Source organism: Lycorma delicatula, chromosome 1, assembly GCF_047948215.1.
Source record: "Lycorma delicatula isolate Av1 chromosome 1, ASM4794821v1, whole genome shotgun sequence".
In the NCBI taxonomy this organism is placed as follows: Eukaryota; Metazoa; Arthropoda; class Insecta; order Hemiptera; family Fulgoridae; genus Lycorma; species Lycorma delicatula.
Genome location: NC_134455.1, coordinates 149,696,582 through 149,757,529, shown reverse-complemented (window position 1 = coordinate 149,757,529; position 60,948 = coordinate 149,696,582). Strand labels below are relative to the sequence as shown.

General features: G+C 29.7%; 1 protein-coding gene across 1 annotated transcript; it reads right to left on the bottom strand.

Moving 5' to 3' along the window:
• Positions 1-3,837: 3,837 nt before the first annotated feature.
• On the bottom strand, positions 3,838-41,910 carry LOC142317687 (uncharacterized). Its single transcript, XM_075354237.1, has 4 exons — positions 41,774-41,910; positions 13,194-13,281; positions 6,216-6,398; positions 3,838-3,843 (listed from the first exon to the last, which is right to left on the bottom strand). Exons 1-4 carry the CDS (start codon positions 41,908-41,910, stop codon positions 3,838-3,840), a joined length of 414 nt encoding a protein of 137 aa, XP_075210352.1.
• Between the last annotated feature and the right edge of the window lie 19,038 nt (positions 41,911-60,948).

The window sequence follows — 60,948 nt, the reverse complement described above, 5'->3', positions numbered from 1 at the left end:
AATGTTTTGGCAGCAGAGTGTATGCTTCCAAGGAAATTGAAGCACCATTTTGAAGCTAATCACCACAGCATGGTTGGCAAACCTCATGATTTTTTTGCCAGGACGTTAAAAGAACTGAAACAAGAAAAAAATACATTTTTAAAGACTGCATTAATACCAAACAACGCTTTGCTAGTATCTTTCAAGGTGGCTTACAGAATCGCGAAATGCAAGAAGCCTCATACCATTGCAGAAGAACTTATTCTACCAGCTGCTGTAGATATGGTGAATATCATGATTGGTGAGTTTGCCAGAAAGCTGCTTTTAAAAGTGCCTTTATCCAATAACACAGTTGGAGAATACAACGTATATAGAAGGATATCAATGATCAATTAATTGAAAAAATTAAAGGAGTGTAATTTGGATTGTAGCTAGTTGAGACTACGGATAACAATAAAGATGCTAATTTGATATTCTATGTACAGTTTATAGATGGTAATAATATTAAAGAAGAGCTTCTGTTTTGTAAAAATATTATTGCAGGAGCGAATGATCAGGACCTGTTCGAGGCTCTTGATACATTCATATCTGAAAATAATTTGAATTGGCCTAAGTGCATAGGTATCTGTGCTGATGGAGATCGCTCCATGTCTGGCTGATATGGAGGATTACAGGCACTTATTCGAAGCAAATCACCAAATGCACTGTAGACCCATTGCATTATTCATAGAAAAGCGCTTGCGTCAAAGCATCTGAGTCCTGCAGATGTCAGAATGTGTGTGTGGTAAATTTTATAAAATCTTGTCCATTGAAAGCAAGGTTTTTTAAAAAGCTGTCAGAGGATATGGAAGCCAAACAGTCGTCTTTGTTGTACTATAGCAGTGTACGATGGCTCTCTTGTGGTAATGTTTTATCATGTACCTTTGAATTTGCTGCAAGTAATTTTTATTTTTCTTAAAGAAGTATACAAAAAAGCAGAAGATTTTGCTAATGCTGATTTTTTAATATAACTGGCATATTTATGCAACATTTTTGAAAAGCTGAATACCCTTAATCTTTCTCTGCAGGGAAAAAATGTGCACCTTTTGAAGTCAACGGAAAAAATATCAGCTTTTATAAAAAAACTCAACCTATGGAAAAGAAAATTGAATGAAGATGTAGGCAAAGATTGTTTTTTTAATATTGCAAAATTTTTGATGTCAGATGAATTTAATCTTCCTCACGATATAAAAACCATGTTTGAAGGGCACTTATCACAGCTAATTATCTGGTTTCAAAAATACTTTCAAAATGAAAATCTTGATACATTTGCATGGATTCAAGATCCATTTAACACTAGTGCTCTATCTGAATTTACATCTTATCGAGTTATCTTGCGACAACAGTTTGAAAGCAAAATTTGGCAGCATGGAATTAACAGAATTTTGGATTTCAATAAAAGATGAATATCCCCTTCTCAGTGATAAGGCTCAGCAGATTTTAATTTCATTTTTGACGTTGTATTTGTGTGAAGCTGAGTTTTCAGCGGTCGCTGTAATAAAAAGCAAGTATAGAGCAAAAATTAACATCAAAAAGGAAATGAAGGTAGCCATGTCCAGTTTAATTCCATGATTTGAGAAAATGACTCGGAAAAGTTTGGGAACCACTGTGCTACAACATAGCTTCTGCAAATGTTCGTGGATGTTCAAATCATCCAGAAAGTTTTTGTTGTATCTGTGTTAAATTTACACCTAAATCTCAAAGAAACACTATTTCTGTATTGATAAAAACAGTTTTTATCTTTAACACATCAAATCTAAAAACAGATTTTATTTTGATTGTACACTCGGGGATCAAGAAAAAATCTGTGTGCCTCATGTAATTTTGCATAAGGCTCAGTAACTAAGTGAATGGTTGAAGGGGAAACAATGAGCCATGACATTTGCTGTACTAATGGTTTGGTGTGAACCTAAGGACCACTTCACCGACTGGTACTTTTGTATGACAAATATGTTTGGATTTTCATTCAAAAATAGAAAGTTCATAAAATATGCAGATGTATCCTCAGCTCTACAGCCAGTACACATAGAGAGGAGTTACCTGTACCTGTACCACCATCTAATCCAACATTACTAGAAGAAAATTCTGAAAATGAAGCAGATGATGTTGAAGAATCTCTGAATCTGATGAGAAATCTCCTCATTTAATTCAACAACATGAACTTAAGTACTTGGTTCGCAATTTAAAGTTATCAAACAGCAAGGTAAACTTCTGGAGTATAGACCGCAAAAGTGGAAAAAACAAAAGTTACTATGTTTAGAACATGAAATAAAACACTTTCAACCTATTTTATAATAAAAAATTCATTGTACATTTGTATTGAGGTCAATGGCCTGATGAAAGAACTTGGAATTCAGAATATTCCTGAAGAATGGCGTCTTTTTATTAACTCTTCTAAAGTTAGCATGAAAGTAGTTTTATTACATAATGTTAACAAGCAGCCATCCATTCCATTAGGTCATACAGTTGAAATGAAAGAAACATATGATGGCATAAATATTAGCAGCAATAAAATAGAAACAACATGTGTGGCAAGTTTGCAGTGATCTGAAAGTTGTTGCGTTACTTCTTGGTTTACAAGGTGGGTTTACGAAATGTTATTTACTTTGTCTTTGGGATATTTTTTTGTGATACAAAAAGTCATTACAAAGTAAAGAACTGGCCATTGCAGCAGAACTTAGTGGTTGGTGAAAAAAATGTAAACCATTAATCATTAATTGAGAATGGTAAAATCATACTACTGCCACTTCACATACAATTTGGACTCATGAAAAATTATGTAAAGGCATTAGACAAAGATTGACCAGGAATTAATCATTTAAAAGTAAGTTTTCCTATATTGAGTGGTAAGCTGAAGGAGGGTATATTTATCAGTTCGCTAATGAAGAAACTCCTTAAGGACGATAAACTTAGCGAATGTGAACTACCTACATGAAAGTCCTTCAAAGACATTTTTGGTGGTTTTTTAGGCAACAGAAAAGATGAAAACTATGTTTTTTGGTTATTAAGCTGTTAGAGAACTACATATATTTACATTGTAGGATGTCATTAAAAATTCATATCCTCCATTTCTACCTAGATGTTTTTCTGAAAATTTGGGCTCTGTCAGCAGTGAGCAAGGAAAGCATTACCATCAGGATATGATGACCATCATGGAGCATCAGTACCCAGGAAGATGGGATCCTGGAATGATGGGTGACTATTGCTGGTTTTTGTTTAGAGAAACTGATTAAACATCGTACTAGGAAAAGATATCATCAACATTTAAAAAAAATTTAAGATAAGACAATTCCAATAATTTAAACTTTTAAAAACTGCTTTTTAGAGGTATTTTCTAATGATTCAGAATTTTAGAAACTGTTACTTTAAAATTATATTAATGTATTTCAATTTACCTGTATTTGGATAAATAAGAATTTGGTTGATTTAAACAAATTTTAAATGAATACACATAAATAATATTTTTTTTAAAATATTTCACAGTGATTATTCATTTATTGATGAATAAACTGTATGTCTAAATCATATGTATCTAAAAAACATGATGTGTTACACAAATTCTGATAACAGTTTTCAATTCAGTACTCCAAAATTAATTAAAATCAGCATGTACACGAAAATAAATATTTTTGTTGACTAGTGTGATCTGATATGTTACATTAAAATATCCTAAAGAAATTTAATACTGAAGCTGGAAGTTATGGAAACAGACATTTTATTTGATTTTTAAATATATTAAAATTCAAATCTTAATTAATTTTTATTCTATAACAATTGGAGGAATATATTTTTCTAACTCTATTTTGTGAGAAAACAATTTTATGTCTAATAACAACCAAAAATTAAATAAATCATAACAACCAAAAATTAAATAAATCATAAAAGTTTAAAAAAAAATTTAGATAAATTAATCTTATGTCTTTTAGAAAGAAGAATGTAAAGTAACAACAGCATGAAAATTTTGTTATGTAAAATATTTGAAAGTGTTTATTTTTTCTTAAAAATATTAAAATTAATAAATATTATGAGAATATTAATTATAAATTCAACAAAAAATAAAAAAATATCTTTTAAATACGGTCATTTTTATTCAATTAATCAACATCCTTATTGATAGTATTTTCTATTTTTCATGCACCTATGATGTACTATGCAAGGTACATCTTCACCAATGCTTCACTGAATACTATTATATCTGAGAAAAGTTAATTTTTTTTTTAAATGCATTTTATTTTTAATAGCTTTTTTATGTATATATGAGTAGATTTAAATGAAATAAAAATATTTATTTGTAGTCACGCTATTACTTATAAATATAAAAAAAAGTTTCTTTTACTGTTTATCCTTGACCATTCCTGAGATGTGTGATTATTGAAACCCAACCACCAAATAACGCTGGCCTTTGTGACACGAGTGGTAGCGTCTTGGCCTTTCATCCGAAGATCCTAGGTTTGAATCCTGGTCAGGCATGGCATTTTCACACATGCTACAAATCATTCATCTCATGCTCTGAAGAATACCTAATGGTGGTTCTGGAGGTTAAAAAAAAACCACCAAAGAACACTGATACCCACGATCTAGTACTCAAATTCGTATAAAAGAAACTGTCTTTGCTAAGATTTGAACCTTAGAACTCTTGATTTTGAAATCAGCTGATTTGTTTATTTCTTGCTGGAATATTTTCTAGCAAATTTTTCTGTTTAAATTAGTAAAAAATTATACAGTGAAGAAAATGTTAGCCTAAAAAGAAAACCGGTGTTTAAAATTGCCATGATTTTTTTTATACAAAAAAATGAAAGCAATTTAAATGCAGTATCTAAATTTTGTTCAATACCACCAGTTCTAAGTAATGACATTTTTGTTAAAAAGTAGTAACAATAAAAAAGTAATGAATCAACAGGTAGTATGAGGAAACTATAAACTAATAATTTATTACTTTCTCTAATTCTATCACTGACAGCCAATTAGCTTTTGATTACTCTAGAAGTTGAACTATGCCCAATGTTTTTGTTGTTCCAATAATATTATATTTTTATTTAGGGTTGTCTGAATGGTTTAAATATTTCATGATTGTATTTGAAAAAAAAATTAAAAAGCTTGATTTTTAATAACTTAAAACAGCTTTTTATGATTAATCCTCCACTTAAGCTTGAAGCTTGGTGCCATGGAATATGAAGTAGAGATTTTATAGCATATAAAAAATGCCATTCATGGCTGACCGGTATTGAAACCTGGTACTTTAAGATGAATGACAGAGATGCTATCATTTCACCACAGAGATTTAGTCAAATCAATCAAATTTGTTACCATTTATATCAGTTTTTGGAGTTAGTAATAGGATTCTGTAAACATTTAATGTTGTTTCAAATCATTTAGTTTCAATTCAGAATAGAAAAAAACTTTTCCAATATAGTTTCTTCAATCCTTTCCATCTGGTGTAATGGCAGACAGAAGCCTAATTATTAATTTTTTTTACCAAATATTTTATTTTTATTAACTTCATTATCGGTTATTTTATTAAAACATTTTTATCTTAAATTCCTGAGTAACTGCAACTAAGAAAAACATTTGTCTGGCAAAATTCTGCAGTGTGTATATTATTTTGTAAATAATATTAGCATAATGAGTTAGAGAACTCATTTTCTCTCATTGCAGAGGCAAAGAGAGAAATGTATATACATATACATGTATATGATGAGCATGTGGTGTGTCTATGATAAGAATCCAGTAAAGGATCATTTTATCCTTCTAATACCATGTGGTGCGTCTATGATAAGAATCCAGTAAAGGATCATATTTTATCCTTCCAATACCTTATCTTGTTAATAAAGTTTCACTTTTATCTTTAATTTATAAAGATGGATGAGACATTAAAGAGCAACCACAATATGAACTTCACTTTTTATATATTTTAAAAATATACTTTTTATAATAAGTTTAAATCCAACATTAATATGTTTTAAATATGGTAGATTCTTATTACGGGCCTGAGTACAGAACTAACTGCTAATTGTTACCATGGCATGTTATAACAGGATGTCAGCCTTTCTCCTGGGAGGGTCTAGGTTTGCATCCTGGTCAGACAAGGTATTTTCCATAAATTACAAAATTTCTCTCCTATATTCCTACAAACAAGTTTTGATATTATGTGGTGAAATAAAAAAAAAAAAATTAATGTAAGAAATAATCATACTTACTTTGTTTAATTGCACTTTGAAACGTGCACACCATGCAGATTGCATTGTCCTTTTAATTTGTTGTTCCTTGGATATTTGATCATTTAGGTTTGTCAGTATTAAATTTAGTTCTTTAAAGTCTTTATCAATTTGCTTCAGTTTCAGTGATATATTTTCTTCAAGGTCTGTTTCGAGATCATCTGACTTTTAGTTGAAAAAAAAAGTGATTTACTATAAATCCTACAAATTCTAATGAAAAAAGAAGAATATAACATATATTAAGAAGTAAGACAAAACATGGCAATACTTTCAAAATATTCTAAAACCAACATACAACTGGTTGTTAGTTTCTATTTTGTTGGCTCAGTGTTTCAATGCAACTGCAGAATAGATTAAAAAATAAGTTATGCAGTTTTGAAAGAATCTTTTTTAAAAATAAACCTGAAAAGAGGCATCATAATTGATGCCTCTTTTCAAATACTTTTCAACTTTCTGGTTGTTTCAAAACAACCAGAAAAAAATACATATAAAGGGAAGACACATTTTTGTAATGGTTTCTTTCTAATGTTAATTAAATTACAATTATATTTAACACATTATATTATATATCAAATTAAAACTTGCGAGGTAATATAGATTTAAAAACATTTCAAATTACAACACTCAATCACAAATTAATAATTAAAGTTTTTCAATATCAGTTAAATGTAATAATTTTTGTTTAAGAAATTCTGGTAAATTAACAATATTTTACAACTATTTCTATTGAGTTAGTTACATTTTAATTAATATTACTGATAAAAAAAAGATTTTTATCACAAATCAATTGAAAGTGCCTTCTATAAGTGTTATTCTTTCACTGTATACATTTTTAACAGGTTTTCCTTAACTTTAGTTGTAAAATTCCAGACTATACATTATAATGAAAACTAATCTATAAAGAATTTAAGCTTTCTAATTTAAAAAAAAATTATTGATTGTTTTTTTAGTTATAGGAGAGATTAAGTGAGATGCAAAAAGTTACAGAACAGTAAATAATATTTATCAGAAAGCCGTTTATGGATGTTGAACAAGAGAAAATCTAATATTTTCTATGCCACTCTTCAAAAAGCTTTGTTTTCTTTTTGTCCCATTTACATATTAACCAGACTTTTACATATTAAAGAGACTTCAATGATATTTTGATCAATGATAATTGATCAAAAGTGTGAATAAAGAAAGGCCTTGAGGCATAGTTTATGATAGAGGTTTCAAACATTTTCGGAGTTGCGGCGTCCTTTTTCAATTAAAATTTTTCCATGGCGCCCTACCCTAAGTAAAAGTATGACTACCTGTAAGTAAGAGATAAAAATAAATAAAACTCTTGCATCTTCATTATTTTTTTTACTTTATTAACATTAAATTAATAATTATAAATGTCTTGGTTCAATTAATTCTGAAGCTTTTACAATATTTCACGGCACCCCAGAAAAGAGGCTGTGGTCCCTGGGCCTCTGTGGCGCATAGTTTGGGAATCACTGCTTTATGATATAAATTGTCGCCTGTCTGAGGATGAAGTGATGTCTCTAGAGAGCAGAAGACCAACCAGGATGAGGTGATATGCAATTGTAGGTTTTGTTTAAAACAGGAGGCTGTGATGCCACACGGTATCATGTGTATCTTTGACGGTATCATGGTGTCTTTGGGCTAGGATCTAGTCTCTTCAGCAAATTTGTTTCTGAAGGTAGATTCTTTGTGGATTTTTCTTCTTCAAGAAATACTCTGAGGCGCTTTAAATGTTGTAGATTTGGAAATAGGCTTCTTCACTCTGCACACATTATGGTGAAGAAGATTGCAAGCATCAGTAGTGCCCTAAAAAGGCAGAGAACCCTACTTATTCAAGTGTACAAGACTGCAGAAAGATTGCAGGCAGCACTCCGTACATAGTAAGACTTATGGATAATATTTATGACCCGTTGAGATGTATTTCAATTCATTGGATGTTTAGTTTTGGTTAATTAAATGCTCAGGGTGCTGGCTTCTGTGGTGTGAGTGGTAGCATTTCGGCCTTTCATCTGGAGGTCCTGGGTTTGAATCCCGGGTCAGGCATGGGATTTTCACATGCCTGACCCGGCATATGAAAATTGTCATTTCATCCCATCCTTTGAAAGTAATAACTAATAGTGGTCCCAGAGACTAAAAAAAAATATGCTCAATATGCCTATATTGCCCAGGTTGAATTAGGTGAAGTTGTTGAGAGAATGAGTCTCAAAATTGTTCTTCTACAGTAACCATATGTGGTTAAGGGTGTGATCTGTCAGGTTTTAGTGGTTGGAAAAAAAATTTATACTGGATTTAACAGTATGTCCATGATTCTGTGTGGGTAGTTAACAGATTGTGTCTTCTTACGGCAAGTTTTTATACTCACCACGTTGTTGTTAAGCTTGTTTTGTCACTGGCATGATTTCTTTGTCATTGTTGATACTTTCAATATAGGTATTCCACTAAGGAACATTTGGAAAGATGAGATAGAATTCTTGGTCTTGTTGGTAACTAACCTGTTGTATTAGGTCTGATAAGAATGCCAAATAACTTATTTGTCACAATGGGGTTGCAGATTAATAATGGTGGTGAATTAGTAGAAGGTTTCATTGCACATGGTTAATATTCCTGGTGAATTAACTACATATGCTGGAATGGTAGATGGCATGATGTATGAGGAAAGATAGATATTACTACTGGAAGGAATATTCCTGGTAGGATTTATTTCTAGTCTATGGTTAATGATTGCTCTAGTGATCATCAACTAATTGTTTTTGAACTGAATAAAGGGTTTCATGATGTCTATAGGTGCTATGTTTCTGTTCAACAGAGGCACTTCATGTACAGGAAAGCGGACTGGTCTAAATTTGCTAATATTCTTTCTGCTAGATTCCAAGTCTTAGATCGAAGTCTGGATGATACGCAATTGCAGACCTGGCAGAAAACTTTTTCTCTGGCCTTCATTGATGTCAGTGAGAATTTATTCCCCATACTGTGAGTCAAGAGAATAGCTGCTTGGTGGAATAGGGAGATGTTTCCTTTAAAGCAAACTGTGAACCATCTCAGCCGAGCGCTCAAAGTGAGGGCAACCCTTATCAGCAAGCGGTAATAATTGCTGATTGCTGATTACTGTAGACAGAGGTACGAATATTTTCATAAAGTTAGGATGTTTAAAAGAGATTCTTGGCCTTACTTTGTTAGGCAGTAAGGAAGTAAAGATTGTGGGGTGTTGTATAGAGTCCTTCGAGATAAGCATAAGAAAAACATTCTTTTGTCAGCTCTCTCAACTCAGGAAGGTGTAGATTCTGATAAAGGTGAAATTTTGAATGATCTCTTTTTTTTCTGGGCAAAAAACATTTTCGTATTATCATCGCCCAGAAAACAAAAATATTAAATTTAAAAATAAAATATAAAATCTAATAAGACAACAGAACAAAATTAAAGCAAAATAGAAAACTTAAAGTAGAAATTTAAAAACAAAATTAAAACTTAAACTAAAATACTAAAAACAAAGAGAAAATAAAAAGTTAAATATACAAATATACAACTTAAATATAAAAAGTATCAGTATGTAAAATACTGATACTTTGAAGAAATAAAAATACCTGGTCCAAAACGTCCTTATGATCTCTTGCTGGAAGATGTTGAAACCAATGAAAAATCATATCTTCTGCAAGTTCAAGAGAAACATGCTAATTTCCGTTCTGACATATCATTAGAAACTGCAGGGACTACGGTATGTCAGGTGATTTGTAGTTCTGCAGGAACATAAACCCAAATTTTGATGGAATCACGGTAGAGCTCCTTGTCCATTCTATTAGAATCTGTGTTTTTACTATGATCAGGATCTTTAATAGGATGCTCTTTGTTCGTTATTTCTGTTCGTTGGAAAAAAAATATTCTTAAACTTTTATTTAAAGGTGGTGACAAAGAACCCACCACGAGCTCTTTTTAAACACCTCTTACACTCTTGCCAGTAATTGGAAAATTTTTTCAAAAAGATTTTGAACCTTTGTTTTAATGATAGGTTGAATTCCAGCAAATTGTTGATAGATGATCAGTATGGTTTTTGCCCAGGCAAGGGCACAGAGGATGCTATTCTCAAGGTTACGGTCATTATCTCCTGTATTGAGGCTCAAGGAGATACAAGGAGTGAGATCGAGTTCAGGGCAGCCCAGGCTTGTAATATTTTGCAGATGTGGGTCAACAACATACGGTGCTGTTCAGTCCAGAAAAAACCAAAATGATGTTGCTTAAAGGTCGACTAGCTGATATACGACAAGCTCGTGTATCGATGGCAAGCCATCCAATTAAGTACATCCCATTATTTCAGAAGTATCTAGTTTTATCCTTGATGAGAATCTTTGTTTCAAGGAGCACTTTCAATATGTTGCCAAGAAGGCATGTGATGCTTTCTTTGGTGGTCACAGAGTGGTTCATTCTGATTGGGGTTTAAATTTCAGAACTATGCCCATATTTCTTTACAAAGGTGTCAGTGAGGCTATAATTCTGCATGCTACACCTGTGTGGGCTAATGAAATTAGGTATAAAATTTATAGGAATATTTTCTTGAGAGACCAGTCTCCTACTACTATCATGCTAGGAGGCTATAGAACTGTCCCTCCTTGGGCAGTCCTTGTTATTGCGGGTAATAAGCCAATTGATATTCTTGCCATTGAGCATAAATTACAACTTGATGAGATGACAAAAAGGTAGGCCAACTCAGCTCTAAGCACATGTGGGAAGTAGAGGACCAAGATTCCCATTCGTGGCAGATAAGATGGAATGTATCTTCTGATGGCTGTTACACACTTGGCATCTTCCCAAATGTGAAAAGTTTACAAGTTGCTAGGTGGGTTTCCCCCAACTGGTGTATTACTCTCTTTCTGGACATTGTGCTTTTAGGTATAAGTTTTTTAGGTTTGGTTTGATTGGCTTAGCTCTACACCTGGAAAGTAGAGTTGATAACCTGTCCTGCATGTTTGCTCAAACTATGAAGCTGAATATAGTAGAATAGTTAAGAGAACTTGCAAGAATTTATTTTCATCTAGATTTCATATTAAAGTCAATTGGATAACCCAAAGAGTATGGAATATAGATTGACCCGGCAAAGGATGGCTAAAGGAGTTTGATAATAGTCAAGAGTAACTACCTGGGTATCTTAGGGGCCTGCTTGGATGCTTATTTTACCAAGATAGTTGTTTGGGCATTGAGCTCCAGTTAATTTAGATATTTGTTTTCAGAACAGAAATATATATAATTGTGTTTGGAAAATTATGATGGAGCTGTGATATGGTGGGTGAAGTCATTGACCTCGCTCCCAAAAGCAGACCAGATCAGAGTTAAGTTAATGTTTGTATCTTTGTTAAGATTTCTTAATTATCTTTGACAAATAGAGAACTAGATCTGGGTATTTTTAGGACAGAATTGTCATTGATGGAATCAACACTTATTTAAGATGTACAAGGATAGAAATTTAGATATTTGTAGTAGACTCAAATGAATTTATACATTTGATAATGTAGTCTAGTTTGAAATTTAGTTATAAAAAATGATTATTTGTACCCTTCGATGTTAGAGTTAGGTGTGAGATCGTGCTTCCGCAGAACAGTTAATTACCTAGTTCAGAGAGCTACAGATTAAGAACAGATGAGTGATAATTTAGAAGAAGCCTGTAATGAAGGTGATAGTAAAGTTGAGTTATCACGCTGATGGAAATGTCTGCCAAGGCATTTGCATCGGTGGCATCCTGACGAAGGCAAAACAGATGACTATGATGACTGCGATATGTAATCAGGTTTTGAGGGTCTATAAGATGACCTCCAATAAATCCTCCTAGCCCTGATGGGCTAGGAATGAAGGAAAGATAGTGTAGCGATCAAGATTGTCACAAGGTGGATAAACAGAATATCCATTCAAGTAAATGCTATATTATATTATTAAATATAGTAGTCTATACTTTAAATTAGTATATTTGTTACTAATATACAATATTAAATATTAGTATAATTACTATTCATGTATTTACTAATGTTCCATTTATATTAATGTTTAAAATAATCAATAATAAAAAATCCCCTATTTTCAATTATTTATCTATTAACAAAAGCAGTTGTTATAAACATTTTTCTCAGTTTATACCTGAGGAATCTCTATAGAATTTATTAACATGCGACAGTTTCTTTCTCTTAAATTAATTATATTCATTATGCAGCCACTTCCAATACAGAGTTTCCCATACTGGGAAAATTCTTATTCATATCCATAATAATTATATCAATACAAATTTCAAATACCTTTTGATACATTACTCAAACCAGACCATACACACATACTACATGTTTTTTACTATATCTTTAAGGTTAATCACTTCTTTTCCTAATAACACAATTTAACTCACACATATGGCATAAAATAATATTGTGGACCTTGTACTACAGAAGATGTAAGTAAGTAAACATAACTATAAATCAGTAGCTATACAATACACAGCAATTTCTGCTACTCAATAGTAATCTAGTGGACTCTATTGTTAAAATAAATTTAATGAATAGAAAATGCTTGTAAAAGTGTTTCTTGAATTTTACTTTGAATGCTTATTGTTGGAGGATAATAATATTATTATTAATTTATTTAGTGCAGCAGTGGTAAATAGAATTGTGATTCTATCTATGAATGGGTTGTGTGTACAATCATTGATTAGATTATTCCTTATTTTATTCATTTCGGAACTGGATTTAAGTTAGTCAAATTGTATTGCTAAGCAAGATTTGAATCTACATAGTACTGGTGAAAATCAAATTCAGTGATGCTAGTTATCAAATCACCTGCATTATTTAATATAATATATTTCTAGATTAAAAAAAAAAAAAAAAAATGGCTGAAAAAATATGTATGATGTGGCAAGTGTGTGATAAGTATAAATTCGTGCTTAAAACTGTAAAATCAAAATAGGTTTTTTAAGCAAAATTAGCTTACCATATATTTCTCATTATTTTTACTGTTTTGCTCATCGTTTGAAGGATTTTCTGAACTGATCTGAGTATTTGTTGCAGTTTTCATTTCCCTGTAATCAGCAAAACATTAATTTAGAGAGAAGAGTTTATTTATCTTCTGAAAAGTACTGAAAGCACACACTATTAGATGATGTAATAAACTTTTGAAAATCACCATCTTTGCTTAACTGAATTGCATACAAAATATTTGTGGGAAGAGGTGAACATTTTTCAGAACTTGAAACTATTCATAAAAGTGTTATGTTTTACAAAACGTTATTTTTTTTGACCAACTTCAAGTATTATTGTACTGCAAATATCAAACTGGCTTTTAAAATATGTGCTAATTTTCAAATTATGGCAGATCCATAACTATGATGTGAAAAGAATTTTCTGCATACATTTTGTTTACTTTAACCATTACCTACTCAAAAAAAAATTCTAGATCTGTAGTGATTTAATTATAAAAACTGACTTATAACCTTTAAAAAAATTATTACATTTCAACTGCCTGGACCATTCATCTTTCAGAAACTCTTTATGATATCACTAGGTGGGTTTTATCATTAAAATAACTAGTAAGGTTAAATATTTAGGCTTAATTGTGTAAGAGGACATCTTATTGAGGGCACATAATCTAGAGAAATATATAATATTTATTTAATACTTTCTAGGTTTGAGTATGGTGTTATCTGTAGGGGAAGATCATTCTTTTTCATATTAAATCCTTCATCAGTTTATAGAAATTCTTGATTCATTTTATTCATGAACTCAGAGTAAGGGTAATTTATGTTAAAAAAACCTTACATTAACTCTAATGTACTAACTTAATTTTACTTGGCTAGTGGAAACAAAGGGGTGGTTTATAAATATCCTGAGTTAAATATAATAACTATAGGTGCTGATAACACAAACAAAATAATCAAACAGCACCTATTTTCAGAAATCTTTTGTATTTTTAAAAAGTAGTTTATGAACAAATGCTACACTGATATAATTTGTTAGATCACAGTTTTAAAATAAGTTAAAGTCTTTTAGTTTATATTATTGTAAAGATCTATCAGGTTTTGAGTAAGGTAATAATTTGTGATCAAATTATAAGAGACATTATTATTTTGGACTACAGTATAATGCCATACCATACATTGGATTATGTTAACATGTTTAATGTTTATATGTTTAATTTGAACATAATTTTTAATCATTTTTGTTGGCTTACTTTTATTATTCTGATCACACAGAAAGAGGTCTTTTGTTCACACACACACACACACACACACACACACACACACACACACACACACACACACACACACACACACACACACACACACACACACACACACACACACACACACACACACACACACGAGGGAGAGGGGTGAGAGAGTGTGATAGGGGGAGGGTGATGGAGAGGGTGTGAGAGGGAAAGGGATGAGGGTGATGGTGATAGGGAAAGGGGGAGAGCGTGAGGGAGGGAGAGAGAGAGAGAGAGAGATACTAATTTCACACATTTATTTCTAGTTGTAGAAACAAGTAATTCATTGTACAAATTGCATTTGCTCCAGTGTTTAAAGCTCATAATATTTTTAATTGCAATAGATATAAAAAATATTTTCAAAAAAAACTGTGGTTATTACAAGACAACATATTTTAATTGCTATAAATTTATAATATTCTGATTAACAGATTTAAAGTATTATATTTGTGTTTCAACATCTTCCATTGCTCAAAGTATATTACAGGACCTCCATATTCTTTTCTACGCATTATTTTACCATTCTTTATACAAAAGTATTGATATTTTTTTACTGATTTTTATCTTCCTTGCAGCACTGAAAACACTTCTTCTTTCTGTTGTACACATGTATTTAAAGAAGTATTGTCATCTGATAGTAACACTAAATGAAGTAGAAAACTATAAGATTCTCTCACAAGGCTCACTGGAGTAGACAAAAGTACTTTTGTTACTTTCTTCTTTTAGATAATCATTGATTAAGCAGATGATGACAGTTATTATTCATTACCTTACTGACCGATTCACCCAAGGTTCTACCAGTTGTCCACCCAACCATAGGTACATCGTTTTTATTTTTTTTGATTCAAGAATACCATGAATCTCAAGCATATTTCTCCTAGTTTAAATGTTTGTTTCATACACATTAAAACTTTTGTTCTTTCTTAGCAATTTTATTTCACCAGTCACTCCAACTCAAGCGCTATTCTCTTTTAACAGCTATAATGGCTCCTCTATCTTTATGGTAAGAACTAAAATTTCTTAATGATTTTTCAAAAATTCCTTTAATTCCATGTCCATATTCTTAGAATGCTCAAAAACATTACTAATAATAAATAGATAACTAATTTCATATAACTACAGTTATTAACAGAATATATAAAAAAGCAAATATTAATCTTTTAATTAAGTAATTAATTTAATTAACCAATTTTAATTTATTACCAAAAATTTGGGTAATTTTTTTAATTGAGTAGTAAAAATTTAATACAGAGTATAAACTATATTTTGTTAAACATTCTGCATCATTCTTTCTACTTGTATTTTAATTTTCCCCTTGAATTCATATTGATAGAGAAGGCAGAACATAAGAAAAAATCTATATTACTAACGTGAAGATGGTCCCTTATTTTCAAAGCATTTCAATTTTATAGGCTGGTACAACACGATTTTATGTGTTAACACTGTTTTGAAACATTGCTTGTTCAGAAATGGGTAAGAACCTGTTTATTTTTTGTTAATCAGCTGATAAACAGTTCATATAATCAGTTTATATGCAGTTTTCTTTGGTTCTGTAGCAATGATATCTCTTTTTTACATAACTTTACGTAAATTAATCTTTTGATAGGACTAGTCCAAGTACAAAACCAATTTTCATTTTTTTTTAATTATCAGGAAACTGTCAAAATGAAATTTTTATTAGTAAAAAAAAGTTTCGTTTTATAAAAATTATGAAAAAGTGGTACTTTCTCTTAAAATCTGTAAGTTTTCTAATTACTGAATAAACTATAATTTAATAATTAATTTTCAAATAACTGGTTTTGCTAATGGATGAAGGATTTACGGGATTTGCATATGTAAGGCTCACCATCTTGCTTTTTGTTCAAGGAGCAAAACCAGCTGTATCCAAACTGTTAAGGATATTTTAACTGACATGCATGGTAAAACTAAAATTGTATTTTTTTATTAAATTTAATGGAAAAGAAAATTAGATTACAGTAGAATGTAATTGACATTACTGAAGAATACTACAAGATACAGTACAATAAACAGTATGGCTTAAAAGTACTTAAAAGATAAAATTAATTCTTTACTGATGTAATTTGATCAAGTATTAAAAATAATCTTTACATTACAATAGTATAGATGTATATTAATTACAGATGAAATAGTTATTTTAATTTATTGTCCTAAATTAAGTAAAAGTAAAGATAATTTTTATATTACACAATTAAATCATTATAGCTTAAAATATACAGCTGAAAGAAACAAAATTTACAAAAATACTTTCATAACACTACAATAACAACAAATATATTAAATTACTGTATCGTATGGTTAAATTCTAAAGATGGAACTTCGACATTTCATCATTATATTTTACAGCATTACAAAAATGGATTACATTAAAATAGGTAAAACTTAATTCAATAATTGTCATTAAAATTTCTTCATAATTATTACAATATCAAGATATTAACTTAAAATCTTTCATGCACATATTGAAACTAAAATTTTGGGTACTGAATAGAGATTCCTACATCAATAACTTCCTTCATAAACTCGAAATGCACCAATGCAACAACTAATCTTCATCATCATTAATGTGTATGTCTATCTCAATCCAATTTTATTCAGTAACCATCTTTCTCTTCTGGTAACACCACTCATGTGCCGACAAGACACTTATGTAAGGCTTAAACTATCTCATTTGAGCTTCTCTTGAATTCATTTTCAATTTTCAATCCACATGACAAAATGTATTATTATTTCAACTTTTGAAGTACAAACCCCTTTATATATTGTAAAGTTGTATGCATAATGAGCAGCTTGAACCAGTAATGTTTTCAGGACCAAATTTTTCATCACTAGAAATAAAAAAATTCTCATTGCCCTCCTGTATCATAATAGGTTTTGGAACCTATAGTGCAAGTTGGCTGCGTTTCTTGTTTGGATATAACACTTTCTGCAATGTCCCCATTGAACTATCATTTAACAGGTTTTGCATCTGCATCTCTCATGTCTCATGGATATAGTGGTTTTACATTGTGTAACTTCTTTTATGAATTTTAATGGGAAATAATAATTTTGCCTCTTTATTATATTTAAAAATATACTATTATTTAAAAAAATTACTGTTATTTTTTTATTTAGCTTATTCTGCTACTTATATTATTTACCTCTAAAATATTATTTTTTATAAGATTTATGTTACATTATAGCCTTCCAAAGTGTTTTAGACATGATTTTTGCTTCCTGTATTTTATTATCAGAATAACTATCTTAGCTGGCCTAATATTCCTTTTAAAGTTCCTTTTATATTATATAAAATATTTTCATCACTTTTTGTGAAAAATAAGAACAATTGTACAGTTTAATTTGTTTTATTTTTAGGAAATCTTTTAGATTCACTGCTAGTTGCGTCTTTGTTCTGCAATGATGTAATCATATTGTTCATAATCCTATAATTGGTACGTATTTCACTGTAATAAAATTTAAGTGAATTTGAAATGTAATTTTCCTGAGATGTGACACACTGACTCCTTACTACTTGGATGAAAAGCCAAAAAGTGCATTTCTTCACCAAATTTGTTCATTTAAAATTTCTTTGTAAACATTATCAATGAATTTCTGTTCTTCGTCTATTGTCTGGCCCAAATCTCATTTATACTACAGTTGGAAACTTTTATTTCCATTTCATTATCAAGATTATATGATGAGTATTAAAATGTTTTTTCCTGGTTGCAAAATGAAATTTTGTTATCAACGCCCGGAACAAAATTACTATAGTAAATAATTAAAAATTAACAATTAAAATTTACCTAAATATTAAACAGATGTAAAACACCTGCCTATGTGGTATGCTAAATATAAAATGAAACCAAAATAAAAACAATATTAAAAATCTAATGTAAAACAAGAAATTTGCCATACGTTAAAAGGCTTAAATGGAGAAACTCATTACAGTAAAAATCTAATACCAGAATCCAGATGCATGGTCTTAAGATATTAGATAACACTGATTCATTGTTATCTAAGATATTTTGGATCTCCTAGTTTAAACTTCCAACACAATTCCACATAACAAACACAATCCACAAGCATGTAGTACTGTGAGTTGGCAGCTGCAGTAAACACAGACAGGTGCATCGGTCTGATTCATGAGATGTCCATGAGAAAGTTTAGTATATCCTATTCACAAATGAATGATCAAAAATAACCTCCTCTCGATGGTTATTCCTGCATAAGGAGGTTATGGTGACAGTGTTAATTAACTGGATGAGGTTTATTGCTGATGATAGCATTACATATACATTGGCAGTCATCATGGACCATCCTCTTCAGAGAAATTAGTGAAAGGAGGCTTCAAACAGGTCTCTTTTGCTGCATGATCAACGTGCTCATTGCCTGAAATTCCAATATGACTAGAAATCCAGCAGAAGCTCACAGTAGTGTTACTCTGTCATTTCAGAGATAACAGATTGCATCGCATACAACAGGGTGTCTGGAATACATGTTACAAATTGCCTGCAAAGCACTCATGGAAACTAAACACATGAGTACGTGTTGATATGTTTGGCTAATAATATTTAAGGCCTTATTAGTACATACAGTTCTGTGACAAAAACCAGATTCGTGCAGTTTTTATGATACCTACAAAGACTAAAACAATAATTTACAGAGGGACCACCACCCAAGGGACATAATTTACCACCAAGGGAGGTAATATAACATTGAGTAACAGTAAGGACTGAGGGTAACAGAATATTTAAAGATAACAAAAGCTGCTGGGCTCTGAAACTTAGCGAAGCAGTACATCTCGGATTATTACATGAAATATAAGTAAGATTGTGTGAAATGTGAACTACTGCTGTAACAAATGTATATATATATATGCATGCATGTGTGTTCACATATGTATGTGTGTAGGTTTTTTAATTAGGTTGTATCTGCTATAATGCTTCATAATAATTAAAATTTTCTTGTTTCATTAAAGATATAAATTATTTTCAGAGCGTTTCTTAAACAGACTTAATTTTATACTTTTACAACGCAACTTAATCAGGAGAAAATTTAGAAAGTAAAATTTCAGAATCTTTTTTGATACACCTCTGTCTGTAACATTTTTTGTTTGATAATGCTTCCAAGCTCTTAAAATAATTCCACCTCATCCCTTAAACTATTTTCACTTTAGTTTACGTTGATATTTTTAACTGCTCATAATTATTGTAAACATAAGTTCAAGATTCCACAGCTGCTGCACCTGCAGATCATAACTGTTGTGCACGTTTCAGCTTTTCTTTTTTGTTTTTATTTACTAGAACCGAATGTGTTCTTGAAAATCATTATGTACATAATGTTTTACTAAATGACTTCCCTCTTGTTCACTCCAATAACCCTGAGGGATCCTACTGACCAAGAGATTATTATAAACTACAGAATAAGAAACCTCAAATGATAGTGAGGATTTTGTTAACCCTGGATTGTAATCTTAATGATCAAATTTAAGGTAGATGAAACTTATACTTTACATCTAACAAAGCGCATAATGTATTAAATGTAATTTAGGTATTGATTATTAAACATTTATTTATATATTTTAGGTATTTATTTATCATGATTTAATAAAAACACAATTTTTAAGAGATAAATAAACTATTAAAAGAAAGTTGGGATCTACACGTGTATATTGTGGTTATAAAAGAGGGCTGCAAAGGGACAGGATTTTTAAAGACTAGTCTTATTTGAAAGGATTTACTCACATTATGAATAAAATTAGAATAATAAAATAAAATTAAAAGAAAATGCATTATTAATAATAATAATCTGGATCCAATTGCTGATCCTCAGAAACATAAAGAATGTGATAGGATTTTACGATAGCCTAATCAGACACAGAATTCCATCTCTTATGTATTAGTAATGAGGGATTTAATCAGCAAGGCCGAAGTGAAAAATTATTGGTAATTAGTGGGTAACTGATCAACATGGTTATGGGAAGAGAAATGAAAGAGGGCAGTTATTTTGTACCGATTATGAATTGATATACTTTAGCTGGAAATATGACACCAATATGTAATATTAATGTAGCCAACAATTTTAAATATAAGAGCAACAATAGATTATTAAAGATAGTACATTAAGATGGAAGTGTTTAATGTTCTACCTAAACCAAAATGTTACATAGTAATATCTAAAACTGAAGAGGATTGCAGTAAATTCTTAAAGAAGCTGAAATTAAAAGTGATTATAATCCCAAATGAAGTTATTACCATTGAGAATTACAGTAAGTTAAAAATTGATGTAAGAATTATTTTTGCCAATAGCTGGATAATATCTAATAAAAGTTATGTTAAGTTATCAAAAAGTACTAGGAGTTAATACACAAAAGAGAACATCTAAATTAAATTATAATTTTTAAATAAGAAGAAAGGAAAAGAAAAGTATTAGGTTTTCTTATGTAAATTGAATTGTTTTCATTTGAGGAGGGAAATAGCTAATTACAGTTGCATGATTAATAGGAGAGGCTATTGATGATAATAATAACAACTAAGTAATAATAATGTAACAATAAGAGTATGAAGTATCAGTTAATGATAGGCAAAAACTGGTTGGTAGCAGTAACTAATTATGGAGGAAAATTGGGAAAAGGAATGGTTGTAATAATTAAATAGACCATGCAGTCTAATATTTTAAGGAATTTAAAATATTAGACAGGGTTCAATATATTGCTAGTACAATACATTGTACTATCTAACGGGCCTGGTTAACCCCTCTCGGGGATTAGAGGTAGGCGATAAAAGATCCAACCGGCGGGCCGACCTGTCATGCCGGACATAATGCCAATAGGCAGGGAGGCCCGTTAAGAGTTTTAAGGACACTCTCCTGGGCTGAGCTTTATTTAACTGTATATCCGTCCGGCCAGGGAAGTAGGGGGAAAAAAAAGGTTTCTATAAATCTTTATTTAATAATATTTTAGAAAGGAACTAGCATCCAATTGGTTATCATATAATTTTTTTTACACAAATGGTAATAATCAAAATACAGAAAACTATCTTCACTTAACAATTAAGGAGCAGCTGTGGATATTATAAAATTTTACTAAGTAGGTATAAAGAGGCTTAGAAAGATACTACTATCTATGTGAGCAAGCAGGTTTTTAATCTGGTTTCATGCATATATTATTGTCAATCATATGCATGTTCTTAAGTAACTGACTGGAAAAATTATCTGAATATCAGATTCCAGTGTGTATTTACACACACTACCGTATATTATAGTACCTATATTTACACGCTGGAATACCAAATTCCAGCTTGTTATTTACTGTAGGAAGGTGTTTGATTTATTTTAATCAAAAATTTTTGTTCACATCTTTACCAATGAATAAAATTAATTGAAACTATAAAAATTTAATGAAACATATTTATCAAAATAGTAAAGCTACCCAAGTGATGGAAAGGAAAGGACTTTATTTTTATATACAGAAAGGGGTCAAATAATGCAATCCAGTTACCATCTTCTTTAAGTTTAAGTAATTAAGAAACTAGATTGATGAAATACGGCTAGTATTATAAATGCTAGAAGACTAAGTCACTTAATATTTGAAGAGGGTACTGTAATTTTTTCTAAATCTAGTTAGTCTCTGTAAATGATAGCCGACTTAAATGAAGTTTAAAGGGAGTAATCAAGCCACATTAAAAAAAAATTTCCTTCAATGCAAAACATCTGTAACCTTGGTAATTAATTCCTACTTACATGCACATTACTCACAAAAAAACAAAATTTCAATAACGACCCTTATTTTTGGGGTGGGTTTGGAAAAATCAGTTATAATTTCAGAACATTGTATTTTTACCTCTATGAGGTCTAATGACTTTATTTTATTTTTAAAATGTAGGGGATAAGTTAATGTATCAACGATAGTATGCTTTTTTAATTCCTACTAAATGCATTAAAAAAAAATTACATAAAAAATGAAACTAGTTTCCAAGTTACTAAATTCTAGATTTTATTTTTAAACTTGTACAATTGGAAATGAAATATCAATACTAGTTTGTAGAGAGCTCATTTTCCTGAACATTTTGCAAAAAGATTCATGGCATTATTAATTAACGAACAAAGTTATATTTTGAAACTCGATAAATCATCATTTTCCGAAAACAAATGTTAAGGTATACAATGTAAAATATAGATCTCACCTAGCAATATTTTTAAAAATTCTCCTGCTTTAAATGTTAAACCTTCTACTTTGTTTTTCTTTTGTTCCTTCAGACTTTTAAACCTTAAAATTCTTCTCCTTTTCTGGTGTTCAGAAGATCTTGCCCAATATATCTTCAGCTTCCGTTTACTATCTCCCTTTCTACAGCGACTGTGTTTCTACCAGGCGGTAGACCATACTTCTTCATGGATTCAGTTGTGGCAATATTTCCAAAATTTAGGTTATTGACTGCTTCAGCATCCCTGATTTCAACCAGTTCTTTGGATATATTTTTAGATTTTTCACAAATGCGCCAAATGCAACTACACAAACTTTTGTCGAGATTTTGTGTGCGCCTTTGGATACACCGTTCGAATAATGAAGGATCAATTAATCTCTAATATATTGGGGCAACATATATTAAAACTATTGTGTTGAGTGATGTGTGGATTTGTTGTCATTATGACTCCAGGTTTTTCACAATTAGCCAAGGGTGTCTGGTAGAAACACCAACTTTGATTGCTTACAGGACACTTGATGTGCTTTAGTTCTTGGCTCATGGAGAGGCGGTGGTGTAAGGTAGCCATTATTCCCTCCTTCATTGACTCAGTGTCCTTACCGATAATTACATAATTGCATTTTTTAAATTTCTTGTTAATTTATTAATAGTGCTTTATTTTAAGTTCCCACAGGTTTACCACCTACTGTTACTTTTTGAGCGCAACAGATTTTTACTAACTTTCATTAATTTTTTACTAATTTACATCATGTAATCAGATGTTTTGTTACATGGTTTATATGTTCCTGTTTTTTTAAATTTAATTTAGCTACTACATACATATAAATATAAATTATAAATTTATAAATATTAAAAAAAAGGCTGGCGTGGGCCCGCCGCGAAACTATTCCATGATTATGTTTAATTATAGGTGATTTTATTAAATGCTTTAACCAATTGTAACTAAATAAAGTTCTTGAATTTAGCGTACTTAGAAAAACAAAAAAAATTACAACGAAAATCTTCAAAATCCTGATCATTTTCAGCTGTTTCTTGAGTTGTGATTTTTTAACACAGCTCTAACTTCAATGTTTTCCTTTTTATCTCCAAAACACAAATATAATTTTAGATAAATCGTTCTTATCAAAAGGTATATATAAATCATTCGAACGAATGAATCGTTCGAGAAGTATAATTCGTTTGAACGAATGAATCGTTCGTGCGATTCGTGCGCTGCGGTCAGCCGCCCGTTGCACCACTATTGCTCTGCTCTGCGCCAGTAGCAGCTAAAAATAATGAATAAAAATATGAGCACATACAATTAACAAACCAACGCACCATCTTGTTTTATTGGAGAGATTTATTCTTAATTACACTGATAAAATATTAAGATATTGAACATAAAAATATTTTTCTGGTTTAATTAGAGACTCATGAATAATGCTTTTTTTTCACCAAGAATCTCATCTTTCCTTTACTGTTTTACTACATAATGCTGATTCGTAGCTCAGCTGTTTTATTTTGTATACTCTAACTGCATTCCTAACAAAAGAGGTATTACTTTTAAATCTTTAGACATGTTCCAACTATGATTTTTATAATTTAGTTTTTCAGTTCCGTTTCTAATAATACATTTCTTTCATATTAATTCCATAACAGACTCGTACAGAAGGATCCTTATTACAATTGTGAAGCAGAACTTTTAATCTATATTTGGAGGAATTGATGAAAAAACACCACCCTTCAGGTTCACGAACTTGAATAATTGTAAATATACTAAATAATTTTCTTCATTATAGTATTGAATGAAATATTTCTCTCGCTTCGATAGCCTTTTCTTTTTTAAATAACTCAACCTTGCAATCTTGAGCCTAAAAGTTCACTTGGTTTTTTTTTAATAAGTTTAAATCTTTTACCTTAGTTATTTAGCTCACCTTGTGATATAAGATCTGGTTCACTGGATTGTAATTCAAAGTCTAAATCATTTCTTCTTCTTTAATATTCGCTTTTTCATCACTGTTTTCACGAAACAAGTTTTCAAGATCCTCGGAAAGCTGAAATGGATTAACTGTAAGGTATAAGCCTGAGTTCAGATGGCAATGAAAGATAGAGTACAGTGAGTTTAGGGTCTTTAGAAATTCCAGACGCATTAGTTAAATAACAATGACGATCGATTAAGTGATCTTTTAGTTCATATCAAAACATAGACAGACCAAATGGCGTAGCCTTTCGTATGGTTTTTAGCCAACCTCCTAAGTTGACCGCAAAGTTACTATCTATCTATTATATGAGGAGCCAATCTTCTTCTTATTCTGATCACCGAGCTTTTAGTCAAAGATCAGTTTATAAGTTTTTTTTTTTAAATTAAAATTGCAATGTTTTTCTTATATGATTTTATTATAGTGAACTCAACATAAACGTATAAAAAACTGCGAGTCACTCACTTATGTGAAACTTCACTGTTCACTTACTTAATATAGTTATCATACTGACTGAAGAGATTATACTGTTAAAAGCAGTAGGCTATCATCAAAGCCAAAAAGCTTTTTGTTGTTTTCAGTTGTACAGACATGATGAATCTTCTAAATGAACGCTTCAGTAGAAAGATATGTCATGATATGTGATGTTTATGTGTGTTACGACTTAAGTTTTTATTTCACGGTTAAAAATTGATAAAACAATTTTCAAAATTTAAATTTTGTAATTTTTAAAAACGTAGGGTGTTGGAAAAATTCTGACTTCTTTAAAATTATGAATTAAAAAAAAATTGGTTTTATGTATCTCATGTTAAGAAACAAAAATTGTATTTTTTAGGGTCATTCCATAATTGAAAAGAAGTAGGCATGCTCTCGAAGCTACTGAAAAGGCAGAGAAGGTAATGCGATACATAGTCGGGATTCTGCCAAATTGTAGAGGACCAGGTCAACAACGAAGGAAACTACTGACGGGAGTGGCCCATCCCACGCTCTTGTGTGGTGATGAAGTCTGAGCAGATGTTGTTGTATACGGAAGATACAGGAGAGCATTGAAGTCCTTTCATAGGAAATGCTGTTACGGATGGTGGCTGCTTAAAGGACCGTATCCCGGGAGGCGGTCAAAGTGATAGCTGGGTTGCTCCCGATTGACCCAGAGATAACTAAATGGAGAAGTTTAGGCCAACGCGGACCACTAATTGCTGCCGAAAAGAAACTATCAATTTGGATATTATGAAGCAGTTGATATGGGTGTGGCAGGAGAGATAGATCCACAGTGCGAAAGGCAGGTGGACATATAGATTAATTGGGAACGTTGGTGGATGGGTCCGGAGAATTCATGGCTCGATAGATTTCAATTTAACGCAGCTTCTGTCGGGCCATGAGGGCTTTAGAGCCTATTTGTTTAGATTTGGACTCGATTATACGGATAGTTGCCCTGTTTGTGGAACTGAAGAGACCTTGTCTTTTTCCGGTGTCGCCGTTTTGAACTAGAGCGTGGCGAAATCTTGGACACGGGCAGGAGGGATATGTTCTTACCTGAAGACTTAAGCAAATTATGTTAGCGAAAGAAGAGAACTGGAACGCAGTGGCGAGATTTGCCAAAGTAGTTGTAGACAAACTGTGTGTCGCTGAAGAAGGCCGAAGGGGGGATACGAGCCGAAGGGTTGCTGTGCAGTTGACAGAGCTGCAGTCGAGTGTCTAGTGGGGCCCTGACCTTGTGGGGGGCGACTGGATGCAATGAAGCCATGGTCACTCCGCTGGCACTGACCTGTAGGTAAGTTCCCCTCTTCTGAAGCTTAGACTGTGGACGTCATGGTAAGTTCTGTGTAAGTACGTGGTAAGTAGTGAGAATGTGCATGATGTTGGCTGTGTGTGTGAGCGTGTACGTGAGTGGCGTGTACGTGTATCGCAATCTGTTTTGACTGTTGTATGTGTTTGGTGTTTGTCTGTGAGGGCCGACTGTGTGTGTGGGTGTAATTGTGTTGTGTTGTGTCTTAGTGTTGCTTATGTTTTGTATCTTTGTGTTGAGTATGTGATTGTATTTGTGTTCCTTAATTGCGGTGTCCGATTGTGTGAGCGGACGAGTCCCCCTTCCTGAAATAATGGTGCATAAGTGGTTTCCCTGAGAGGTGGATAGCCAATGATGGAGGTTTAGTCGGTAGTGCGCAGAACACATACACACCTAATAATATCTTGCGGAACCTGTTAGCGGGCTGATTTTTTAGATTGCATAATAACTTATCATGAAACTTGGATTTATTATTTTGGGCCGGAATCCAAAGGCCAGAAAAATGGAATAAAATCATCCCATTTCGTCCCTCAAGAAAGAAAATTCAAACCTACGCGCCAGTCGATAAAGTGATGCTAACAATGTTTTGGAACTGTAGAGGCCCATATTTGTTGGAATTATTTAAAAGAACTTATAATCGATAGTGAATAATATAAAAATTTCACTTTCTTTATTTTATATAAAGATTTCACTTTCTTTATTAGAAAATAAAGTGAAATCTGCAATAGGGAGGAACGTCTCGGTTCTCTCTCAAAAGTACAATTCTTCACATGGTAACTCCCATTCCCATACCGCTCAAAATACGGAAAGAGATTCAAAAGGCAGTTTAGGAGGTGTTGCTACACCAACAAGATCGGTAATTTACAGTACCGACATCCATCAACAGGACGTTTTTCTTTGGTCTTCTCATAGAGTTATTACGAGGCATAATTTCGGCATTAATGAGCAGATCAAAAGGGCAATTCAAGAATAGCTCACACTACGAGGTGAATATTTCTTTACTAGTGAAATAAGAAAGCTCAAAGAAGAATGAAACAGTTACCTAAATGTAGCCAAAGATTGGTTGAAAAGTAGCGTTAGTTTAATTTTCATGAGTGGCAGCTCAGGTACAGGTACTGTGGAACTGCAGCAGCCCCTATTCCACTTGATATTATCAATAACATTTGATATAATGATTCCTTTTTTCTTTAATTCTTTCTTTATACTTGTACAATATATAATCCTTATGCTTAATGTCAGTAGAAATCCTTCAGATTATGAAAAAGATACAAAAATCTTTGAATAGTACTGTGCGCTGCACAGTTCCAGCGGCGTGGTTTTTGGCTGTTGTGCGCATGCGAACATAGAAAGCTGCACACGAGGCTGCGTGGGAGAGACATCACTGTCGCTTCCGCAGTTTCGACCCTGGTGTACTGGTGGAAGGTCGATTTTTTTTTTATTCCGCGTGTGTATGGAACGTTGCTTGTTCGTCCCCTTTTCTAGTTTAGTCAATAGAAGGAATATGAAAGCCGTTAGGTTGTTTTTTCAGTAGTAATCAGAATATGAATTTCAGATAAATTATCCCCTTAATTATACTTTTAATACTTCATACATTTTAAGATAAAATTATTTAATCAAAATTAACCCAAATTTGTTTTACTGAACATTTTGATCTTATTCGTAATTGTACTCTAAATATTTCATAATTATACGATTAATATTTAAAACAGGAGTGTACTCGTAAATTTCCCAGTACCGGAATGTTGGATTTTGTATTACACCGGCCGCAAGAATACGGTCCACAACCACAGGCTACATGATAATGTCATAAAAAATGTACATTCATTTCTATGTCCACATCGATAAGAAGCAATCTTTTTCGTGTTAAATTTGTAACTTTTTTGTGAATTGTATTTTTATTGACTTGTTTGTCGCTTACTTTCTTTTCCTGTTTAGCCTCCGGAACCACCGTAAGTTATTACTTCAGAGGATGAATGAGAATGATATGTTTGAATGTATATGAAGTGCAGTCTTGCACAGTCACGGGTCGATCATTCCTGAGGTGTGTGGTTAATTGAAACCCAACCATCAAAGAACACCGGTATCCACGATCTAGTATTCAAATCCGTATAAACGTAACTGCCTTTACTAGGATTTGAACCTTACAACTCTTGACTTCAAAATCAGTTGATTTGCGATGACGAGTTAACCACCACTAAACTAGCCCGGTGGGCTTTTACTGGTCGCCTACAAATATCCAAAAGCAAAGACCATTTTCATACGACCTGATTTTTATAATCTGAAGTATATTTTTTGTGTTAAAATAAAACATAGCCAGACTTTAGTTAAAAAAAAAAAATTATTTGAAAGAACAATTTTTTATTTCTTCTTAAAAGCAGTACTGAAACAGAGTTCTGGCACCAGTGAATTCCTGTTTAAAAACCGTATGGCAGATTTGAAATAAAAAACTATCAACCCTTTTCCGGTATTTTTCCAAAGCATTCCCAGAAATCGCTATTTCATCAAAACGTTTCATTGCGGAATGAAATTTAAAAAATATAGTTTAAAATTTTTTAAATTGTTGAAAGATGTTTGTTAACAATTTCAGTCACTGATATACAATGAACTATCCATTGTTAGTAGAATCTATGATAGATAATGAAAATGTTTTTCGTACAATAATTTGAATTTATAAAGCTTTAAATATTAATTGAATAATTTAAATTGAACATTTTCTTAATCCAATCACGATGTTCAAATTTTACTTGTTTGTGTTTCGTTATTTTACGTATACTTTCTCGAGAGTAAGGTATTTTCTCGCGCCGGCCTTCATGGTGCAAGTGGTAGCGTCCGCCTTTAATCCGGAGATTCCGGGTTCGAATCCCGGTTAGGCATGGCATTTTCACACTCTACAAATCATTCATCTCATCCTCTGAAACGATACCACCTAATAGTGGTTTCGTAGGTTAAACAAAACAAAACAAAAAATTAATAACTGAAAATGCATATTTATTTTTCATAATTTGTTTAGCATAATTCGATTTTTATTTATCATATTTTTACGCTTATAAAATATTTGTAAAAGTTTTTTAAATGAATTTCTTTTAGTAATTCTACCATCATTTTTTTATTAACGATTTTTTGTTGATTGTCTAAAGTTACTAATTTTGTATTTTTCTTAATAATCGCTAATAGATTTATTTTTGTACATAAAGACCTTAAGCGACTTTAATGTTAGATGTCTTAAAAATCTTTCTTTAACGGTGTTCTAATTTTATCAAGAATTATGATGTATTAATTCCTAAGCACGTGTTAATAAATTTAAAAAAAATTATTTCATATATAAAATTATCTACATAATCATTGTAATAAAATATATTCAGAATTATATTAGAATCATGTGTTCTTTAACAATACTGCAAGGTACAGTGTATTCTTCCAATAAATATAATACTTCCATATTCGTTTTTTTTGTACCTCCTTTTCATACTTGTTGAACTGTGACTGCATCAATTGCCCAAATTGAAGACAATTTATGTGATGTAGAGTGTACATTAAATGCATTAATTAATAATTGTTTCAGTTCTAAATAATCAGTACTGTCGGTATTCCGTGATATTATCCATGATATTAAATTGATCATTATTAATTATTATTATTTTTATTTTTATTTTTTTTATTTATTTTTTTTTTAAATTTTTTTTATATTTTTTTTTATTTATTTTTTTTTTATTTTTTTATTTTTTTTTATTTATTTTTTTTTATTTTTTTATTTTTTTTTTATTTTTTATTTTTAAAAATTTTTTTTCATTTTTAATTTTTTAATTTTTTTTTTTTTATTTTTTTAAATTTTTATTTAAAAAAAAATTTTTTTTTCAATAATTTTTTTTTATTTCTCTTCAAATTAATAATAAGTTATCCAGTTCAGAATTTAATATATCCATTTTGACTTTTAAATCTTTATCGTTTTTCGCCTGGCTTTTATAAAGTTCTGCAATTTTTTTTAATTCAATCAAATCTGCTTCAATATCATCTTCTGACTGGTCGTCAGGAATTTCTTCGTTAGATGTGACATTTGGTTTTTCTAATCTTCGGTTAGAAAATATACAAGGAAAACACCTTTTCCACATGATTATAATCGAAGAACAACAAATGTATACTGTACACAGTATGTGTATGAAGTTAATAAAATAATAATAGAAAATAAATTCAAACTTAAAATGTTGCTGAGCAACAACATTTATTTAAAATTCAACATTTTAAATTAATAAAAATAAATCTAATTTATTTATTATTAGCAAATTCTTTATACATAGCTTGTGGATATTAAATATATGTAATTTTTTTTTTTGTCTTCAGTCATTTGACTGGTTTGATGCAGCTCTCCAAGATTACCTATCTAGTGCTAGTCGTTTCATTTCAGTATACCCTCTACATCCTACATCCCTAACAATTTGTTTTACATATTCCACACGTGGCCTGCCTACACAATTTTTTCCTTCTACCTGTCCTTCCAATATTAAAGCGGCTATTCCAGGATGCCTTAGTATGTGGCCTATGTCTCTTCTTTTAACTATATTTTTCCAAATGCTTCTTTCTTCATCTATTTGCCGCAATACCTCTTCATTTGTCACTTTATCCGCCCATCTGATTTTTAACATTCTCCTATAGCACCACATTTCAAAAGCTTCTAATCTTTTCTTCTCAGATACTCCGATCGTCCAAGTTTCACTTCCATATAAAGCGACACTCCAAACATAAACTTTCAAAAATCTTTTCCTGACATTTAAATTAATTTTTGATGTAAACAAATTATATTTCTTACTGAAGGCTCGTTTAGCTTGTGCTATTCGGCATTTTATATCGCTCCTGCTTCGTCCATCTTTAGTAATTCTATTTCTCAAATAACAAAATTCTTCTACCTCCATAATCTTTTCTCTTCCTATTTTCACATTCAGTGGTCCATCTTTGTTATTTCTACTACATTTCGTTACTTTTGTTTTGTTCTTGTTTATTTTAATGCGATAGTTCTTGCGTAGGACTTCATCTATGCCGTTCATTGTTTCTTCTAAATCCTTTTTACTCTCGGCTAGAATTACTGTATCATCAGCAAATCGTAGCATCTTTATCTTTTCACCTTGTACTGTTAGTCCGAATCTAAATTGTTCTTTAACATCATTAACTGCTAGTTCCATATAAAGATTAAAAAGTAACAGGGATAGGGAACATACTTGTCGGACTCCCTTTCTTATTAAGGCTTCTTTCTTATGTTCTTCGATTATTACCGTTGCTGTTTGGTTCCTGTACATGTTAGCAATTGTTCTTCTATACCCAATTGTTCTGTATTTCAACCTTTTTTTTACCCAATTTTTTTAAAATGCTGAACATTTTATTCCAGTCTACGTTATCGAATGCCTTTTCTAGGTCTATAAACGCCAAGTATGTTGGTTTGTTTTTCTTTAATCTTCCTTCTACTATTAATCTGAGGCCTAAAATTGCTTCCCTTATCCCTATACTTTTCCTGAAACCAAATTGGTCTTCTCCTAACACTTCCTCCACTCTCCTCTCAATTCTTCTGTATAGAATTCTAGTTAAGATTTTTGATGCATGACTAGTTAAACTAATTGTTCTGTATTCTTCACATTTATCTGCCCCTGCTTTCTTTGGTATCATTACTATAACACTTTTTTTGAAGTCTGACAGAAATTCCCCTTTTTCATAAATATTACACACCAGTTTGTATAATCTATCAATCGCGTCCTCACCTGCACTGCGCAGTAATTCTACAGGTATTCCGTTTATTCTAGGGGCCTTTCTACCATTTAAATCTTTTAATGCTCTCTTAAATTCAGATCTCAGTATTGTTTCTCCCATTTCATCCTCCTCAACTTCCTCTTCTTCCTCTATAACACCATTTTCTAATTCATTTCCTCCGTATAACTCTTCAATATATTCCACCCATCTATCGACTTTACCTTTCGTATTATATATTGATGTACCATCTTTGTTTAATACATTATTAGATTTTTATTTTTGTACCCCAAAATTTAACTTAACTTTCCTGTATGCTCCGTCTATTTTACCAATGTTCATTTCTCTTTCCACTTCTGAACACGTTTCTTTAATCCACTCTTCTTTCGCCAGTTTGCACTTCCTGTTATAGCATTTCTTTATTGCCGATAGTTCCTTTTACTTTCTTCATCACTAGCATTCTTATATTTTCTACGTTCATCCATCAGCTGCAATATATCGTCTGAAACCCAAGGTTTTCTACCAGTTCTCCGCCTAGGTTTGCTTCTTCTGATTTAAGAATTTCCTTTTTAACATTCTCCCATTCTTCTTCTACATTTTCTACCTTATCTTTTTTACTCAGACCTCTTGCGATGTCCTCCTCTTCCTCAAGCTTCTCTAAATTCCACAGATTCATCTGACACCTTTTCTTCAGGTTTTTAAACCCCAATCTACATTTCATTATCACCAAATTATGGTCGCTATCAATGTCTGCTCCAGGGTAAGTTTTGTAGTCAACGAGTTGATTTCTAAATCTTTGCTTAACCATGATATAACCTATCTGATACCTTGCAGTATCGCCTGGCTTTTTCCAAGTGTATATTCTTCTATTATGATTTTTAAATTGGGTGTTGGCAATTACTAAATTATACTTTGTGCAAAACTCTATAAGTCGGTCCCCTCTTTCATTCCTTTTGCCCAGCCCGTATTCACCCACTATATTTCCTTCCTTGCCTTTTCCAATGCTTGCATTCCAATCTCCAACTATTATTAAATTTTCATCTCCTTTTACGTGTTTAATTGCTTCATCAATCTCTTCGTATACACACTCTACCTCATCATCATCATGGGCGCTTGTAGGCATATAGACGTTAACAATCGTTGTCGGTTTAGGTTTTGATTTTATCCTTATTACAATGATTCTATCGCTATGCGTCTTGAAATACTCCACTCTCCTCCCTATCTTCTTGTTCATCACGAAACCTACTCCTGCCTGCCCATTATTTGACGCTGAGTTAATTACTATTTTTACTATATTTTCTTTAAACAATAATTCTCTTGACCTTCTGATATGTGCAGTAGCAATAATATAAAGTCATTTACTATCGCTTCATTAATTTTGACTTCTGGAAGAATTGATTCCACTTTTTTGAAATGTGATGTTATTTTAAGAATTTTAAATTGAGTCAGTGTGCCTTTGTAAATAGGACTAACAATGTAATACTCAATGGCATACTTCTTAATGGTGTATTTTTGGATGATCCATTTTAATTTTTTTGTCACTGGTTCTTTGAAAACATGGATGACCAATTTTTTTTAGTAATTCTAGTGTATGGCTAACATTAAAATTATTGGAAAATTGCCGTATTCACAAATAATATCAATATAGTTTTGTAAATTTTCAGTTATTTCAACTTTTTTTCATTTTTTGATAATGTAATCCAAAGTTATACTTACAAACACAATAGGAGTGATCTCATACAAAATATATGTGTTCAGTCTGCAAAGTAATCTGTTTTAATGGTCATCAAGATAAAAAATATTTACTACCAGTGACATCTGAAGATAAAATGAAAATCATTTTTTCATTCATTATTTTGAGGATGCAATCATAAGTTATTGAACATATAGCATTTGAATTTTCTTTGCCTCTGTTTTGAGAACCAGTACATCAGTATATGTAACTGTTATTGTCTTTATGACAGCTCAGTTAAAAATATATAGCTAAAATAGACGCTTGTAAATCTGACAATTTTACTTTAACTTTTGGCAGTTGTCTATACTGTGCAAAATAATACTCAACAAGTAAAAAATTATTTTTAAACTAAAATATTTTTTTGCTCTTATAAACTTCTGTTTATGGATATCATAATCATATCTATATTTATTATTTTTATCTTTCTGCTAAAGTGATTGGAAGTTATGGCAAAAATCATAAATATCACTTCTTGCTTTGGGAAAATTAAATAAGGTCCGTGCATGTGTGTGTAGTCAGGATTATCAAAATAAACACTTTTAATTTATTTAAATAATAATGGCTGTTTATGTAAATTCAATAAGTCATACTACACTACTCTATCAAAGAAGGGCAATATTAGATCTCATTACAAGCAGAACTTTGTAATAGAAGAGAATGGAAATTCCGTACAAGAAACTTGGAATAGAAAGGAATTTTGAAGTGTTCATTTTTTCACTAGTAGATAGCAGTTAGATCTGTCATATACTTTTACTGAAAAAGGGCAGTTTTGCCATATATTCTATCCGACTTCTCAGTTTTAAATTAAATTGACATAATTGTGTTAATTTTTGTTTTTGTTGAAAACAGTTTGAAATTTATGTGTATTTCTTGAAAAAATTTAAGATTTTACTTATATTGTAAATTTTAACTGGTTTTATTAATATATAACAGAGCTGTAAAAAATGAAATGTGAATCAGTTTCATACTAAACACTTTTCATATAAAAACAATACTCATTTTAACTTATTAAGTTTACTATATATATTTCCTTCATACAGTGGTTCCCAAACTTTTCTGAGCTGTTTAATTGAAAACTTTTTTCAATTAAAATATTTCCATGGTGCCCTACCGTAAGTAAAAGTATGACTACTTGTAAGTAAGAGATAAAAATGAGTAAAACTCATGTATCTTCATTATTTAACATTTTTTTTACTTTATTAACATTAAATAATAATTATAAATGTCTTGGTTCAAATAATTATGAAGCTTTTACAATATTTCACGGTGCCCCTGTGAAGAGGCTGCTGCTCCCGGGGCACCATGGCACACAGTTTGGGAATCACTGCCTTCATATGTTTAGTTAACTGAATTTTGTTCAGATATAAAAATTAGTTTTTTATTGGAAGAACAATAACAACAGTGATTAAGATATGGTAATAATCAATAAGAAAAGCTAACTAAGGTTATCTATTGCTGATTCTGTTTTTTATTATGTAAATAATCATTTCACTAAGGTATTTTATAATATATAAATCTGTCATAGATAACAGAAAGAATTATTACTTTAAAGAAACCTTTTTACACAAATTTCATTTAATTGTTTGTTTGTTAATTAGGAGAGAGATGCTGGTCAAGAAAAAATATAGGAATTATTTGAAGAGAATGCTCAATTAACAATATTAAGTAAATCTACTACAAATTATTCTAATTACAATAATTCTGCTAATGATTCTGATCATTACGAGGATGCTGAAACTGGTAAATATTTTTTTCTTAAAAAAGTAAAACTAACTGTTCAATGGTAATATGTATAAGGACCAAAAGAATTATATAATTTTATTAACTAAATATAATTTTGAAATAGATTATCTTGTTCAGTGGGAATTAGCTATTAAATATAAACTGTATGGTGGCTATAACCACTTTTAATCAAATATCACAGTGGTTTTGTTTTTCTGTTGAATTTTAAGAATATGTATTCAAGCTAATAATCAAATACTATGGTTATCATAGCACAGAAAGTTTCATTAGTATATGAGTAATTCTTGGAAAATCACAGTTGTGATTTCCAAGAATTTTAATTGAAATATTATTTTTCCTTCAAAACTGTTTTTACTATTTTTCTTTTAATATTGAAATTTTTTTATATATTGCAATAGCGTTACTAAAATTTTTTTAAAAGTTCTCCACATTCAAACCAACCATCAGAATTTTTTTTAAATACGTATTTAGCATATAAAACTGCACTCTGAAATATAGTTAAAACAGTTTTTTTTATAATCTTTTAACATAGTTATGAATATTAAGATTGTAAAAGCATTGCAGAAATTTTTGATCACAACGCAATCATTTTATCCTTGGATCAGAAACCATTGTGAAATTTTTCACAAGTTGTAACTTGAAAATAAAGTGTTTCCAGAGCCATATTTATATGACTTTTTCTTTACTTTGACTTGTAGAACATTCTCTTAAAATTCTTTCTGCTTCTTCATGAGAGTGTATGTGGGTGTGTATTTATTTATTTACACGCGCGTGTGCCCATGCAGACACACATTTGTATAGACATGTAGATTATTATAATGTTAAATGCACATGGATTATGCCAGTATAGATTACCTTGCCTTTAAGAATTCATGTAACTTTTCCTGGTATACAATATTTTTGTTGAAAAAAGTGTTGAGCATGATGTTACTAAAAAGAAATAACAATCTAATGACTAATTATTTATTTTCTGTTAAAATTTGCTTACTAATTTTGAAATTTATTTTCAGTATCGAGTTCAATTTCTACCACCAGACTCTGAACAGACACTTCAAACTCTGAAGATGAGTAAAAACACTGGAATCATCATTGCCAACAACAGTGGAGTACCACTACTTATAGGAAAGAGACTGCTTCCACAGAATCTCTGCAGCGACAGTTTCGATATTTGGGGATGACCCACATAAATTTTTTTAATTTAATTTTTGTATGGGCTACATCATTCAAGCTGGTGCCCTTTATACCAGAAGAACACTCAAGACTGTTTTCTCCTAATTGGTTTTTAGTTACAGCACTACTTTAAAAATATTTTGATAGCACAATATAAGTCTATTACCAAGCCAGTGTCAACACTAATTACACATCCAACAATGTAATTTGATGTATGCCCTCTCTTATGCCATGTACCATCATAGCAATATCTAAAGTTTCATTCCCTGTTATTGACGAATTAAGTTGTTTACTCTTGAACAAGCTGGCAAGCTCAGGACAAAGATTGGATTCAATCAGATTTACAAGCTGAATAAATTATATGTGATTGTTTGTGAAAAGTTTGGTGGGAAAGGGGATTCATGTTCATTATTTGACAAAATTTCTCTACACCATTGTGGCCTCTCCAACTGACAAAAATGCATGTCTATTTACATGTTTGTTTATTTGCATCAAAGAGATGTGAATTTTCAATTTTCAAAGAAGTAAATGAGCAGAACTCAAATTATTTGCAATATTTACACTGAACAACAAAGTTTTGCACAAAGTCCAACCTGTCTTTAATTACCAGTTCAATGTTATTACTTAAACATTTAGGGCAAGCTAGCAGTGTACTTATTAATGATTTTAAAAGTTTTGTTTCAATAAATGAGTAATCTGGAGCATCTGCATGCAGAATTTATGACTGTATCTAAGTTTTTTCAATACCCAACTTGCTAACCTCACTTTTACTACTACAAGGACTACAACTAATAGAAACATTGATTGAGATGATTTATGCAAGTTTCACCAATTTTGAATAGCCAACTTAGTTATCCTTCTTAGAACTATAAGTATTCTTTTATTGACTGTTGTTTACCCATAATGAAAGAGTAACTATATACTACAACCCAAAATCTAGTAGTATGATTAGAAGAAAACCTAAATAATCTGTAAGTATACTACAATGAATATTTCCTTAGTATTTGTGGTTGGCAGTCACATCTGAAAATACACCAGTAGCAAAAAAGAAAACATGACTACCGAACATAATCTAATTGACTAACTTTTAGAATAACTTACTACTATGATTGCTCTAAAAATTGACCAAGAATTAGAAAGAAAAGACCACGAATTACACAGTACACTGTTAAAATAATTAATTAAACCAGAAAACACTACAACATTCGCAATAAGACTAGAAATTTTGCATTTTCAACACAAAAACAACATTACGTTTGGTAACGTCTGATACCCGATCAGTACATCTATATAACTGGGCAGGGGATCTGCTTGAGTAAAATACAATTAAGTGTTTAATACTGAAGCATATTCCAGCGCCACAAAATGAGATGCTGGGAACTAAATAAAACCATTGTACACTTGCGCGACTATAATCGTGATGAAAGGGCAGCGTTTTATTCCTTCTCTTATACTTACCTCTGCGCATGCACAGTTTCATTTTATTTAGTTCTATCGGTTCTACCACTCATTTATCGGTGTTAGTTTACGCTTCAAATTTTACCAATTCCAATATAGGGAATCCAGTTGTATAAAGATCAGTTGTATCCAGTACAGTAAACAAACTGAGACGCAGCACAGTGACTGAAAGTTAAACTAATTAAAAAAGAAGCTATCTTCAAAATGGTTACTAATTGAACAAGTTGTCCTATCATATAGTCGAGCAATATAAGTTTCAAAAATCTGTATTTTTACTGTTTTTCAAGATTTTTCGACTGTTGCTGTTTAGTAATTATTTTCTGTCCTTTAAATGTTATAATCAAAAAAAAAAATCAATCTTACCACAACAGTAAGAACTTAATAAAGCACAAAAGTCAATGAAAAAAATTTACCAAATATTAAGGGTTGATTATTCCCTCAGAAAATATGATGGAGTGATCATTAATATAAGGACACATTTCTACTAGTAAATTATAAAATAATAAAAAATTGTATTAAATAATAATAAGCTAGGCGAGGTGCTAGGCGAGGTATTAGGTGAAGTATATATCTGTTGGAACTGATTATAGGTTTTACGGTGGAACTATTCAAAAAACAGAAAAATGATGTTTAGAAATATACTGGATATTGAAATATACAATGAAAAGTTATAGTATTTATGAAAAAACAAAAGATCTTGCGGTGAATAAATGTATCATTACTTCCCTAAAGTATGCAGCTGAAATGTGGCTCTGTTGAAAAAAGAAATAAACTGATAGCTGTAAACAGCTTAGGTAGGATTGGAAGCAAGTGTAATAAAGATGAGACTGTGATGAATAAAAAATAAGTAATATAATAAAAATATTATATGTAGACTGCTGTAGCAGGTGTTAAGGAGAGAGCTTGCTTTATACAAAGTGTTTCTAAAATGGTGGACTGACTATACTTTTTCGGATTTTACTTGTAAAAAATCTAAACAAAAAATATCCTTAGTAAAAAATGGAAATTTCTCCTTCGTTCTCCCTATATCCGCCATTTTGTTATTTTTATACAAAAATGTATAACTCAAGTTCGGATAGACGAATCACATTAATATTTGGTAAGCGTCTTGCTAATAAACTTCTAAAATCAGGAATTAAATATCTTCGCAAATTACAAAATGGCGGCAATGTTTATTTATCAATCTCCGTAATTTTAGTTTTATCAAAATTTATGTTTTTGCTAAAATATTAACACTTTTATTTTGAACAAAGGGAAATTATATTTTTTTAAAACCGGTTAAAAAATAGCCGAATTATGGCAGAAAATTGATTTGTAATTTTGTGTGCGTTTTCATGTCTTCCATTTTACGTTCAATTTGATTAAATATTAATTGTTTTTATTTTTGTTAATTCTAGTATTGTAAATTTGCATCAAATTAAGTAATAATTTTCTCAAAATAAGATTTTAATATTAAATAATAATAAAACAATTGATATTAATTTTTCACTTTTGAATAATTTTACTCAGCAACTGTTACTGTTGATCGTGTTAACAATGTAAAAAAAGCTTCCTTCAACAGAAATGGTGTTCAAAACTATCACAACCAGCGTTTCTAGACCAACAAGAATTCTCATGGTACCTTCCAAAGTAACCATCAACAAAGATTTTCCCTGAACATATGGGTAGGTATTTCTAATGACTATCTTTTGGGTCCTGTCATTCTACCAAATCATTTAAATGGAGAAAATTATCTTGCTCATTTAACCGAAAATCTTCCACATTTTTTACAAGACTACCTCGACAATTAAGAGGAAATATGTGGTTTCACCACGATGGAGCTCCAGCATATTTCAGTCAGTTGGTATCAGATTTCCTGCATGAAACTTTCTATGAAATATGGATAGGCCGCGGAGGGCCACGGCACAGGCCCGATCACCTGACTTAAACCCTCTTGACTTCTACCTGTGTAGCCATTTGAAACTTATTGTTTATTCAACTCAACATTGAGGATCTTCAAAAAAGGATCCAAGATGAATTTCAAGAAATTAGGAATACTCCCGGAATTTTTGAACGGTTAAGACAATCTCTCAGAAAAAGACTGAAGACTTGTGTAATTTCTAATAGTGGATACTTATGTATCTATTTATGTACATAAATAGATACACAACTATAGATACACAATAGATACACAACTATTTATGTACACCTGACGTTCTACAATAATTATCGTAAGATTATCACAGATAGTTGTTTTATTTTTTTAATTATTAGGTTTATTATTGTTAAAATTATCCTTAATTTGTGACTAGTTTACAATACTAGAATTAACAATAAATAAAAACAATTAATATTTAATCGGATTGAACGTAAAGTGGAGGACATGAAAATAAACACAAAATTACAACATTAATTTTCTGCTATACTTCGGCTATTTGTTAACCGATTTAAAAAAATAAAAGGCTTAATATTTTAGCAGATAACATAAATTTTGATAAAACTAATATTTACGGAAATATAACGGATTGAAAAATAAACATCGTCACCATTTTGTAACTTGTGAAAGTAGTTAATTCCTGATTTTTTTCTAATTTTAAAACTTTATTACCAAGATGCTTACCAAATATTAATGTGATTCGTCTATCCAAACTTGTGATAAAGATTTTTTTATAAAAATAACAAAATGGCGGACAGCGGGAGAACGAAGGAGAAATTGCCGTTTTTTACTAAGGATATTTTTTGTTTAGTTTTACAAATAAAATCCGAAAAAGTATAGCCAATCCACTATTTTAGAAACACTCTGTATAAAACAATTATAATTAATGCAAATTGCTTTACCCATTTTAGGTTCTTATTCACACATTGATCGCTATTTTAAAGTGCACAATACTGTGTATAATAACTAATTTAAAATACAGTAAAAAGTTATTCTGATTGAAAAGTATATTTATTCTTATATAGATTTTCCTTTGCCTAGAATATATGTCCACTTCCATATTTCATATAAGAAGCTTTAATGTATATCAAACACTGAATTATATTATATAGTTTTTTTTTGTCTTCAGTCATTTGACTGGTTTGATGCAGCTCTCCAAGATTCCTTATCTAGTGCTAGTTGTTTCATTTCAGTATACCCCCTACATCCTACATCCCTAACAATTTGTTTTACATATTCCAAACGTTGCCTGCCTGTACAGTTTTTTCCTTTTACCTGTCCCTCCAATATTAAAGCGATTATTCCAGGATGCCTTAATATGTGGCCTATAAGTCTGTCTCTTCTTTTAACTTATATAGTATAATTATAATTATATTATCACATATATTGTATAATTATAAGTAGTATATTATATCTATAAATATAATCTACAATAGATGAATACATTATCTACAATTACATTACCTACAATAGATGAATAGTTTACAGTATTTTATTATTGGTTTATTAAAACAAATGTCAATGAAAGAAATAGTTTTTTTAACTATAAACTTAAATTTTCATCTAAAATTAGGATTGGTTTAATAACTAAAAAATAAAAATTTCCACTTACTCATTCTCATGGTTATTAACATTATTAATAGCTTCAGAGAGCAATGATTGAGAGAAGTCATCTTTCTTACTTTGGAATCCATTTACAGAATCAATAACTAATTCAAATTTAGATCCAGATTTTATAACTTGTAACATTTGGTGAAACTTGTCTAGCGTCTGACAGAATCTTTTTTTATCTCTTAATCGGATTTCATTTTGGTGGGAGATTACTGAAATACAAAAGAAATGATCACTTACATTATGTATGCACTTATATAACTTATTTATCATACATAAAAAAATATTTGTATTACATACATGCTAAAAATGCAATAGCTTGCAAATTAACACAATGCAGGGAATTTTTGTTTATTTTTATGTTATGGCTACTGCTTGACCAAACCCATTCTTTAAGTTATCTGTGTAATGTAAGGTTATTGTTCTTTGGTTATTCTGCAATTTTCATCTTATAATTAGTGTTTTGTGGAAGCTTATTTTGTCTTTTATTACAAAATCATAATTTTGTGTCTTTTTTGTCACTTATGGACATAACTCCAAGAGAAAGTTCAAAAATTGTTTCTCTTTCTGAGCATACCAGTATATGACATAATGACAAATTTCTTCCGAGTGTGGTATTGAACTAGGGACTTTAATGCTATTTTAAAACAATTTAAAGAAACTGGTTCCTTTTCAAAGGAAAGGCAAGTGTAGTTGTAAAAGAAAAACTACTCCAACGCAGGATCGATTTTATTAGTAAGAAAAAATAAACTTGATCCAAAATTATCTGCTGTAGACTTAAATAGAGAATTAGCCAGTGGAACAGATTTTTACATAACAACCGAATTAAATTAGACTCCAATGTTTCGCAGCTGGACAGAAAGCTTGTTGGCCAGCTAAAAAACAGCTTTTAACACCAGTATTGTGCAAAAAATGTCTCTTGCGAGCCAAAGCACACAAGAGCCACAAACAAGCACATACTAACTGGACCGAAGAAGACTGGAAAATGTTGTTATGTTTTCAGAATTAAAAAAAAAAAAAAAAAAAAAAAAAAAAAAAAAATTAAAATATTTTCATGTTCATGAGCAAAGGGTTCCATATGTTAGAAAAGCATCAGATGAAAGTACATCACTGGTTTAAATTCAACAATAAGTTAAACATCTCCAGAAAAAAATTCTTGACATTGTTTCCTGTTTGAAGGCCCTTGTTTATTACTACTAGTAGATGGTATGTTGAAAAGTGATGGATATAACAAGATTCTGAAGGGAAGGGCTGTGACACAACTTCAAAAAAATTCCACAAGGTAACAGAGTATTCCAACAAGATTTGGTGCTATGCCATACTGCCAAAAAACTATAACAATTTTTAGAAGAACGAAACATAAAGTGCTCTCATGGCCAGGCAACTCCCCAGACTTAAACCCAGTTGCAAATCTTTGGGCAGCAATAAAAAAAGACACTCTAAAAATTGAATTGTACCATAAAAATTGACTTCATTAAAGTAAAAATATTGGAATGGTTTCATGATGAAGAAATCAAAAAAATGTGTATCAATTGTTGAATCAGTGCCAAATCATATATGTGAAGTGATTAAGAATAAAGGAGGACATATCAATACTCGGTATTCACAAATTGTCAAAGTGTAATTTTCTAAACAAAGTTACTTTTTATTAAACAATATCTGGATTTGGATTAATTTGCAAGCTACTGTTGCATGCAATTATGGGTGTGTGTGTATATATAAAATTAAACACATATAATATTAAAATATTATTACATGTAACCAGTTGGTGATATTAAAGCTTCTGCACAGATTGCAGAAGCAACTTTTAATGTAAGATGATCTTATGTTAAAAGAGAAAAGTATCCAATTAATTAAAACATTTATTTAGAGTAATATATTATTTTATATTCTACAAGAATTGATTTGGTGTTACAATAGTATCTGTTATGAGATACTGAAGTTCAATTTTTATCAATCTTACTGATATTCTTGTTGTGAATAATTGGTTACTTGTTTTCACTTCTGTTCTTAAATTAGTATGTATGCATATATTAAATCATGAGAACAATAGTACAAGTTCTTTCTTAACTAGGGATTTATTAATTTAAGTCAATCACTTTCTTAGTTGATTATAAAGATAAAAATTATATTGTCCAATATGGTGAAGATGATCATTTAATACTTGTTACTCACGCAAATAAGATGTAAATTGCAAGTTACTCTTCAGATTTTTTTTATATCATCATCCTGTTTCTGCTTTTTAAAAAGATATCCGTATCTCTTAAATGATTGATTTATTTTAAAAGAATGTTTTAAATTAAAATTCTGTCTAATTGTAAAATCTTGCAATTAGTTTTAAACTGGCAGCAGTGTTAATCCTTAAGTCACCAGTAGCTTGGAAAATAATATTTAATAAAATTATATTTTATAGCTAAAATTTTAATATTGTAATATATACAAAACTGCATCACAATTTTTCAAATATAACGTCAAAGTTATTGTGAAATTGTTAATTGAGTCAAGGACCAAATTCCAAAGCCAAAAAATCATCTAGCCAAATGAAATAATATTATACCAAATTTTCAGTAGTAATATTTTTTTGTATTAAGTATCGTTAAAGATATTATTTGCTTGGGATACTGACAAAAACAACATGATACATAATTAGTTTCTGATAACTCTGGTTAAAATAATATTTAAAAGTTTGTTACAAAACTGAAAACTCTTGTGTTGGGCCTTGTTTCCTTCAATTTTTTTGCCATTTTATGATCCGTCACATTTCTTTGTAACTTCATCATTTATTTATAGTTGCATTCTTGACATTTAATTTGGTACATGGAATTAATTCTCCTCCCTTCATCCACAACCTTTTCAATCCCATCTTATCCAATCCAGTTTCCTTCTGATATTTCTTCTAATTCTTGTTAACTTGTTATTCTTGAATAACAGTTCTTATCTTACCAGTTCTTACTGGTAAGATAAGTTCTGAGTTCTAGAAACCCAGGTGCATTTATTATAAACAATATTCATTATAGGGTTGAAGATATTCCTACACAGTGTAAAGTTAGTAAAATGTTAAAAAATAATTGATCATCTTAAATATTGTTTTTAAACTATAAGGTCTTCCTTATGTATGCATGAAATAGCTACAGAGTCTATCACAGAATGGGCAGACTAAAGAATCTGCATCTAGTGTAAGAGTGTAACATTTCTACTGATGATGAACAAAAAGAGAACTGATGAGCATATTAAGCAGTGCTCTATGATTCTTCAGAATCTTCAGTGGGATGAGAACAGTAGGTTCTCTCAGTCAGTAGAGTTGCCAAAAATTTAATGCAGTAATGCCAACTAACAACAGTAACAAAGGGCTTTATAATCATAGAGATACTAATACTAGTCATCATGAAAGAAAGGTTTGTTTATAAGTTCTAAATTATAAGAAGCATCCTTACAACTCAAAAGAGATATTCAGAGCTAATTTGAGGAAAACCACAACCTTTGATCTTTTGAGGAAATTTTGATGTCATCAGTGATATTGTTCTATAAGTGAAGATGTGTCAGTGAGGTTATAATTGCGATCTTTGAATGTTTTTTTCCTCAAGTTTACATGAAGACTTAATGTCACCAGTGACCTTGAGTAATTATGTGTCAATTACATGATAATCACAAAAAAGCTGAATCACCAGGTCAAAAACATTTGTGGTATAGTATTTGCCTTTAGTATCAGGCATTTCAAATGCAAATTTAGAGGATTGTAAAGTAGAAAAACAAGGAAAAATAGAAGCAAATTGTCAGTGTCTGGCAAAGTACTTAAGAAAATTTTTAAAAATTAAAAAAATCATGAAAATTTGACTGGATGTGCAGAAGAAAACAAGAAAGTTTGGATGGAATGTAAAAATAATTTGATGGTCAGGCTCACAGTAGACAAGTGTTCACTGGGACTGTGAAGAGTACTTAAGATGTTAACAATACTATGATATCAAAGAGAAGAAATTTACAGTAGGAATATATATGATATTTGAGAACTTTGGAAAAGCCTTGGGGACTTTAGCAGTATTAAGACTGAGCAATTTAGTCAACAAGATCTGTGACACAGGTATTTGGCCTGAAAATCATTCTTTCTTGTCATTTTACTAATGAAAAATAAAATGAAGAAGCATGGTGCTGAAAGTTTCTCAGACTGGAAAGCAAATAATAATAGTAAAGAACTCTGCGTAGAAGGAAAGAGAGGACAAAGAAGAAGTAGGATACTTATGGACATTAAGAAAAGAAGAAGCTGTAAAGAACTGAAGGAAGGAAGATGCCCAGAACCAGGAAACTGGAGGATATTGGTTGAAACTGTTAAAGAATAAATTTACCGAGGAACAAGAAGATGATTGCTCTAAAATAGTAACACAATTCCAGACTTCCAGAAATAAAAATCTGATGTGGATACCACATGATTTCCTTGTACGCATATTAAATTACTCATACACATTTTTGATGTGTATGATTATTACTCATACTCATACACTTCATTTCACTAACTTCTGATGTTTTTCATATTTTTTTTTATTGTTATTATTGAATAATTATTTATTGTAAATTTTTTTACAATCGCAGGTTAATAATTTATTAATAAATCAATATATTTAAATTTAAAAAAAAGTTAAAGAAAAGGAGATGAAGTCTGATTCAAACCAATGTGCCTTCCCTTGTAAGATCCAAATATTTCATTAATTAAAATATCATTTGGCTATAACTCTGGAATCAATGAAAATAACTACCACTTATGATATATAGTTGAAAAGCTCCCAGTGAGGGCTTATTACTGCAGTTAAGAAAAAGTCCAAAATTCAAAATTTTTGAATATTGTTTATTTCTGGACACTTTTGGTTGAGTCGATTCCAATCAAAATGGGAGGTGCACAACTAGATGTTGCAACAGGCCTAAATCCAAAATTTCAACATACTACAGCTAATTGTTTTTGAGTTATGAGAGGAGAGATACATACATACGTACAGACGTCACACCAAAACTAGTCAAAATGGATTCAGGGGTGGTCAAAATGGATATTTACGTTGAAATCTGAAATTATTAGTGATCACAATACTTCCTTTACCTCATACAAGGAAGTAAAAATCACTTTATACATTTTGATAAATTCTGGATACTGCTATTAATTGAAAGACAAAGAATAAATTTACTGAGGAACAAGAAGATAAATTGCTCTAAATTAGTAACACAATTCCAGACTACCAGAAATAAAAATCACTTAATACATTTTGGATACTCCTATCAATTGAAATTTTATGGTAGTAATAAGATGCATAATTGTTAAGTCTACTTTTATCTATAATAAAATCTTTTATTTAGTAAAGCTTACCTGTTTGTAATTTGCTGTTGAAAATTTCAAAACAATTAAAAATCAATTGTTCATTAGTTACATGAACTGATGTTCCCTGTAAAAGTTTAAAAAACTATTTGAATCAATACATTTATATTTAAACTTCAATAGAGTTGGCCTTATCATTAAGTGAAAACTCTTTTTTGCATAGTGTCTATTTTGCAAACCATAAGAACTCTGCCTTTTTTATAATTTTAAGTGGGATAATATCTGTGATCATCAGATATTACATATCCTGTTGAAAACAAACTTGAATTAAAAGAAACATCATTTAGTCAAAAAGATTTGATTAAAATTAAATTTACAAGTAACTGACTGCTATGGTCCATCACCGTTACATGATTTGACCATTAGAAAACAATCTATGTGAGCAGCTCCCTTATCAAACTTCACTGAATTAATCAGTAATTGTTGTAATAATTTTATTAGTAGTAGAATTTGCAAATAAGCATTAGGATGGGTAGTAAGGGGTAGGCCATGAAAATTTAAAATTTAAAATGTCCCTTTGAAAATTTGAAATAAATCCTGGTTAACTTACAAGTGACTGATTGCATTTTGATGAGGCAGATTCAGTAGTACTGTACCAAACAATGCAAAATTACATTATTTTACCCAAGTGGAAAAACTAAAAAAAAACCCATCACACCTTGAATTTGAGTAGCTGTGATTTGTTAAATATCTTATTTTAGCTTTCTAACAAAAATATGAGTGGATTTTAATTTATAGAAAATTATTGTTGTGTTAAGGAAAACAATAAAACATTTTTAATTTTAACATTCATAAAACTTAGCAGAATTGGAGGAGTACATGATCAAAAGCCAAAAGAAATGTTTTTAACTTATAATCTAAGAGTTAGCGCATGTAAGGAAGAATTAAATATATTTAGAATAAAGGGAGAATAAGTGTACCTGTGAAATAAGAATAATCTTATCGAAGGAATAAGATAGCAACAGCGGTATATATTTAGATATCATCAATAAAATGTGAAGAAAGTCATTATGAATAAATTAAAAAAAAGTATCAAATACTAATTTGCTGTTATCAAATTATATAATGTTGCTTTATAATTTATCATTATTTTCAGTAGTTACCAAACAAGCAAAATATAGATAACAAGGAAAACAAGGAATGTTAATGTAAATTAACATGAATATTAAATTAATATAAATATTAACAAACTTTTGTTTGTGTTGGATTTTAAGTTGCTGTCATGCTGGCTACATTTAAACATTAATCAGCATGCACAATCAACAATGCTGCAGAAAGTCCAGCTGTACTATTACTATAAATTAATTTTTCTGTAACTTTGAATCTACAAAATATATATTTAAGTTAAATTTCTTCAGATGATGCTGTGGTAAACAGTATAGTGATAAGAAGTACAGAACTATAACAGTTTTGCTGACACACTTTCGTCTAACTTAAAATTATATCTTGCCTCAGTCAGTGTCATTTTAGATTGTTGAAAATCTTAGACCAAGAAAATTTTATTAAAATAATTCTATTTATTTATAAGATAAAGAATAATCTAAGAGTTGTATTTTCATCAAAAAATAATTGCATTCAAATAAGAAAACAATATGCTTGCAACTAAAGATGTAATTGTAGAGTAAACAGTATTAACAAATGCAATTTTCTTCAAGTTGTCTTTGTAACTAATAAAAATAGTATGAAATGAAATTAGTCATTTAACTCAAATGAAATAACTATAAAAACAATTTTTTTAACATATAGGTTACTGGCTAATTCATTAAAAAAATATATATATCTTTCATCTTATATGAATGTATATATATGCTTAGAAGTATGCGAGGATGATTTTCTCATATTTGTAAATGTAGGTGAGATCTATTAAATTAATGAATTCACCTAAGCAGTAAAACTTCAGAAGGTTATTTAACATTAATAATACATTGACTATTTTTTTGTTAAGATGCTTACATCCTGTAAGCTCAATGTTTATACGTATGAATATGATATGAAATGTTTGTAGTGTATGAAAAATGCCAATCCTGATCAGGCTTCAAACCCAGGAACTTGTTGATGAGAAAGATGAAGACGCTAACACTCAGTCACAAAGGTCAGCAGCATGTAAAAATGAGTGTATTTTTGGAAATTCCTCCATTATGACTAACTTAATAAAAAATAACAAAAATTTAAATTGCATTAAATTGCAAATTTAAATTGCAGATATTAAAATAAAAATTTTAAATTGCCTGTTACTTTGTCAAATGTTTATGTGTAGTTAAGACAGTGTTAGTATTTTTTGTATAAACAGCCAACATAAGTTCTATTGTCCCTTCTCTTCTGATCTAAATGAAATATTTGTCTGAATTCATTAATATTTATCTGTTTCTGAATCTATATATCTAATTTTGGTTTTGTTGTATATATATGTTTTGTATATATATCTTTTGGTTTTGTTGAAGGGCTCAGCTGCATTAATGTTTTAATTTTTTTTTTTAACTTTTATATGCTCTCATGTGTTGTACGAATCTTGTGTTTAATTATCTCTTGGTTGTACATATGTAACAGAAATCTGATAATTATCATTCCTAACATTAATAGGTTTTAAATACTTAATATTTTGTTGCTAGCTTTTAGTTTTTTAGTTTTCAGATTAGTATACTTTCAAGTAGTAAATTGGTATTCACTTCTCAGTAGTAGTATACTTTCAAAACAGATTATTTTGGTTTCATTTTTATGATAGTTGATTAAACTGTTTTCAATTAACAGAAGTGAATATATTTTGTTGACAAATCAGTGATAGTTTTCCTTTACTTTTTGAGAAAATTGTGATTTTCTGTTATAACTTGAACATTGTCACTATTAACTGTTCTGGTGCTTGACTAGAACACAATCACATTCCTATGATTTGATCAGGGAAATCAGGTATTTTGCATTATGAATAAACAATTTATTTAGTCATCATTGCAAAAAATAAATTTCTCTTACTTTAGACATCTGATACAATAGATGAAAGTATCTAACTAATGAAGAATAAATATTGCTTTAATTCTAGCAGCAGTCGTATCTTAACTCTTACAACTTCTTGATGCCTTAATTAACAAAACATTTATTAAGCACTTATAAAGAATGTATGTTTAAGGGAGGTGTGGAAGGAGAACTTGACCTCTGATTAAATTATTTGCTGCAAATGAGAATCTTGCAATCAAGGCATATTATTGCAAAAATAATTATGAAATGTTTAATAGGAAATAATTAAGAAATTGAGAATCTAATTAATGAGAAAACAATGTTGACATAAAAAAAGAATGTTTACTTAGAGACTTAAATGTGACTGAACTTCCAGTATTGATGATATGGTTTGTAGTAAGAATAAATTATGTGCATTATTAAAAACTAAATGATAGCAAATTTTTTTCCTCTTCTCCACCATAAAAATAAAACTGTTATATGAAGTTATACTTTTTCTGATTTCCTAAGGTGCAATATTAAACATATTCCCAGGCCATCTAATTATTCCAGTATCTTGGTTTTGATTTGGATTTTTGTCAAACATTTTATTGTCTGATGGCTTTCATTCATATTATAATTCATCAATTTCTTGGTGTTTCTGAATTTTTTCAGTAAACAAACAACATTGTCATTCTCAAAAAGCTCATTTCAAATGTCTGAATTTAGTTTCCTTTTATCATATAGTAATCCATAGTTTTACTTCCACAGCAAAGAATCAGAGACACCATTGTCTTATAAAATTTCAATATGGCATCTGTTCTGGATTCATGTCCCAAATCCTATAAATAGTTAGCATTCATAAAGCCTATGTTTGTTGCAGTAAGTGTGAAGTATATTGTCTTTCTTCTCCTCATAAGTGTAAAGTACCAAACTAATTAAAAATGTTCATTTGTTTACAAATATGGAGAAGACTAAAATAAAAAAGGTGTAAGTAGAAAGAAAAATTTGATATATTCTCATGTAGAAGTTTGACAATCTGAGGTCAAGCCAGTCAAGATGACTCTTTGGTACTATTTTCTGGCCATTATTCTGTTAACAGGTTTTATGTAAAAATCACCATCCTAACAAGCAACAGATACATTCCCTACAAGAACAGAAATGATGCTACCTATGAGTCTTAATTCAACAATGTTGCAGGTGTACTAAGATTTTTGGAATTCATCAATAATTTTATTTTTTCTAGTGTTAATGTAGTTTAATCTTTTTTTTATTATTACATTTTAATATATAGCACACAAATTTAAAAATACTTAAACTTATTGAACACAAATTGTTTTTTATCAATTCATTTCAATGCATATATAATCTGAGTAATGCTACCAGTTTAGATAACATATCTTGCATAGCTTATTATCATAAATATTTTTATAAAATTTTTCATAAATCATGCCTCTTTATACAGTATTTTTATTTAATTTTAAATAGTTTTGAATTTTATTGAACCATCAAACTATACCAATTGTCACCAATATTCTTAGAAAATGTTATTTTACATAAGGACCAACATTATTCTATGGAAAAATGAAACATTTTACTCATTTACAGTTTTCTTCAACTATTTATACTGATTAATGTGTATTAGATAAAGTGAATTAAATATCTCAGCTGTTTAGTCTACAAAAATTACTGTTACAATTATTTATTTCATTTACCTCCCAATACTTTTGAAAGCAAATATACAGAACATTTAATGCATTTTATAATGAAAGATACAGAAGCTCTAAAATAATATGAAACGTAGCCACAGTTTCACCAAAAATGATATAATCTCACTAAAAAAGAAATATATTCAATTAGTCATACAAATATTTTGAATTATTATGTGTAAGAGCAAGAAATTAAATACAAACACATTATGAGATGTTGACCTGCTGTATGCATACTAAATTAACTGGTCAGATATAACTTGCCCGCAATATTTAACACATCACGTATAAATAAACCAAATATTTATCTACTCTTAAACCACCTTGTATGACAAATCCTATAATTTGCAATAAATATTGCATCTGCTCTGAAAGACATACATTGATATTGTGCTGAATGAACTTCTAACATTTAATATTACACTTAGTGTTAAATGCTGCATATAAGCTTAAATAAAACAATAAAAAAAAATCTATAGTCTGTATCAGAAAACATTACCACCACTATAAGAAAAATGAAAGTAATTGAGTTAAAATTTAACCTGCAATTTAACATTCCTAAGTAGAAAGTGTTTATTTTAGAGAAAATACAAAATAGAGTGGACAGCAAATTGGAAGAGGATAAAGTAATAACACTCTTAAGATTGAAAATTATTCAATAACAGATATGAAAAAACTCATGTATTTCATAGTGTATTTCATAGATATGGAAGAAGTATTCAACTTTGTCAAATAATGGACATATTAAGAAGCCAATGTGTAGATTATAAATATAGAAGACTATTTATTAAGTAATTGTATCTGAAATGAAGACAGCTCTGAAAATAAAGAACGATCAAACTGAGTGATTTGATGTAGAAGGATGAGTAAAGAAAAGATCCTGTCTACTACCAACTTGTGTAATTTATATGTAAAGATGAACATGATTGAAAATTACTCAAAATGAAGATGAATCAAATGTAGATATGTAGATGTAATCAAATTACTCAAATGAAGAATCAAAGTAAGAAAAGAAGAATAAATTATGTAAAGTTTATTGGTTATATATCATTTTAGGAGATGAAGCACAGGATTATCAATGGTTGTAATATTAGATCTCAAAACAATCTAATAATGTCAATAGATTTGAAAATCATAATAATGGAAAGAAAATGAATGTTCAAAAAATTAAAGTAATGGGATAAGAGACTATAATCCAAACAATATTTACAACAAGAAGTAAGAATTGAACAATTAGAACAGTGCAGCTCTCTTAACAGGTAGAGAATAGCAGCTTAATTAGAACAATACATAACAGGAAAGCTAATTGATTGTGACATATCATTGGAGAAGGAGAGTTAAAAAAAAGCACTAGAAAAAGATGTAAAGTAGAGAGGCTTCATAATAAAAAAATGTAGACAATCTAAAAGAAAAGTGAACTACCATGATCTTAAAATTTTAGCTGTGAGTAGAAGAGAATGAGATGGACAAAGTACAAGGCAGACAACCACATGGTGACAATGATGATGATGATGACTACTTACTTTGTAATATCTATAACATAGCAAACATAATGCAATTATTTCAGTGATTTATTTCACATATTAAATGATATTTTATTAAATTAATTGATTTAATTAAATAAATTTTCCATAGAAAAATCATGAGCTTTATTATTTAAGCAATTCTATAAATAAAATTAATTTTGTGATAAATGCCATATAAATTTTTAATGTTACCAGAAAATCATACTTTGTGTATAATTAAATTAATTTTCTCAGTGTTACTTTATAACAATTTTATTAGTAATGCTATTTACTTATCTATTTATTGGTGTTTTAATTATATGTACATAGTTTATTTATTACAGGAAAAATAAATATAGGCTGATGGCTGGCATGGTTTTTTTATCGGTCAACACAGGTATTACTTACATATATAACTTATGAGAAGTTTAAACTAGCAGTAGAAATAGCTTTGAAATCTAAATATTTACAAAAGAAGTCTTGTTGAAGGAAGCTGGTAAGTGTTATTCACCATAGCAGAGTCATTAGAATTAGTATAAGTGCGACCTCTGAATAAAGTACCAGTTAAGAGACGTACGTCCTGCGTGTCTAAACTTAGTTAAAACATACTTTGTTACTAAAATACTACATCTTTTTTAAAACCTTTATACAAAGTGCCAAGAATAAGTGCTAATACACTGCTATTACTTAATCCATTTAGGATCATACAGTTAATAAATATTATCTTTGATAAGTTGTAAGTAGTGATAAAAATGTTACAAAATTAGATTCTTACACACACGCATGCGCACACACACAATGATTGTATGCACATGCAAGCACACACACACAATTTTATTACATGAATTATAAGAAATGGAGAAAAGATATAAGTATTGGTAATAATTTTTTCTCTCTTTAGGCTTAAAATATGGATAAAAATATATGCTGATAAAAATTTATTTATTAAAATACATGGTGTTTTATCCAACTTTTTTGTAATTTATTTTTATGCTAACTGTTGTATTAACTTTAAGAATATTAAAAAAAATTGTTTAAAGAAATTTTTTTTTGAATTGTAATTTCTTTAGGTTTTAATTTTGCAATTAATATCACCATCTTAAATAACACTTGAAATCTGGGTGTGTGTGTGTGTGTAAGTATTTTTTATGCTTTCCCCAGTTTTTCTTAGCCTTAGCTAGAAGAGGTTTGAAGTACAATTGGATTCATACCACAGAATAACATAAAGCATTCATTTTCTTGAACAAGGTTTCAATTGTGGTTGCAAGACTGTGCGCCACTCTCAATTAAAGTATAGTAAAATTTTTGCCTTTCCTTTAAGGTTCTGAATTTAAATCTCATTCATACTTTGCATTTTTGACATTCTAAAATAAAATTCATGTAATCCTTATCATCATTAAAAAAAATTATTGTAATAGGGCATAAAAATATAATTCCTAAAAGAATAAATGCATAAGTAACATTTTCTCTAATTAAGATATTTGTCATCATAGTTGTTATAGCCGATTCTAATTCAATAAGAATTCAGTGTTTATGTGGAAACTGTGAGTGTCCAAAAAGGATCACCTTGGATATTTTGTATTACTCTCAAACTAATATTAATAAATTTTTATTACAAGAAAAATAAAGAGATTTAAAAAAAAAATATTGCATATAATACTGTTTAACATTAAAAAAATAATGAGTCTTGATTAATAATTATGTTTTTTATTACTTTTTGTCAATAAATATCTCAGTTAGGATGGTGATATTTTTCTTTTTGTTTTTCAGTATGTTTTTGTATTGTGTATATTTATCTTTCTCATAGTTGCTTTAACAATTTTAGACTTTTGTTGAGAGAGGTTGAATAAGGTGGTTTGGTGTGGGGGATATGTAGACTGGCTCATTTGTTATTGGAAAAACAAGGATTACATGAGGGAGGGTAGTGAGTTACATTGGGTGAGAGTTCATGAGAAGCTAGACACAGCAGAGCAAAGAGGTACTGCACCTACACCAGGAGGGATGTGGTTGAAGGCACTGCAAGGGTTGTAAGATTAATGATGACAAAAAGTACCCCCTCCTACCCAGAAAGGTCTACACCTACTACTGAAATCCTTCTAGCTTCATCCCACCTACAAAAAAAAAGAAGAAAAAAAGAGTACTAAAAAAAGAAATTATCACTTCTGTTTTCTCTTTTAATTTAAATTCTCAGCCTGTCTTTTATTAAGAAAGCTACCATAGAAATACTGATTGAATTTTTTTATTTTAAATTTTATACAATTGTGAATTTTTAGTAAATTGGCCATAATCTTTTTATTAAAAATTAACTTTATGCATTGTTTTCTAAAATAAATGATTTTAAAAAAATTTTCTTTCCATTTGAAGTTACTTGTCATCAAATAAATGTAACACAGTAGTATGTTGCAGGGTTTTATTAAGGTGCATTGTGAAAAATATTTACTTAGTAAAGTGAAATGTAATCATAATGCTATGATTCCATTACTCTGTAAGAGTGGTAACTAAGAGAGTGTAACAGTCATGTGGACACCACATGACTTCCTTGTACACCTATTAAATTACATATACACATTTCTGCTTGACTTTATTTAAACTTATTTCATTTGAAAGTGAGATACAATCCTCCAATTCTTTAATAAAGTTGACAGTTACACAATTACATTGTGGCAGACACCACATTGAATCACATTTTTTGTGGTGTCTGTATCAGTATTTTATATTAGTTTATATATTAATTTTGTTTCATGTTGCTCAAGTAGTTATGTGATGTAAGTGAGAATGTGTTGGATCCATAACCATGGACACATTGGTTCAAATCTGACTACATATACATATTTTTACCTTTAAATATATTGATTTATTAATAATTAACCTCTGTAAAAATTTTTGAAGAAAATTTGAGGAGTACTAAAAATTTTATTTTCTGTTTTTTTTTTATTGTTATTATTCAATTATTATTCATTGTAAAATTTTTTACAATCAGAGGTTAATAATTATTAATAAATCAACGTATTTAAATTAATAAAAGTTGAAAAAGATATATGTATATGAAGTTGGATTCGAACTAATGTGCCTTCCTCTTGCAAGATCCAAAATTTCATTAATTAAAATTTTATTTGGCTGTAAGTCTGGAACCAATGAAAATAAACCACTTGTGATATATCGTTGAGAGAAAAATAAAAGGAATCATGAAAGGAAAGAGAACTAGACACAATAGGTTGTTTGAGAGTTATGATGAAGTGAAAACAGAGTTTTGTATATATTTTTCAATGACTGGAAGAAAAAGCCTTTGATAGGGTTAAATGGGATAACCTAATGAAAATTTTGAGGAAAATAGGATTGGATTGGAGGGATAGAATATTTATTAAAGAATTATATGTAGTACAAAGGGGACAGGTTCAAATAGAAGCAGTAAGACACAGTAATTTAAGACACAATAATACAAAGACACAGAAGCAGTAAAGATGGGAAGAAGGGTTAGACAGGGATGCTGCATCATCAAACCTTTTTAACATTTTTGGAGATCAACTAATTGAGGAAACTTTGGAAGACCAAGAGGATGGTGATTATGTGACAGTCGAAGGATAAAAAATAAAGATGATTTAGTATGCAGATGACCACTATAGTGATCGTCTACTTAACATTGACTACAACTGAAGGGCAATGACTACAAGTGAAACTGAAGAGTAATGGTTACAAGTGAAGAAAAGCTACAACAAATGATGGGCAGAATAAGCAAGGTAGAAGAAAAATATGGAATGAGAATAAACGCTGATAAATCCAAAGAAATGAGGATATCAAGGGAAAACTGTGCAATAAAGATTACTATTGAGGAAAAATAGTTGGAACAAGGTTGGTAATTTTAAATACCTTGGGTAACATTAATTTTAACATTTCTTCAATATCTATCAGATTATATTTTTGATTCCTTTACTTATAATTTCCTATGTGCTTCTAATCTTAATGAAGATAATTTCAAGAATCAGTTGTGTGAAATATTTTTTAAAACTGATGAAATAATTCTGAATAAAAATTACTAATGATAGTGCTAACATATTTATATATTATTACTATGTCTAACAGATGCGAAGGATCATCAATTACAAAGTCAATTAATACATCAAAATATAATTATATGCAAAACAAATGTGAATTAAAGTATAGTCTTGTAGTACTGGTTTGGTATAAATTACAGTCTCTGTACATACACTTTTAGACAGAATATAGTAATAATAATAAAATAATAAAAATTTACAAGAATTTGTATAAAATAATTATGTACTAATTAATACAATTATTAAAAATTCATTTCATAGATGAAATTAATTCATATAACAAAAAGAATACCCATGTATGCATACATATAAATACTCAAAAACATATACATTTTAAATAATATATAAAATAGGCATTCTTAAAAGTTATATGTAAATAACTTTTGTTTATATATTTAAAATCTGCAATGTGTTTAAAGTAGTTACCTATTTTATATGCTTATACGATTAAAATCTGTACACAAGCTTCACTCTAAGAGACCACAAAGCAGAGTTCTGTTGATGGGTCTTCATGCAGTTTGTAGATGATAATTTTCTAATGAGCCTGTTTTTATATAAAAAAATTGGCTGAATAAGCCAACACTTTGTTCTGTTGGTCATCCTCAAAATAATTAAAAATCATCATCAACAAATTGAAAAACTTAATGTTTAATGCACAATCTGGGATGATGTTCTCACTCTTTCATTTTTTATCGACAAGAATATCTCAAGAGCGAAATTTAAACAAATTTTTTTTCAGACGACTAATTCACTAAAATAAGCATTAAACTTGTTAGTTGGAATGTAGAATGATACTTTGTAACAAAAAAAAAATGCAATACCAGAACCGGGACATAACTTGAAGAAAAGATGTGTGATCAGAACTGAAACAGTTTGATAACAAATGTTGATCTAAATCCACTTTCATGTCAGATCTAACACTTCCCCATATTGATAGCAATATAACAAAAAAAAAGTGAAAAATCTACTAAGGTTGGATATAGGGTTTGCCCAGTCCACTAGTGGCTCCATGCTCTCCAGATTCAACTCCTATTGACTTTTAATTTTAGAATTATCTTACAAATGTTGGGTATCAGATCAATTCCTAACTAAGGTTTATAGCTGAAACAATTTATGATTTTCAATTGCAAGTAGTAATAAGATATAACTCCAGAGACATAATTTCAAAGTTTTGAAATCATTACATGCACTCACTATAGCAAAAGAAACTTTCAAAATGGAATATTTCATTTTGAACATTATTCAAATAATTGTAATTATAATTTGAAAAAAATGAAATTCAACAACAAAATGTTGTTTGAATATTATTCAAAATTAAATTAAACAGATTAAAACTAAATTTAATAATAAACTACATTTATATAATGAGAAAATGACATAAAAAAGTAATAAAATTTTCAAAATATTTCATATTTCCGCTAGGAGTATCATAATTGATTTGAGTGTTATTTTCTGTCTTCCAACAATTATCACTTTAACATTTGTAGTTGATGCATTTTGGAGTACCTCCATTCTTACAACTACTTCTAACACTCTTTTAAGAATGTTAAAAGTAGTTTTGAGAATGGAGGTACTCCGACACACATCAACTACAATTGTTAGACTGATAATGGTAGGAAGGGCAGAAAATAATACTCAAATAAAAAATAATAATAGAATGACATAAAAATGAGTCAGTAACACAATTTAAAAAAAAAATAATCTTCATAAAGAAATTTTTAATTCTCTAATTCACATTTACCTACTTTTTTCAAAAAACACATTCCCCAGTTTTCAAAAAACCAAAGGGGTTATTAATTTGTTGAAAAAGTAGTAATAGAATGCCAAAAATCTTTATTAACATTTTGACAAACAGCTATAAAATGTAGTACTCCAACAATAACAAAGTTTTTAAAGTTATAATAAGAAGTGAACCAAGTACACATTAAAGCTCATACTGTAATGTGTGGATTAGACTGCTAGTTATGATGAATTGTAAAGGAATGACCATTAATACAATGTTTTTTAAATTTTTGCCAGTTTATAAGAAGAAAGCATTTAGGGTTCTTTGAAAAATTTTGTCTAAAGAATCTTTATGTAAAGACTCCACTTGATAAACAGAATAATAATAATAATAACAATAATAATAATAATAATAATAATAATAATAATAATAATAATAATAATAATAATAATAATAATAATAATAATAATTAATAATAATAATAATAATAATAATAATAATAATAATAATAATAATAATAATAATAATAATAATAATAATAATTAATAATAATAATAATAATTAATAATAATAATAATAATAATAATAATAATAATAATAATAATAATAATAATAATAATAATAATAATAATAATAATAATAATAATAATAATAATAATAATTTTCTTACTTTTGATATATATACAAATTTATGTTAAATTTCATTATTCACTTACGATTGCAATTTTCATGAGATGAAGAGTGGGAAGATTCTAACATAGATAAATTATAGTATAATTTATTTATAAAGTATGCAGAAATGCATACTTTTTGTTCTATGTTATGTTATGTTGGTATAACTTTCATAATACATGCAGACACAGAAAATATCATTTAAATTATAAGCTTTTAAAGTATTATTATAATCATTTAATAATTAATCATTATTATAATCATTTAATCTTTTAAGCTTATTTTCATGCTTATTTTTCATGAGCTCCATTTTTAATTTTATTTTTAACTAGAAATCTTGATTAGGCTATGTAAATAATGAAGGAAATATGAAATTAAATACCACATAACCTTATATATACTCACATACGCTTAATTGTATTTTTACCTTAATGCCCTGAATAAAGTCATACAAAAATATATATACTCGTATACACATATACAGAGATATCAAAACTATGGAAATCCCTCTACGATTTTAAAACCGTTCCAGATAGAATATTGTAACTTTTAAAATACAGTTATCGGTCAACTACTTTACCTTTTGATAAGAAATAGAATTTCAGCCTCTTCTTGAGGGATGGCCCAGGGGTTGTAATTCAAATATTTTAAATGGTAACAACCTTCATGTGATACATAATTTAGGTAAGGTCTCTTTAAGTCAAGAAAAATAGTATAAATAAAAAGTTGGTATGATCTGTACCCAAATGACAAAATTTTGATTTTGAATATATAACTCAAATAATAAAATTAAATAAAAAGAAATTATACAGATTGAATTAAATAAAAATTTATTTTAAAAGTTAACCAAAAACCATCAAACGATTTGAAGAAATAGGGAGCATTAATAATAAGGGAAATCTGCAACAAATAATAATAAATCGTTAGAGGTTACGCAAGAATTTAGCAGCATCCCGGAAATCTAATAAATTCAGTGATTTGAACATTAAAAAGGGAAAATTTCAAACCCTTCAAAATTCATCCGATGCAAGAACTTAATGAAAATGACTACAATCGAAGACTTAATGAATGATATTTGTACAGATCCTAAATTTATTAGACAACATAGTTTTTAATGATGAGCCACATTTATTTTTAAATGGCAATATAAAGCGCCGTAATTGTCGATACTGGACCGATATTAATCCACTTGATATCGTGATGTACATATACAGAATCCAGTATATATTGG

What these genes read in the sequence shown, in the direction of transcription:
- LOC142317687 (XM_075354237.1), bottom strand. Translation starts at nt 41,910, where the DNA reads ATGTTACAAGTTATAAAATCTGGATCTAAATTTGAATTAGTTATTGAT. An exon ending in GTTAATAACCATGAGAATGA is followed by an intron (nt 13,282 to 41,773) that starts GTAAGTGGAAAT and finishes TGCTGATTACAG; the next exon opens with GGAAATGAAAACTGCAACAA. An exon ending in AAAATAATGAGAAATATATG is followed by an intron (nt 6,399 to 13,193) that starts GTAAGCTAATTT and finishes TTCAACTAAAAG; the next exon opens with TCAGATGATCTCGAAACAGA.